The 72089-nt window shown below is 38.6% G+C and overlaps 1 protein-coding gene and 1 long non-coding RNA gene across 2 annotated transcripts; one reads left to right on the top strand and one right to left on the bottom strand.

The window, feature by feature from the left end:
- Positions 1–20957: 20957 nt before the first annotated feature.
- Positions 20958–49493, bottom strand: Rgmb (repulsive guidance molecule BMP co-receptor b). Its single transcript, XM_046428952.2, has 5 exons — positions 48884–49493; positions 47861–47936; positions 44194–44459; positions 38334–38842; positions 20958–24536 (listed from the first exon to the last, which is right to left on the bottom strand). Exons 2-5 carry the CDS (start codon positions 47863–47865, stop codon positions 23868–23870), a joined length of 1449 nt encoding a protein of 482 aa, XP_046284908.1. The 5' UTR covers positions 47866–47936; positions 48884–49493; the 3' UTR covers positions 20958–23867.
- Positions 44443–47819, top strand: LOC124082530 (uncharacterized). Its single transcript, XR_006848420.2, has 3 exons — positions 44443–45609; positions 46940–47017; positions 47469–47819. It is a non-coding gene; the product is annotated as an uncharacterized LOC124082530 (long non-coding RNA).
- Positions 49494–72089: the final 22596 nt, after the last annotated feature.

Below are 72089 nucleotides of genomic sequence, written 5' to 3'. Positions count from 1 at the left end.
GGATACTTTACATTTTCCAGAATTCCCTTTCTTCTGTGTTGCCTGTTAGGCCACAAGGAAGTTTGCTGGGAGATTTGGAGGGCCTTGCATATCTTGTTGCTTATCATTTTGTGACCTTCATATCTTGTTGCTTATCTGCTGGTTCACTTTCTGTGTGAGTGGTGACGAGCATTGCACTTGTGCCATCTCCCCTGGAATCAGTGTCTATGTTTCCTGGCCAGCTTTATAGGGTTGCATATGGATGAAAGGCCCTTATTCCCGCAGGACACTCAATCCATTAAGGTGAGAAGAAACAGGAAACGACACATTTATCAGTCTTTTCTCATGGGCACCAGCTTGTGCTTGTCAGCTTGGGACTGTTCTCACTCTTTCCCACTTTACATTCATCTTCCCTTCCCGACTCTCTGCCATGTGGACCTCAATCTCCAGTATTAGAAAGGGTCTGTTCACCGCGAATGTTTAACCAGCTCCTCAAATTGGTAAGATCAAAACCTGTAACTAATTCCCATACTTCCTGTCATCTGTCTCCTCATAGTTCTTTTTCCTGATTAAACCTTGATCAATATAATATTTTTCATTTATTTATAGAAGTATTCCTTGAAAGTATGCATTAAATAAAATTGAAGGTTTCAAAAAAATTTTTTTCACTTTCAACTTGGACCTAGATCAATGACTTTTTTTCTACTTATTCTTGAACTATCAGGAAAAAATTGCTATTATTTACTTTTCTTGATATAAAGACTCTGGCTGCATTTTATGTATTTTGTACTTTGGGCTGCAAATAAGTAACAGAAAGCATATAGTGAACTAATTTAAACACTGCAAAGAATTTGTCTCCCATGATTTTTAAGTACTTTCTTTCTAGAGTAGTTAACTAACACAGTGATCTGATTGAGAACCCAGATTCCTTCCACTTTCTACTCTGTCATCCTTGAGCTAATGTTCTTCATCATCTGTTATGGTTTGGATGTGAGGTGTCCCCTGTAAATCTCATGTGTGAGACCATGCAAGAAGGCTCAGAGAAGAAATGATTAGATTAGGAGAACCTTAACACAATCTGAACTAATCACCTGATGGGATTAATTGAGTGGGCAGGTGGGGTGTGGCTGGAGGAAGTCTGGTGTTGTGGGTGTGGCTTTGGGGTATATATTCCTAAATGGCAAGTGGAGATCCTCTCTCTCTCTCTCTCTTTCTCTCTCTGTCTCTCCCCTCCCTCCCTCCCTCCCTCTCCCTCTCCCTCTCTCCTTCCTTCCTTCCTTCCTTCCCTCTCTCTTTCCCTTTCCTTCTCCCCCTCCCCCCCTCTCCACCCCTACCCCCTCTCCCTCTCCTTCCTGATCATCATGTGAGCTGCTTCCTTCTGCCACACTCTTCCACCATGTTATTCCTGCCTCCCCTGGAGCCCTGAGGAATGACGCTAGCTGTTATGAACTGAGACCTGAAACTGTGAGCCCACAGATAAACTTTACCTCTTGTACAACTGTTCTGGTCAGTCTTTTAGTCACAGCAGCAAAAAAGTTGACTAAAGCATCATCACAAAATGGCTGCTGCAGCTCCAAGAGGAACAGCAGCCAGCAGTGCCGCAGTCTGGCTGGGCACAATCAGGAGCCACTTGTCAAAAGAAACTAACTTTATTTTTAGAACCACACACGCCAAACAGAACAGCCTCTCAGGAAAAACCCTCAGAGCCTCAACTGCCACCACCGGCTTTCCACAAGCCTCTCTCTCCCACCCAAGCTTCTCTCCACCTCCCACAATCCTCCTGCTCTTGAGGCCGATTGGCTGGGTCACGTGGGCGGAGCCAAAAAAGTCCCCCAATGAGCAGCTCCGTGGTCTGAAAGGGCAGGGAAACAGCCCAATGAGCATCACCGCAGAGGAGCCAATCAGCTAGATGTTGCTGGGGCCGCTGTGAGCCAATCATCAGCCAGCAGCTGGAAGTTTGCTGGCAGCTGGAAGTTTGCTGGGGCCCCTTTGGCTGTGGCTCTCAACACAGCAGAAGGAGAACTCCATTTCTCATGTGCCTTTCAGCATCAAAGATTTTCTCAGAAGTCCTACTGCAGGTTTCCCTGCATAATATATTGGCCAGTTGTTGTTGTTGTTGTGTGTGTGTGTTTAAAAACACCTATAGTTATGTATACTATATACAGATATGTATTATACATACACATATATAGTTGTCCTTCAGAATCCATGGGGGATTGATTCCAGGGTCTCTGCAGATATCAAAATCTTTCTCAAGACCCTTAGATAAAATAGTATAGTATTTGCATATAACCCATGTGTATCCTCCTATATATTTTAAATCATCTCTAGATTACTTATGACACCTAATACTATGTAAATGTTATGTAAATAGTTGTGAAATAATGACAAGAAAAATATTTGTACTTGTTCACTATAGACACAAATTTTTTTTCATATATTTTTGATCTATGTTTGGTCATATATGAGGATATGGAATTCACAGATACAGAGAACTATCTTATCTTATATGAATGGAGCACAAATATCAGCTTATATCATTTAAAATATACCCCTGGAGTTGACAGTATCCAATCCTTCCCGGAGTGAAGTGGGCAAAATGGAATAAACTGGGACAAGCAAGAATAAAAAGGAAACACATTCCTGAGACACAATAACATCTGCTGCATCACAATGAATTTTTTATCTCCTCATATCAGACCTCTTTGTTTGAAATCCTTAAAAATGTACTTGCTCTCTCTTTCTGCTTTCCCCTCTTCACTCATTGTCCCTTTGCAATCCCATCTGCTACTTTCATGGCTTTATTTTTATTTTGTTTCAGTATTTGATTTTTCACATCATTGTCAATGGTAACCACTCCCACACTCTAAGGCACCATATTTAGAAGCCTCTGGGCATTTTTGTCTGGTTGTCTTTAAGCACCTTGAGCTCTGTTTAATTTTTAGCAAACCATCTTCTGTCCTCAAACCTTTATTCCTCAACTCAGTTTCTGTGTAAGTTATTTTCTGATCAGTAGAATTCCAGTTTATTATGATTTGCTCTAAGTGTTAATGATGTGAAAACAGACCCCATGAACACAAAATGAAAACTCTGCATCTCACCTATCAATAATTTTAGCATTTGAGTCAATAAATACCTTATGCTGGTATGGCCTTCAAGAATGTCTTTTTCTGTTCTAGAAAGAAAAGTGTTCTAGTGAAGGTTCATTAGTGGATCACTGAAGCCACTGTGGTCAGATTCCCTTCTACTCTTTTCCTTGACCCTCATTTCTCTGCACCATTCCAAAGAATTTCCCTCCCTTCCTACCTCCCTTCTTCCCCACCTGATAATATTGTTGAATCTGGGGCTTTACCTATGCTAGGCAAGTACTCTACCACTAAGTTACATCCTGAGCCCATTCATTTTTTTTTTCTTTTTAATTTGGAGACAAGTTCTCTCTGTAAGTTATCCAGGCTGACCTCAAGCTTATGAATCCTCTTGCCTCAACCTCCCGAGTGGCTGGAATTATAGACATAATTCCATCATGCCCAGCTCCAGTGAACTTTTCTTATGTATAGGAAGTCTTTTGAAACTGTCACCTCTTCTAGCACTTCCAGAATGCAGAGGTTCCAGAATCTTTCATAATTTACTTCTAGCTACTGAAGCTACAAAATGTTAGTATAAATAAGTTATGTATAGAAGTGATTGAAATTTTAGTTACATTAATGATAAGATGCTAATCTTAGTATTGCTGACAAATCTCTACTGGAGCATGTACAACTAGTGGTAAGATTGAGATTCTCTGGTAATATGCATAATACTGTGTGGGTCACTATACCCTTAGCCCATCTCTTACACCTGCTTTCCGACCATAGAGGAGACACTTAGGGCCATGTTTGTCCCTGTGACTATATTAGTGTTCTCCAGAGGAACAAACCAATAGGAGATATATATGTGATCAGTATGTGATCAGTCTCTCTCTCTCTCTCTCTCTCTCTCTCTCTCTCTCTCTCTCTCTCTCTCTCCACACACACACACACACACACACACTCACATACTTATATATCTAGATACATATATATAAAATACATATACTTTTATACACCTTTATAATTATAGAGTAATTTATTTCAAGAAATTGGCTGATGTGATTGGGAGGCTACCAAATCCAAAACTCCTATGGCAAGTCAGCTGAAAACGTCAAGCTGGAAATTTAGGCAAGAATTGATATTTGTCTCAGAGAATAGGAAAATTATCTCTTAGGAAGATACATGAAATAGCGTTGCCATGTGTGGATGAATATAAATGACCAAGGTACTCCAACAAGTGATGCTGGTGACTACATTCTGTATCCTCCACACAGGCCTATTTATCTTTTAAATGTATAAAGTAGCAATAATTATAATTATTATTATTGAGCAATGACTTTATAGTTTTGCTTGGCACCAGTGAAGCTAGAATTTTAACTATTATATGGTTGTGGAAACTGAACAAAGAGAAGTTAATTTTCCTAAGATGACATCTACTGATGGTTGGGAACAAATCAGGTTTTTTTTTTTTTTTCTTTTCCCTTCAGATTTCACCATTCTCTACTTATTCCACTAAGCCCGATTTCTCCACAAAGTACATTGTAGTTGCTGACAGCATTTGGCCATGTGGTCCCTGCGGACAGAGTTTGGCAAGACAAGAAGACACTGTGAAAAGAACATGGAGCCTAAGGGCCAACTTTGTCTTCCTTGGATGGGCTGTCTGTGTGCATCCTGTCTTTGAATGTCTGGATGTCTCTGGAAAGCAAAAATCTTGCTAGGTCCACCCCATATGACAATTATTAAAAGCACACAGTTGTTTTTATGGTCTACTGAGTTGGCAAATCCTAATTTTCAAAATATTTTCACTATATTCAGAGTTTATAAAACTTGCAATTTATTTAGTGCAACTAAAGGAAATGAAAGTTCCGTCCTTCAAAAAGACCACAGGATCCCGTTTTCACGTCATGTGTCTTGGACCATATTAACCACCAGGGGGCAGTAGGAGTCCATTTGTTAATTGGCCACAGACACGTTTTGCAAACTATTTGTTTCAGACTTCCTAAAAATCTCAAAAATCACAAATCCGCTCAAATAGTTTAAGTTTTAATCTAAAACTATTCAAGTTAAGGACATAATTAAGACATGTTGTAAAAAAAAAGATACAATGTCTGGTATATTTTAAATATTGACTTTTAAAAAGAAAATCGATTAGAACTTTCCCCCATATCCTAGAGAATCTAAATATCATAGCAACCTAATACCCACTATCATGGATTTCAAAGTTATATGATGAGGTGTGAGTGATGTCCTCAGCTCTCTGCCCTACCAGTCTTCATCCTTGTATTTAATTAATGGAACACATCTGATTTTTATCTAAATTAGCACATTATTTTAAGGATCAAGGAAGAAATTTCTGCAAATCAATGTATTTATTAGTCCATATCTTCTAATTCTTGTTCACATCTTCATAGGTAGGGTGCAGTATTCTACATTTTAATAATTTAAAACATACTATTTAGTTTTTATTGAAATTAATCATATACTTAATATAAATTAATCATATACTTAATCATATCCTTAATATAAGGACAGAGATACCTGCAAAAAGCAGCACTTTTATGAAAAAGAATAGTCCACACCTCCCTCACCTAAGCCAAACCTACTTTCCTTTTTAACTCCTGATCCTTATAGTCATAACATCATACTTCTATATAAAATTTGCATATTGCTACTTCTCAAATTTATAGACATTCACTATTAACTCTCCATTATGAAAGGTGAAGATAGTTCAATTTTATCTTCATCTGTCCCTGATACAGACTTCCCATGCCCCATTTATCTTTTAATAAAACAATGTTCAGGTTTTACATTATGATAACTAGGTAAACATTGTTTGCTGCTAAGCTGTGTAGTATGCTGTAATTTCTTCCTCTTCTCTTCCCTTTCCTCTTCCTTTCACTTCCTCTCCTTCTCCCTCTCCCTCTCCCTTTCTACGTTTTGCCTGAAAATATCTTCTTGTCCTTGGAATTTGTGAGTGACTTGTTTTTCACTTAATTTGGTCCCATACTCTCCTCTAATTGTGTAAATCTCCAGCTAATATTTTCAAATACATTACATTATGTTCCAACTTCATCTTCTTTATGAAGTTGCTTCCAGAGTTGCCTGGCTTTTCCTGCTGGGGATTGGTATGCCTGCAGCCTGCTTCTCAAAATGCCTGGTCTTCAGATCTTCCTTTACTTTGTATTAGTGATTCCTTCAGTCTCCCTCCTGTGTTGGATGCTTTGACACCTGGATTCCATATTTTCCTTCTTTTTTTTTTCTGTTATTTTTTTTTTTGGGGGGGAGGGTTATATCCTCCAATAACATTTTGAGAAAGGATGAATAGATATTAAGTTTGGGGTTTTTTTGAGAGTGCATTTTTAAAAATATTTTTTTCCAACTTCCAACTTAGTTGGTAATTGAGGAGTCTTTAAAATTTTAGGATGGAACTGACATATCCTTTTTAAAGTTTTTTCAGTATGCTTGTGAAAACTTGTTACTTTCTGCTCTTTGTCCATATTTATAGGACCTTTTCATTTATAACAAACCACTGTTCTCACTGGCACTCACACTTCTGATTTGGAAATTCTTTTAGATAATTCTTTGGTAGACGTATGAAATTGAAAAAAAAAGCTCAAAGCTTCAAAGATGAAGTAAATAGAATTTAACAAATCATCATTGTAGGAAACAAAAGAATTGCCTTTTCAGTTACTTTTGCAATCTTTTTCCATCTCTTTATACTAATTTTTCACTTCCAGGAGCTAACCTGCTCCCCATTTCCAAACTTACCTTGATTATCACACTTTTATGCCTCTGCTTGTATGATTTTCTGAGCTCAAATTATATCTGTATCAAAGTCCTACCTGTTCTTCAGGTTCCACTTGATTTCCAATATTCTTCATGACATTTACACCATTTACTTCTAACAAAAAAGGCATTTATTCTTTTTTGGAACATTTTATCCAAGTTTATCCCAGTGGCTGTGGGCTACTTTTATGAAAAGTTCAGCCAAAAATTTTTAGGCAGATAAAAAAGAATGGATTCAAAACAGGAAGCAGATTCTTAGAATGTTAATGATCTATTTTTCAAACCATGGAAGGAACAACTGACTGTGCAGTCTTCATGAAGGTAGCACAGTGAGGTCACCTATCTAGGCAGTTTTTAAGATCTTGACCTTTATTTCAAATCAATTAGAAAATAATATTTATGCTTCACTGAGAATGGGAGCAACTGTTTGGTAACAGTTTTCCTTGTTGGCATTAAACATGGACCTGGAAGTTAGAGATTGCTCACTGAAAATGACTTTTGTCACCTTATTGGGCTTGTGTAGGTGAATTGTCACAGTAAAACAATAGCAACAATATAAGGTTGAACTTGTGGGTTTCATTTCGCTCTGAAATACTTCTGGAAATTCTCTTTCAACATTTGGTAGTAAGGGGGCTTTAAGTTTTCATAATAATATATCACTGATTTCATTCTCTGAAAAATGACAAAATATCAAAGACTTGAAAAATAAAGCTCAAGAATGTGGTCAATTTAGCCACTATTTTATCTTCTCAGGAAAATTTATATCTTGTTTTCAACATATAAACTTGTGAGATTTTGGTCTTAAGGTGATAAATTCTTACTATTCACTAGAGTAACACAATATGAAAATAAGAATATGATCTTTACTGGCAATTTCAATGTTATGTGCTGCAGTCCGGCTGCAGCAAAATAACCGAGGGTGACGAACAACTTGTGTACATTGATACAGCAGGAGTGGGAGCCGTTTATTGTAGGACCGGAGGGGTATATATACATTACATACAGCTTATCTTAATTAACATAAACTAAATACAGCAGTCAACCAATAAGGAATCTCCACACTTAATGGCTCGCTGGCGTTACTTCACAAACCACTCCCTCTGCAAAATGCCAGGGGCCATCCTGACTTGTTTACAGACTCTAACAGTTATGATATAGTGTTTTAATTTCATCTCCCTTATCGTGAAAACAGTTTTCCCTTCAGAAGCCAGACTACGGTGGTATGAACAAGCCCCATAACTTACAGGTCCATGATTTCTTCATATGATATAAATAAAAGAGTTAAAGTCATTGTCAATAATTTTCACAATTTCATTGAGTGTTAGGCCAAGGTGTATATTTTCTACACAGCTCCTCTGTGAATCAAGCCGCATGTGAATTGACACTGATATATAAAATATTGTACTTTCAATTTATCTCTCTTCCTCCTTGTATATCCAGCTGGGACATTTGAGTTATGTATTTGGAGTTTGTGTCTGGGATTAGTAAACTTTTTCTGGAAATCATTAGAGTTAATATTTAAGGCTTTGCAAGCTGTACATTTTCTATGCAACTGCTTGGCCCCTATACTATGCCTGTTTTTTTTAAATCTATATTTATGGGCACTAAAATGACATTTTCATGCATCAGAAAATATTGCTCTTTATTTTATTATTATAGCTATTAAAAATATAAATGTTATCATAGCTGGTGGATTGAGCATTAGTGAAGCAGCTTTGACATGTGGCCATAATTTGTCAATCCTTGACCTATTAATGTGGCTCAGAAAGAAAAACAATTAACCAAGTAAAAATTGTTCTTATGTAGTCTGAGTTTTCAATAATAAAACAAAACAAACAGAAATCATCAAATTCTTCTACTTTAGATATACTGTGTATATGTTCAAATCCACATCAAAACTTGATCATCAGTGATAAACAGTGAGATGAGTTATCTGCTGGCCTACAGAAAATTACTGCCCTTCCACATTGTTTACCATTTAGATTACATTACATCTAACAGTGTCACTTGGAGAAGAATTTTCATCAGTAGGTTAATTTTTATTTGTTCATTAGAAGACTGATAAAAATGTTAAATTGTTGAAATTCAAGTTTCATAACAAAGTTGTTCCATTTCAGCTCAGATACTTTTATTCTTTGGGGAAAAGTTATAATAAAAACTTCCCAGCTTAAGCTCAATTGCTCTTTAAGAAAAATATGTAGTCATGGGGGTGTATGTATGTGCAGTTTTTAAAATGTATCTTTCATAAGTTTTGTTCAGCAATTCTCTCTTTTAATATACCATTTTCCTATTTGCCTTAATATTTCCTTCTATAAATATTATTGCAGAATAATATTGACCTGGCATTCTGTCTTCCATGCCTCCTAAACATTCTTAAATGTCTTTTATTATTAACTACTTGAAGCATTATAAATAAATTCTAGAAAATAATATAACTCGCACCCAGAAGTTATCTTTGTCAAAATAGTATTTTTCCAGAATGTTTGCTATACTTATTCTATTTTCAATATAATTACATATAGATATGCATATACAGATATATTAATATAACTGAAATCTCTGGGACACCATCTCTGCATCTATTTCCCTTCCTGCCACTCCCAAATTAAGAGTGATTCATTCATATTTTCATGTTTTTAGTACATAATATGTCCTAAAATCTCATATCAAATTTAAACATTTTGACATAATCGGGTATCTCAATCTTTTATCCAGAGAATTCATTTACTCTTTGTGGTTTTAACTATTGTTCAAGAAATACTCACTTAATTTGAGGTCATAAAAATAAATAAATCTATATTTTATTCTAACATTTATAAAGTCCTTCTTTTGATACACACACACACACACACACACAATCTAGAACTTACTTATTTTCATGTAGCAGGAAATAAAGATACAATGCTAATTTGTGCATATGAATAAGCATCAGTTCAGGCACAATTTATTAAATTTGATATTCTTTTCCCACTGATATCTATAGTCATTTCCATCATATGTAAAAACTACATTTGTGTGTGTGTCTGTGTGAGCTTCCAGCCTGTTCCACTGACTTAGTTATTCTAAATATGAGGTGATACAGCATTGTTACAATTGTTCTGTTAGATAACTTATTAATACTTCATAGGACATGTTGTTTGATCATGTTTCCAAGATTATTCTGCTCTCTCTGCTGTAGGACATTGACCTTTTGCTTGTTTGTTTTAAGCCTGCATAGTAATAAAGTGTGGCAGGTGTATAAATTAGAATAAATATCAGTCTGTAGTTTGGCCACTTATCTGCTTTCAGAAAAATAATTAAATTATTGTGTATTGATAACATGATTTTTTTGTAGTTTTATAAAACTAATTGATCTTACAAGAGTCACCATGCATGCAATCCTCTGGGGCTGCATGTCACTATAGACAAGTGTTTTAACAGATAATATACTGGGACTGGTGGCAATGGATCAATTTTCCAATAAAATTCATTTGTCTTATATTTATAATAATATTAGTCACACTTTTCATTTTTGGCTGTTTGTGCAAAATCATTGCATATTTAAATTCATTTGCTTCAGCTCAAACAGCATTACAATCTATTCACACTGGAGTGCTGCTCTTTATTTATTCTTCCAATTTTATTTTGAGTCACAGTATTTACATTACCATTTCATCACTCCTTTTAATCTTTAATGAGCGATTGTGGAGCTATGGAAATGTTTTCTTTGAGCTGGATTGATAGCAATAAAATATGCAAATATGACAGATACAAGTGACAACTTTTAATTAATTTGAAAGCACCAGGAACCAAGAGAAAAAAATTTCAATTTAGATGAATGTTAGGTAAGAGCTTCTGATCAATGCAATTCAACCTCTAAAAGCTTAAACATTCTTATATCATAATGAGATTTTAGCAAAAATTATAACCTTAAATTTCAAATTTATGAAATATATTCAAACTACTATAAGTTTTTTTTTTTTTAATTTAATTGCCAAACACACCGAGGATCTGTTGTAGAACATGAGGCACCAAGCATCCAGGGTGTGAGAAAACACTTTAAAAAACACTGTCCTGAGGTATTTACTTAAAAGTTTCAGAGTTTGGGATACACTGTATTTCAGAGAAGGAGAGCTTTTCAATCTGAAGATATACAAGCTGACAGAAGAGCAACATGAACCTCAACTGTAGCCAGATCTGGACCCTGACATACATCACCTTAAATGTCACTCTGTTGCCTAGAAAATCCCCTATGATATTTTGTCACACCACCACGTGTTTCCAGGGAACTACAGCCACTGACCAAAGAATAGTCATTTTTATGATTTGAGAAGTCATCATGTTTATAATTTTTTCAAAATTATTATGCTCCTAGTTTTAAAAAGTTTAAAGTACAAAAAGAGTTATGAAGGAACACACACAGCAGTTCCTGACACTTTAATGTCTGAATTCTACTCTCCAGAAGCAACCACTTTAAACTTTTAGCTTTTGTTCCCCTGGTATTTATTTACTCACATATGTCTATATATGTATCACTTTCTCTTATAAATTTTAAGTTTTTAAATTAATTTGCATGATAGAAGATAATTTTTAACCTCTTACATCTTTCTCTTATAAATTTTAAGTTTTTAAATTAATTTTCGTGATAGAAGATAATTTTTAACCTCTTACATCTTTCTCTTATAAATTTTAAGTTTTTAAATTAATTTTCATGATAGAAGATAATTTTTAACCTCTTACATCTTTCCTCCAACTCTCTTTTCCAATACGGCACTAATTCAATTTTTAGTTACTTTCATAAGGTGTTTCCATTTGTACTATGTATAAACATTTTTGTTCAATAAGCCAAGCTGTATACTACAACTTTTCTTTTTTCTTTTATTTTGATATGGAGGATTGACTCCAGCGGCACTTAACCACTGAGCCTTAAAAAGGAAACTTAACCCTGCCCTTTTTATTTTGAGACAGGGTCTTGCTAAGTTGCTTAGGCCTTCACTAAATTGCTGAAGCTGGCTTTGAACTTGCAATGCTCCTGACCCAGCCTCTCAAGCCATGGGGATTACAGACATGTGCCACGGTACCTGGCTCCAATTAGTTGTTTATAGATTGCTACATATATTTTGCTTTATGGAACAGTTTTATGTAGATTAAAAGAGATATATGTGGGATGGTTTATCCTGCAAAATTTATGCGTTAGAGACCTGTTCCTCATTGTAATCATGTTGAAATGTGGTGAGACTTTTAAGAGGTAATTGGGTCATAGAGGTTCCACCCTCACCAAAGGATTAATGTGGTTCGTGAGAGAGGAGATAGTTATTGCAAGAGCAGGTTGTTGTAAATGAGTCTGACACTTGACTCTTTTGCAGTGAGTGACTGTAGGTTGTGCTCATCTTTCCACATGCAATTGCTTATCCATCTGTTTTCCCACCATATCCAGAACAGCATGAGAAGTCAAGCTCATGTGGCCCCCACAATCTTGAATTTTCAGTCTTAAGAACTGTGAGTTTTTTCTTTATAAATTACTCAGCCTCAGGCATTTTGTAATAGCAAAATAAAACAGACTAAGAATTGAATCATTAACCTCTCACTGCCTCAGTTTTGATTATCTATAGATTGAATAGTACTTACTGCATTGATTTCATGAAAATTAAAATGAATTAATACTTGTAAAATGCTTAGAACAGTTTCTAGTACATGGTAAATTCCATATGCATACACATGTTCAAAACTAAAACAAAATAGTAAAAGGAGATGGATTCAAAATAAGTGAGAATAATAAAGCAAATTTAAAAAGTGTTTTAACAAAACGTAGTGCACAAAATAGGTTCCATGATTTCCTTTACACTAATCATAAGTGAGTCACTATCTTGGCTTTGAGTTTTATGATATATGGGCAAAGTAGGAAAGGTGATCAGTTGTTTATTTTTCCAATTTTCAGAATTCTTTCCAATTCATAGTGTCAACAACTTAAAAACAGAGATAGTATTATTCCTTGTATCAAGAAGAAAGAGAAATGCATCCCAGGTCCACAGACCTATTACTTCCACTAAAATTTCTCATAGTGAACACAGCAATGGATTTTTTTTTTAGTATTTATTTTTTAGGTATAGATGGACACAACACAATGCCTGTATTTTTATGTGGTGCTAAGGATCGAACCCGGGTCCCGCCCATGCCAGGAGGGTGCTCTACCACTAAGCCACAATCCCAGCCCACAGCAATGGATTTTATTTGTCTGTATCTCATCATCTCCTTCTGTCACATCATGAAGAGCTCACGAGGGAGATTTGGGGCTGCAGTGGACCAGCAGAAGGCCAGCCATTCTGGTTCAGTTATCGACTATCTTTATGGCCTGGCTTATGTTAGAATGGATCATTAGGAACCAATACATATCTTATCTTCAAGGCCTCAGTTATCTAAAAATTAAAGAACAAATTAAAAGGTGGGGGTAGAGGGAGTGCAGTTTAATACATGGTAAACATTCAATATCTATTTAATAAGCAAAATTATTTCAGCCATATATACTGAAAGGTTATAGAATGGCAAATATATCTTCTGCCTTCTTATTTGGCGAATTTGAAACATAATTTAATTTTTCCTTGATGACTCAGTTCCATTATAATAAACCTCTTTGAAGGTCATGGGCATGTTGAGAAGCACAAGTCTGTCTGTTTCCTCATTCCAGTTTTAGAATGACATCCCTTTTATCCTTAGTGTGTTTTGAAGTTCTCTCTTCTGCATCCAAAGCCATCATCAGGTTTATTTTTGGTTATTTCCAGTGCTCCCACTTCTGCCGGCCATGTTTCTTCTATCTGGATGTTCACTGCTTCTCTTTTTGTAGAATAGGATGCTGAATGAATAAAAAGTTGGTAGATTAAGCATGTAAGAATTGTATCTAAATAGAGGCAAGCAAGTTCTGAACAATGGCTAATGGGTATTCTGGAGTATTCTGTAAGATTTTTTTGGTGGCTCACATATCATTTTATCTTCCTGTTTACTTTTGGATGTGTTTTGGATAGATGAATTTTCCAGAATACTTCAGAAAATACAATTTTGATCTACATATTATATAATATTATGCTGAGATATATGTCAAAGGCAGAGCATTCTTGCAAAATATCTATAGAGAAAGAGATTGCAGAGGTTCAGCTGGTAAATCCATCTTGTTTTCCGTAACAAAGTTCCAGGCAAGAATGGACGAGCTAAACCAGATGGCAAAAATGAGACATCGAGAAGTTAGGGATATTGAAGACCCAGAGCTTGACTGTTCCAGACACCAATCTGAAACATCACTTGCCTACCCTTAGCAAAAGTTTGAGGGTTGGTCAATGCTTCTATTTATCATTTTTATATTCCAGGGTTGAAGTGGAAAGAAAATTTCCTCCTTTATTCTCTAAAATTTCAGCATGTTACCTCAAATTTTCATTTGGTAATTTCATTGTTTATCCTAAACATTTTTAAGTACTTGAAGATATTTGAGAATCGCATGACAGAAGGCAAGAATAAGGATAACTGAGGTCATTTTAGTTTTTTTTAAGTTTTGTCAGCAATCTTGAGAAATAGAGGAAGATTCTCAAGAGAGGAAGGAATACATAGTCTTTTAAAAAAATCAAATCCTTAAGATTTTATTTTTCTGACCAAAAAAAAGTGTTTCTCAACATACTATTAATACCGTCCAAAAAGAACGCATTAAATGTATGTTTACATCTTGAAAGTTTTGATTCATACTACACTTTTTAATGGACATTCTTCCCATCTTAATCAGATAACCCATTGATGGCAATTGAGCATGTTGATGCTGTTAATGAAATGGGATATTTGGAACACTGACCTACTTATTTCTCTGAGAAACAAACCATTTATTTTGCCATCTGGTATTTCTTCCCACATTTCTATCATCTTGGTCTTTAGTGAGTTTTTCCCCAAAATCTAAATGCATCACTTTTCTTGGTCCAGGGAGGCTTCCAAGTGGGTAATTCTTATGTTGTCCATTGATGTGTTCAACTCACTTTAATGTCATGGAAAACCCACAGAATCCCAACTGTAAATAAATTGTTTAAATTGAGGTCAGAGAGAGCCCAAGGAAGTAACCTTCTTCACTGGGCCACCTGTGCCCACCCCCTGAATTCACTGAGCCACATCTTTGACATATGTCCACAATCAATTCAAACTGCCCTCTGGTGAACAAGCCTTCTCCTACTTTCTTTATAATTTCATCACTCAGAAGCTTGGGAATCATCAGTCTTGACAGTGCTGATAAATGGCAGCATGGCTTATACTGGGGGTGGGAGCTAGAAAGGGGACTGAAATTTTGGAGGTCCTGGGTGCATGTTTATTTATTATACCAAAACATAATGGAGGAGGAAATTCTTTCCAGAAGAAAGTGCAACTAAGAATTCCTAATATACTATCCTCTCTTCCTGCTATACCAGAACCTGTTATTTACTATTTGGGATTTTCTAGGTCCCTGATTAAGCAAATTATCTTAAAGAAGATTAAAATACGTGGAAGGTGTGACATTTTTCAACATTAGGAGAATATTTTGAGGTTTTCTAAGTATACCTAGTAGCCCTACCCAAAAATAAAGAATTGCAAGCAGTTCACCAAAGTTAGCTGGTGTTAGTTATTATAAAAATTACTTATAGTTCTCTTTATGTGGAGCACTGGATAACATGTTGAGACTTTAAAGTGATTTTGTTTCCATTGATGGGCAAGCAAGAGATGCTTGAAACTGTTTCTAAAATAATGCAGGTCAAAAGGCAGCCTATTCAAAGCTAATTCTATATCTTGGGCAACTTAATCTGGCAGGCTTTTTGTGGGGAGAAACCACTCAATAATGAGAGATGTCAACTGTTACCAAGTCTAATCCTGAAGAAGAGATGTTTTTCTGCCCTTTGGCAGAATAAATTGTTTAATTTCCAGGAGAGATGAGATCCAGCTTCAATGCTTTTATGCAGCCTAAAAATTTAACAATATCATATAATTTTGATAGATTAATTTTTGTTGAATTAATGAAGATCTGAAAGGAAATAACTCTCTGAGGTAAGCATTAGACTTATTATTACTAAAGACTGTGCTTGAATTTTTAATTTTGCCCTTGATATTAGAGACTAGTCTCTGTACTATAAGGGGTATGGGTGTGTGTCATGTGATATCTGATCTAGTACTTGCTTACCATTGGAGGGAATTCCTTCTCCAGCTGAGATACTTTTTTTCTTTCCCATAGGAAAGAGTAGATGGGATAACCTGGTTTGCTAGACAGATGGTGGTTTAATGCATCCAAGAGTTTTGTACTAGTTTTTAAAATAATTTTGAAATGAAATATTACTCAGAACAATGACTTTTCTAGTTGTGGCAGATGGTGTTTTCTAGATAGCTCAAGATCGCTAATCCCACATTACCGAAAGTAATGTGATCTTAATACTACTCCCCCTCAAGAGGTGGAGTTTATTCTCTGTCTTGGTACTTTGATCAGTAGAAGATAGTGGAAGAGACACTATGCTAGTTCTTTGTGTATCCCTTAACCACATTTTATTTATATCTTTCCTGGTAATTAAGAAACTACTCTGCTCTATGTTTACTCTTGATACACTACCTCTCAGAGCCACTATGCTATGAGAAGCTCACACTAAAGTCACACAGAAAAAGCCATATGTGGCTACTTTGGTATATATCCCCATTGACCTCCCAGTAGACAGTCATCATTGACTGCCACTATTTAAGTGAGCCATCGTGGATGGTGGATGTCCCATCCAAAGGAGGCTTCAGGTCACTGCCACCTCAAGTGACTTCTAACAATCAGTGCATGAGAGATCTCAAGAAAGAGATCTCCAGTGGAGCACAGCCAATGCACATACCATGAGACAAATAACCTAATAGGAATTTTGGATAGGCAATATAGAGATAAATTACCCTTGATAGATGAAAACTATATCAGCCTATTTAAAAACATTTCAAAGTTGAGCACTGAAGGTTGAACATCATATTCTTCTTTTTGCCTCACTGTAAGTTCTTCTAGGTAAGGAAATATGGCTATGCAATACTAATTACCGAGTTCTCAATTGTTTGGACTTAGTAAGTACTCAATAAAAGTTTGTTAAATGAATGACTCTTCCCTTTAGTGCTATACTCAGTCCAGTCTTCCTACTCACTGAAATTCCTACTCAGTTGCAGTGAGTTATTATTATTATTATTGAATTCATAATCCTATCCCATGATTGCCAAAGAATGTGGTTCTTATGAGTGGACAAGTTTTGGCATATCTTTATCAAGTGATTACAAATACTGAAACTTACCTAAGGCTTTATCAACATTATACGTGTGTGTGTGTGTGTGTGTGTGTATACAAAGGGCTATACAAAAACAAGACTAAATGTTCTTTAGTTTCAGACCCCACTGATTCAGAACAATGTGGTGGAATTCATTTCTGTAATGATAAACAAGTGTTGGATAAGTAAAATTACAGGATGAATATTTACCTTCTTATGACAATATTCTCCAATACTACAAGTGAAAACAGGGAGATGCCTGCTGCCTGATGCTATGCAGATTTAACTGGCCCAAACTGAGCCAGAGAGATTTTCCCCTGGAACTGCAAACTCTCTGAAGATAGATGGAACCATACTCCTTGAGCCGTTCATGTTCTGCCAAAAGTACCCGTGGAGCAGAGAAATCAGCCTGCAGCGTGAGTGAGAGGAAAGTGCTTATAGAATCAGCAGCAGAGATGAGATTCTTGATGCTTCCCAGCCTTGGTGTCCAGCCTGTGAGCTCACTCTGCCTTCCTGCCCTTTGGTTCCCCCAAATGCCTCAGTAACCTTGTAATAAGTCCCTCCTTTTTGTCTGTGTGCTGGAGATAGTTCAAGTTGAATTTGTTGATGAAACCAGGGAATCTTGGTCAATTATTAAGCTCTTCAATGTCTGAGGGATGTATAATAAATTTTAAAACATATAAAAAGAGGATATCTGATTCCTCCATGTCTCTGCTCTTCTCCATCAATACCCCATGCATCACCTGCAGTTTTGTTCAGGTCTTCATTAATTGTATATCTTAACAGTCTTTCCCTCTTCAAGCTTTGTCACTTTCTGTCCCTTTCTCTTTCCCATTTCTGTTATTTTATAATCTTTCCCAATATCTTTTCTTTGCATAAGATTTTCCGTGTGTGGTCTGTATGTTGAGCGTGTAAGTGCAATTTCTCTTAACTCCTCTCCTTTCACCTCTCATGTTGGAGAAAGAAATATTAAAATCAGAGGGGAAGGACTTTGCTTGATTGGCCAGTCTAAACCAGTCAGTCCCCTCCAGGAAGCCTTTTCTTTTTCTCCATTTCTTTTTCAAGCACGTTTGAGAGGATGAGAATTCTGCCACTGGCCTAGCTGAACAATTGTAAGGGGTCTGTTGGAGTAGAGTTATGGCTTTGCTATGAGCACTGGATGCCCTCTTCTCACACCTTCCATTTGCAGGTTAGACTATGAAGATATTTTGGAATGTTTTTATCCAAATTAGATGTTCTCTCTACTGGTACTCCAATTTGAACAGGTATGCAATACATGGTTAGCCACCAACCTTTAGTAGGAATTTCACTAATAGAAGCTTTCCCTCAGAGCTCTTCCTATCTGCAGGTCACTCTTAATCCCTGTAGTTTGGTCCAAGCAAATGGTTGGGGGTGGGGGCAGCTGCAGTGAGGAGGTAAGCAGGTGGCACCTTACCTTGACTGCTCTTGGACCTCACCGGACAGTCGTGAGAGAGTTTTTCTTCTTCATTCATGTATCTAAACTCTGCAGAACTTTTGCCAGTCCTAAATTCTTGAATGTTCATATTTTAAAGTATTATATGTTGAACACTAGGTCTGATTCTGGTACTATGCTAAGAAATTAAGATAAAAGAATAAATTTAATCCTCACAATGAATGTTTGAGGTGTTCTCTTCAGGTTTTCATGAACAGGAGGAAACTGAAGGGTAAATGTGTTATGGCTTTGCATGTCCAAGGAGGCAGAATGAGGAAATCGAGTGAATTTATACTCAGAATGGTGTGATCCTATAACTTATGATCTTACCATGATGGTATAATGTTTCCCCTAAGGTAGAATATAGAAAAAAAAATCTACACAAAGTGAACCTTTTATCAAGGTCCTGTGGCTCAAAATGTAATCAGGATGCATTTCCACATTTCTCACTTGGATTTCTAAGCTCTTTCTGCCTGTTGCTACCCTTAATCACAGATAAACTTTTCACCCCTTTCTTGACTTCCCAATACCACCCAAATTTCCAGTTTGATAGGATGCTGAGGATCTTACTTTGTGTTGTCACAAGCTATTTCACTCTTTTCTTTTCCTTTCCAAAGAGGAAGATGAAGTGACTCAGGTCCGGAATCCCTTCCCTGACACTTAGAGGAAGCCAATCAATAACTTTCCCCTCTGTCCTCCTGGCACCAATGCCCCACAGTGCATTAATAGCATTGCTACTTAGCAGCTCAAGACAAGATCTCACAGGGAAATAAATTTATTGTTCCCATTTTTCTTCCCCTTCAATAAATCCTACCTTACTGCTTCCTGTTACAGGGCTCTGGAGGCCTTCCAGGCTATCAAATAGCACCATTCCCTTGGCAGTGGTATATGACTGATTGAAATAATCCTATTTAAAAAAATGTTATCTATCTACTTGGTTAATTTACCCATGGTTTGGTCTTGTATATTCAATCTGGTAGCAAAATGCTTACTTTTTTTCCTTCTAGAGTTGGAGTTTTCATTATTGAAGTAAAACATGAATCATTGAAATATCACCTATGAATCCTGTTAGAAAACATTGCCCATTGCTGCTTTCTACATGTGGAGTTTGATGCACCTATTTTAGTACATTCTATTTGACAGATTGGCTTTCTCAATTGGTTTTAACATCATTCTGATAAGGCTGAGGTCATATATCCTAGCTCTGCACAGTGTTAGGGTTTCATTCTGGGCCTGGGTGACCCAGTCTCTTGGTCAATCTGCACACTCTTCAGAGAGAGAGATGAGAAAGGCATTCCTACTCCAAGAACATTTTTTTTTTTTTGCACAACATTTTGGGTACAAAGGCAATACATTATTTTATTATTTAGTTGATAGTTTCAAGTATCTTGCTTACTAGTGATACTTGGGATGGTGTTGGGAAGAACAGAACACTCAAAGGAAAACACCACCAAAATAATAATGTTGTGAATATGACTTGTCCCTTTGGAAGACATACAGATGAGGTAGAAGTGGAAACAATATGAAATAATAGAGATTTGCAAGCTGCTTCCTTTTGAATGCCTCAATTACATTCTCTGTGAGAGGTTAATGTTCCTTGGTCCACATATAGACATTTGTTTGTGGGAAGAAGAGGGATGTCTTTGCTCAGAAAAAAACAATCTAAGACTCTGTTATCTTTACTAATTCCTGACAATAGAACACAGAATACTGCCAACACTGTGACTACAATTATTTTAAAAGGATGTTAGATAACTTAGAAGATGCTTGGAGTTTATATCATCATTTGTAATTTAAGAAAAATTAAAATTTACCCTTTAGGTTTCTGGTATTGTTCAAGTTTCAGTCTCTAAAAAGTTGGAGATAAATATGTTGAGTTAGTTTTAAGCATAGATTTCATTTTGATGCAGACTGTGTTGATTCAGTACAGACACACACAGTAGGTGTTCAGTGACCACATCACTGTCTCCTGCTTCATGTGTTTCAGCTGAAATAATTTTCCCTATTTGCTCTGAACTGCTAGATGTAAACACTAAATGCAATGGATAAGCTTTCTATTTAAGAACATGTACTTCCCTCCACTGAGATTTCCTTCATTTATCTTTCTACCTAGAACAGATAGTGCATTTCTGAACCCCTACTTTAGGTTTCTTTTCCAAACTTTTCTACCTTTTGGTATGTTTCTTGAACAAAGACCAACTTTTGATATTGTGGTGAATCTTTTTAGAGTCATCATAATTGAATCTCAACAAGTGAGGATTTATTAAAGTTTTCAAAGCTAGAAAACCCTGTGCCCAAGATCCTCCCCAACAGGAGCAAATTGTTGCAGTCCATACTACCTTAAAAAGAACCCAGGTGCAGGCAGGTTACTTGTCTTCAAGGGAGCAAAGTTATTACAAAACACAGAACTTTGTGACAATATCATTGTAAGTCTCACAGATAATGGTTTATTTGTAATTGCTTAACATTTATAAGGAAAACTACAGTAGTAGTAAGTGAGTTGGTGGGCAGGTGGCACAACTTGTTATGACTAATAGGGATTTTGTAATCGCCCCTTCTCTCTTCTGCAGCTGTTTCTCAGCTCTTCCAGCAGGTGTCACTATAATCACAGAACAAACATTCCACAGCATGGTATGTCACTTTATTTTTCTAGCATAATAATTTAAGTATTTACACACTGCACACTGTTTTACACAGATACTTATTCATATACCTATGAACCACATCTAAAGGTTTCTTTGCAAAGATTCAACACACTGGTGGGGGGTGTTCCAAGCATAGCAAAGAGGACAAAAAAAAAAAAAAAAGTCTTTTAAAGACAGCCATGTAGAGCATCTGTGAAAACCAGTGTTTTCCCCCAAGTGTTAAGCTTCCCCAGGAGACTTGTGAATAGCTACAGTATATCCACCTGTTGGTATGACCTGAAGCTCTTCTAAGGACTTCATGAACCAACATGTGCAAGCAGCATTTTCTCTGGGAACGCTAAAGAAAAATCAACCTGGTTCTTCTCTAGAAAAACACATCTACTTCTGAAAGTTATCTGTGGGGACTATAAAGGTTTTACAGGGACATCGCTTAAAAAGTGAAAATAAGTAAATACACTGATCCTAATACTAGTGATGCAAGATGCTTTTAAGCATCGTTTCAGCTAAATGACATGGCAAAACCCAAATTTTTTCCCCCAACTACTGGTAGAAGTGTTTATTTTCCCTGAAAAGGACAAAGGTGTATTAATTAATCAAATACATTCTAAACCCAGACACTGTAGAAATCTCTACTATTGCTTTTACTTCACTTTCATACTATTTGCACAAAAATAGTGGTTAAAAGTATCCTTGATATTTTTCCTCCTTTATTCTAATCGATTAGAAAATAACATTACTAGCTTACAATAGCTTCTGAACTGGGCACATGGCACCACAGGTGAATAAAAGCAGCCAAGTATCAGAGCTGATGGCAGGTAGGTCCCTAGTCCAACTTCTGTAACAGGGTTAGGTTCCAACTTTCCAGAGTTGAATCTTTTAAGGTGCCTTATTTTCCCAGGCTGCCCAAGATTACTCTCTCATACACCAGAAAGCAGAGGTTTGCCACCTCCAGATGAACTCACAATACCATCCTGAGACTGGAAGTTACATCAGTCCACTAAGAAATAGAACTTTACAAAATGAGATCTTGCTGCCACTCTGGGCCTCCAGCAGTGCCACTGGTCAACAGGATATGGCAAAAACCATGACCTGGTCAACCAAAACTCAGCATACTCTTGGCCTCAATTATGATGGTATTTGAAATTCTTTTGTTCGCATTTATGTAAACTTGAATTACTAAAGTACAACGGTGCCAGTTTTTCTTGGAACCAAACATTTACAACTGGATATCACAATATAAACCTACCTATCCTGGAGTTAACTTTCTCATTTACTGTTCTTGTTTTTGTTATTGTTCTTTCCCTTTTGCAAGGGGCACCAACAACAGAATGGAAGAGGTGAGACGAGGAATCATTTTACTCTATAGGGATTTCACCAAGTTACAAGAGCAACTAATGTTCAACTACAGGTGTTAAGAGTATCCGATTTAAAAAGAGAGACTTGGGGAGCATGAAGTTAGGTAATGAGAAATCTGGACTGACCAGCACCACAGGTAAGTGCATGCTGGGTTAGGCCTAGGGGGCTTTTCTGTCCTTAACACCCTACTCCATTTCATCATGCACGAAGACGTCAAAGACTCTCACAAAGACCAGGGAGTAGCGGGCAAGGAAGCACAGAGAACTCTGTGATGGGCTCTGGGTCTCAACATCAAAGGAAGATGAACAAACCCTACCCTCAAATTCTTAAGTTGAGGCAGAGGAGGGGTAATGGGGTGAAGAGAAGGAGAATGTTTCTGGGCCCAAACAGTTAAAGAAGAGAAAACTAAGAACGTGGGCTCCCACAAATTATGAAGAAAGAGCAAGTCATGATTATTACTAAACTTATGGTTTCATATTTTGTTTAAAGGGAATAGAGTTAAAAGAGGGGAAAACCACAATTTAAATTGAGTATGGGATGAGAAAAAATGTGAGAGCTACTGAGATCCAACAAGATATTTATCTATAAACTGTCTGATATTTATCTATAAACTGCCATCACGAAGGACCTTTCTACCTATGGAAATGGCAGTTTCATAGGTTCAACTTAACAACACATGTGCTTGAAAGAAAATAATTATAGCAACACTCTCTCCGCCTTCCAAAAAAAAAAAGTGACAGCTGTTAAGAAAGGGCTCCTTATTAAGATCAGCATTTACAAGAGTCAAAAGCACCTATAAGGGAAGAGTTAACTGTCCTTTCCAACTGAGTGAGGGCAGAAGAAAGGGTAGGGTCACACTCCAAAGGAAAGGAGGCAGCTCCATCAGGAGGTGGCCAGTGAAAACTACACATTGTGGCATATCAGTAGCAATGGGAAAGGGCAAGGGGAAAAGCCAAGAATAGCTACAGACAACTGGTCACCTTCCAAGGGAATGCTGGGTATGGTGTCTGTGTATATGTACTATATATATTAACCAGGTACACACATAAATATTTAATATATAAAAAATAAAGTGCTTTCTAACAGGTTCCCGGGTAGGGACAATTATAAAACATTTCACAAAACTGCAAAACAAAATTGATACAATCAAAGAACACTGCATCCAACATATGTGAAAACAACCAAACAGAATATGTACAATCTGGTGGTGTCCCAGGATAAACATCCTGTCATATACATGGTATATACATATATACTCTTTTACTCAATATATTATGACAATATATATTTTAAATTTTTGTTATAGACAAAAAATAAAAACAAAAGACAACCCCTACAAAAACACAATAAGGATCAAGCACATGAGTCCTAGACTGACAGACAAATTGCTGCCACCACGGGGAGTCCCATTGCCACTGCTGGGAAAGATGTGCCAGCGTTCCTTCCTGGGGTGCAGTGCCTCCACATCCTCTAAGGCACTGTGGGCTGCAGCGGTAAAGTTGGCATCACCAGTGGTGAGCAGATCGAAGACACAGGACTGGAAATAGATGTCCTTCACTGGCATCTTCTCATGGCATTGAGTGTTGGCAGTCTCCAGTGTGTAGCCAGGCCAAGCCTGCACCAAGGAGGTGTGAGGCAGGCTGTGCCCCAGAATGGCAGACACCTGGCCCTGCCCATCATCAATTCGTTCGCTCAGGGGGCAGCCATTCACACACAGCTGCAGGTCCTGGCTTTCCTCAAAGGACATGGCTAGGTCCTCGGGCATTCGGATGGCAAGGGTCAGGTAGCGACCCAGCTGTCGCACAAACACTGTGGTGCCTATGTAGCGGGCATGCATCTCCACGTAGCGACCACTCTCCCTCTCCACGATAAGCAGGCTTTTGGCTTCTCCATCCCCACCGCTGGTGGTGCCATCCACAAAGGCAGCTGGTAGGTCATCTGTCACAGCTTGGTATACTTTCTGATCTGTACACTCACGGTGAGCTTTGAAGATGATCGTGATCTGTGGGAACACATACAAAGGTCAACACAATGGGTGGGAGCAGAATGCCCTCCCCCGATAGCAAGCATGCCCCTCCACCTGGAGTAAAATGATTTAAAACAGAATCTCCAATCTTAATGCAAAAACTCCTGTCTCAGAAATGTTGAAAAATAAAGAGTATCTCACGTATTTAGAATTAAAATTTAACATAAACTCAGGGGACCCAAGGAGCGTGCATAAAGAAAAAGGCTTTTTTTTTTTTCTTTTGGTACTGGGGATTGAACCCAGGAATCCTGAGATATATCCCAAGCCTCTCCTTTATAAAAGTTTTTTTTTTATTTTTTATTTTATTTTTTTGAGACTATCTTGCTAAGTTACCCAGCCTGGCCTCAAGCTTGTGATCCTCTTGCCTCAGTCTCCTGAATTGTGGGGATTACAGGCAGGGACACCACACCTGGATGAAAAAAGTTTTTTTACTTTTATAAGACAGAGAACAGTGTTGCTGTTGGGAAACAGGCAATTTTTATTGATAATTTGTATCTGTCTCTTTCCAAAAATGACTGAGACTAGCATAGCTCTGAGAGGGGGAAAGAGTTGCCTAAATTATATAGAAAGTTTTAAGGGGCTTAATTAACAATGTATTTACCAGAACTTTGCTTTTTAAAAAGATTCTTCATTGGGCTATCAGTATACCAGTCCTGACTTATCACTGCAAACTTAATGTAAATTCTAAGAGATGAGGCAGAGTATGGAGGTGCACCTCAGAAACAGCTACTAGCCATCTGCCTCAGGGACAATTTCTTTAAGTCTCTCAATCTGATGCTTTGTATCCCCATGACAGGGAAATCATTTGGCAAATATAGCTCCCAACTGCTGGAAAAGACTACACACCCCAGACTTAGTTAGAGCAAATGTTTCCCCAGCAGTGCCAGGACCCTCTGACTCTTCAGAGCTCTTCCTAGCCAACTCTCAAGTCTTCAAATCACATACACAATGCAGGGAGAGAAAAAACCCATCTACTGAAAATGTAAATGCTTCCCTTCAGTAAGCCCATTTTCTTCCCTGCAGAATCCTTTAATTAGAACAGTTATAAAAACACAACTAAACTGAACCTTTAACACACCTTTGCCTCCAACATGCAGTAAGGGTAGCGGAAGGGAGGTACCTATGAAGAGACAGGGGTTTGTGTGTCACATAGATGGGAAAACTGCTCCAAAGAAAAAAAGACTACATTTGGAGATTTGTGTTATTGTTAGTAACTGAGGTAACAGCTCATTTCTTTCTTCCCTCTTGAACAAAAAATAAAAGGATCAGGTGACTTCAGTCAAGAAGAGGCAGACAAGCCAAACACTCTGTGAGTGGCTCTGGATGTAGGGAACCTTCCAGCTCCTGCAAGGGAACTAATCAAAACAATAGGCCCTTGTTAAAAAGGCCTGAAAATGCCCCCCTCCAAGTCCTCACCACCACCCTCAGGTTTATGTCTGAAGTTTTTCCCCAACTCAGCCAGAATTTGCTCACACTATTTAATTCCACATGTTCCCACTGGTGTTACTTGACTGGAATTTTCCAGCCATTTCATTTTACTTCAGCCAGTTATAAAGCCAGATCTGAACCAGCTGCACTGCAGCAACTGGTTAAATTCATATCCGTTGTTTGCAGCTGCAACTAAAAGCCAGACAATGTGCTATGAAAATGCTGGGCTTTCTCCCTTCCTAATTACCCTGAGCCACAATTTGATTTCACTACCAGCCTTCTCACATTTCAACACCTCCTTAACAGCCTGAAGGAGGTGTACCAGAGATGATTTCAGGAAATTTGCTGTGCATCCAAGCATAGGACCTTCCAGAGTGAATGGGGGTTTTGAGTTAGATATCTAATGGGACTATAAAATAGATTTATTTGGTGGCTCTAAAGTCAGTTTGACAAGTGCTGTTTAAAGCACACTGGGATCCCTTGGAGGTGAAAAGATAAATTCAAGTAAATTCTGCGCCTGAAGGTTAATAATACAAATAGCTAAAATAAGACTAGTAATAGACTTTATATAATCACTATCTTCATTTTCAACTATAACATACTCAGATTAAACAAACTCTTCTATAACATCTAATTTGTCTTTCTAGTTTGACAAACAAAATTATTTGCAAGAACTTTTTTGTTCACATTAGGAAAAACAGAGGAATTACTTTTGTTGGGACAACAAGGAAGAGATATCCAATTCCAAACAGGTTTCTGAACAGACAAGCAATGCTCCATACTAAGATGAGTGGAATAGTTCCAAACATCTTAAGAAGCCTGTTTTTTCATTAAGCACACCAATTCTACCTCAGGAACTCAGAAGTCTGATTTCAAACATCTCACGCTCTCAATCCCTGCAATGCCTGTAACACAAATGACAACTCCACATACCTAGAAGGGTCACAGGAAAACCTGACTCCTCTAACATACATACCTACAAAATATTTCAGTTTTCCTCACAGATTCCTGTTTGTCTTTCCAATTTTCTAGGAGTGATTTTCTCTTTTGGGTGAGATGATTTTCACAGAATCCGTATAGAATTACTCACTGAATCAACATGCTGAGGTGATGAATTGATCCCACAGCATGAGTGAGGCCTCCTGAGAGCTCCTCTGTAGTTTAAGTATGTACTGACTAGGTATGTAGATATATAATCAGTGTAAATGTAGAAATTTCTGGGTAATAGAGTCACATAACTTGAGTTTTGTAATGTAATTTCATTCCTCAGAACAATTACAACATGAGCTCTTAAAAAGCAAGCACTCAGCTGTGAAGGGCAACAAATTTATTTTCAGGTTGTCTTCCTCTTCAGAAAAGCAAACTTCATTCATTATTCTTCTTTCTTGTGATACTAAAGATTGAACGCAGGGGTGCTCTACCAGTAAGCTCCACTTCTGCTGCCCACCCCAGACTCTGTCTTTTTTGTATTTTGAGACAGGGTCTTGCTAAGTTGCCCAGGCAACCCTTGAACTTATAATCCTCCTGCCTTGGTCTCCTGAGTCATTCTTGATAGTTATAGCATCAAAAACATTAAAATTCAGTGGGAGTTTTTGCAACTTCCAAATAGCAGTTATCAGAACATAAAAACAGAATAGTCAAAATCGTATTTAAAAGCTTTCACACAGTATTCAAAACACCAGCTATTCTGTTAACTTCCCCCCTCCCCCATGCACTGATCCATATGCCGTAATAACTCAATTTGGCACATCTGTTCTATGCCACACCATTTATTATTGATGCATGGCATTTCTGTACATTTAAAACATCAATGTCTTTTGTTAAACCTCCCCCACCCAGTCTCTCTCAACCCTACCTTAGACAAACTACTCTAGTTCTCCTCATTTATTTTTAATGTTTCACTCCCTGAGACCTTTACTACCCACAACTGTCTATTAGGAAGAGGAAGATACAGCTACACAACCAACCTCTCCACACATGAAAGGCAACAAAAGAGCCTCTCCTTTCCATCAGGAAAACAAAATAACGAAAGAAAATATATTAAATGAAAATGAACTAGCCCACAACAAGGAAAACAGGACTGCCTCTCTAAGAAATCCAGATATTTTCCCCAGGGACAACAGCCTTGCAAAATGCTGTACATAGGTTTTAAAACAGCAGAATTCCCCAAAGGCTGTGCACTTAACTATTTGTTCATATTGTATTTTGGAAGAAACATTTATTGGCGTTCAATCAGGCCACTTGGCACTGCAAGTACAGGACCTTTCTGGGATCCTCAAATACCAGAACTGGACTTTCAGATGGAGGAATTCATCTCTCTTGGCTTAAGGTGGATCTGGAAGCTAAATTTAAGTTGTCACAGAAATTAGTTTGAAACTTATGGAAACACAATTCTGATAGGTACCTGGTTAAAATTCTGCTTATGTCAAAGGAAGTTAAAATGAATTTTATTTCATATAATTAGCTCATATGTCTACTTTGCCACTCTCTGGGTATAATTACAGGCTGAAAAAACAGCAGACTGTGAGAGAGAATGAGACTATACCCTTTCACTCTCACATATGGGAGGGGCAAGAGCTGACAACAAGACCTCTAGAGAGAACAACAAAACCATTCTAGCAAGAGCACACGCTTCAAAGAGAAAAACAGGCTTCAGCTCCATTCCCAACACACTCAAATTCTATTTCTGAGGGTCAATTTCTCCAAAAGTTGAGAAGTGAAAACCCAGGAAGCTCTGAAGCTTCAAAGGCAGCAGAGGGCTTTGAGGCACCTTCCTTGCCAATCCTCCCTAGCTCCACCTGCCCATCTTTTAGGGTAAGTAGAAGTCTGGATCTCAGCTGAAGCAGAGCTACTTCTACTCCCTTCAGGAAGAGAGGCAACTGTCCTGTGGTTACACAAAATTGCAGGAAGATTTTTAAAAAATAAAAATAAAAAGCACATTTATTTAAAAAAACAAAAAACCTTTCTGTCTGAACAATTTCATGCAAAACCCACGAAGGTTTTATATGCACCATATTTCAGAAAAAAATGTTGGGCTGGGAAATATGTGATGTCACTGACAATTTTCCTAAAAAAATAAGGAAGACAATCTGTTAGGAAGTTGTGAACTCAGTGAACTGGAATGTAATTTTACAATCACAATTCAGCCTATATATCAAATATCTTACACAGAGAAAAAGACACATAAAAATACAAGTTGTTCAAAAATTTTATTGGACTAGGATTAGATACTAACAGTAAGATAGTACATGTGTTTACAAGCTGAATGGCTGATTTAAAATATTATCATCATAGACGCCTTTTAAGTCTTAACTGAGACAAAAAAAAAATCCTACTACCTTCAAAACATATACCAAAATATGTAGGTTTCTCTACTCTCAAGTCTCCTTCCATGGAGCTCTATTCTTGGAGCACTTACAGGAAGGATCCAGAGAAATGGAATGGATCACACTTATTCTTCAGTGTTGCCCTAGGTAATAAATACATGCAGGAACAGGGGCTGCCTTGGCTGCTCGAGGGGTACTTGGCAGCAGATGGAGAAAGAAAAAGCCAAACCAGAAGGGAAGGACACCCACAGCTGAAGGCTGCTAGGGTGGTCCGGAGAAGCATCAAGCTCACTGGCTGGAAAGAACATTCAAGAATGAAAGGGAAGCTGGCCCAGGGATGACACATAAAAGGGACAGGCACAAAAATGCTGACTTTCAAAGAGTATTTTCTATACACTTAAAACAAGGAAAGCTGAAGCACAAATAGGCACAGAGACAGGGAACCTGGCCAGCTTCCTTGTATACAACAGAGTAACGTGACACTGAGCAGGAGGAGGAGAGGCCTCTAGGCCTGTAAGTCTCAGTTATTCCAAAGACTCCAAAGAGGTTTTTTCCCTCAGCTTGTCTGCTGTGCTCAGACTGCACTGTGAAGAAGCCAGCCCCCAAAGGAACTCCCTATGCTTACAGATGTGAAGGTAAGCATGTGAGGCCTGCCTTACAAGCCTGGGCTGCCACTCCTTTTTAGACTAGAGGCTAAAAATATTTTGAAAGGTGAGAGCCTGGGCTGGAGGCAGTAACACTTAGTTGCTCAGAATCTGCCCCAGAAGGTCTTGCCTTCAGGCATCCTCCGGATGGGAGCTGGGGGGGCAGGGCATTGGCAAATGCTCTGTGCCTGGGTTCAGTGTGGTTTTTCCCAAAATGGGTGGCAAAGAAGAAACCACAGCCCTTTTGATCACTTCTGGGTTTTGGGAAGCGAGAAAAAAAAGGTAAAGCGTCTTCACTAAACACGCCTTGTCATTTCTAAGATTAAGGTCTTTTTCTCCTCTTCTTTTTGTAGTACTGGGGATTGAACCAGGGGCACTCACAACCACTGACCTATATCCCCAACACATTTATTTATTTATTAGATACTGGGATTTGAACCCAGGGCCTCACACATGCTTAGGCAAGCACTCTACCAACGAGCTACATCCCAGCCCTCTTTATTTTTTGTAGTAGTTTTTCTGTTGGCTTCAGTTAAAGTGGAAAAACAGTTCGCCTTAACTGAAGGCCAGGGCCTTGTGCATGTGAAGCAAGCACTATACTTAGTGAGCTATATCCTCAGGCCTATTTTTTAAGTTTTGAAACAAAGACTATGTTCCCTCAGGACAGCTTCCAACTTGTGATCCTCCTGAGTGAGGATTATAGGTGTGTATGCCCATATCAGGCTCTAAGTTCAATTTCAAATCCCCATGGTTACAACAAACAAACAAACCCCTTGAAAATTTAGGAATGAGGTGATAAGAAGTAGTGACCATGTATTTCAAGAAGCCACTTAAAGGAATGCTACCCTATAATATCCCTCTATCTTCATTTTCCCTGGACAGAGATAGAGAATGACATCAATACCTCATAGGTACACATGGGTATGTGCGTGCTTGTGCACACGCGACTTAAACGGAAAGATAAACCCCCACCCCAGTTTCAGGAGCACATGTAGAGCAGATGAAAACTTCGAGTTTAAATGCTGTCATATCAATTCTATCCACAGCACAGACACCATATTCCAACATGAAAGAGACCCACCAGAATTAGCCAAATGTTCTTTCAGCTCCAACTCTCAAAATAACCAGCCTAGTGGAGCATAAAGAACTCCCTTCTCCACAGAAACAATTCACCTAAAGTTCTATCTAGACCCCAAAGGACCATGTTTTTAATGCAAGGCTGTTCGGTTAAAGTCTGTATCTTAGATGCATGTTAGCTGTTCTTGTTACTTATCACTTACGGACAAGTTCTTAAGTTACCCCACCTCCTAGAACACAAAATTCAAAACAGTGGAAGAGCAAGTTCTTCCGCAGTCAAAACAAATAAAGAAAAAATGGTTAAGTAGCATTTTTCATTGTTCAACACTGTAGGTAACTTTTTACATGCCACATTCCACATGGGCAGAAACTGTTTTGTTCGCCTTAACTGAAGCCAACAGAAAAACTACCAACGATCCAATGTTTCCTTCTCGCCCCTTCCCCTGAAAATGTTGATGCAAAGAAAATTCAACAGGGCAGAGAGAGACATTTGGAAATGTGACAGAAAAACAAGTTCTAACTCTCAGACTTGGCCTGGTGCCTCTGGTTTAAACTACAGAGGGGTGAAGGTTTGTTTTAAAGCAGCAGAGACCTATAGGACCCTCATGGATTCCTGCCTGGTTTGAGAGTCCTTGGGTTAATTTCACTTACAAATGGGGAATTTTGAAGGTCTCCTCCTTCCAAACTATATCAGGGACAGAGGAAGACACGAGGGATTAGAAAGCCTGTAAAGACTGTTACTCAGAGTTATGTTAATGCATACAGAGAATATAAAAGTGTGCCCTTTTGGAAAAGTGTAGCATAATGAATAACCAAGGTTTGCCCATTCACCTTACAAAATGACTTTTCAAACTTCTAGGTTCATTATATGGCTAACAATTTCTCCTTCTTTCTCCGCTTTCTTTCACCACATGTACTCTGAATTGTTTTTTTGTTTTTTTTTACCTCCAGGCACTCTACTGAAACTATATGAAGCAAAGTTAAGTAGTTCCTGGGTCTAAGACCTTATAATCCAGTACAAACAAGAGCTATGCAGGAAATAGAGAAGGACAAATAAGAATACTGCCACCTGGAATTGGAGCTGATTTCTGCCCTTCTAAAACCTGTCCTTTAATGTTAAAAGAACTGTTTCTATAATAAATAAAGTCAGGAAAGATAAGAATGTGTAACATATGGTTTCAGGAACATTTTAAAGATGAAATGGGATCCTAAAAAATGACTAAGAACTGCTAACTGTGGAAACCCCGATGAAGTGAGGGACCACCTTGACTGTGGGAGGTGGAAAGAAGGTGTGCCAAATCCCAGGAGTAAAAATTTGACTTGTGAAAGCAACCAAGGCAGGGGTGTGCCCTGGTGATGGTTTGGGGCAGGTTTTTACAGCAGCTGATCTCTCTGGCCTGCTCTCCCTACCCTTTGTGACACTCTGTCAGCCTACAGAGTAATGTCGCTGGGAACAAACTTATGAATGCAGCTCATCAATGTGCTACAAAGAAACTCTGAAAACAGATGTGCTTATATACAAACCCCATACTTCTCCACTGAAAACTATAAATTTCAGTTATGTGCTTACATTCAGGCAGAGGCTATTATTCACCCCTAAATCTCTTAAACACAGTGGTTCTTTTAATACCTAGTATTGCGAATGTAGCACCGAATTAATGACACATTTTATCAGACAGATTATTATACTTAGGATGGGTTATAACTACAAACTCCTTTCCCATATGTTCCAATGTGTCTCAATGAGTCTTATAACTTTTTAGTATCTCTATAAAGCAAAGTGGATCACCATAAGGGATTAATTTCTATGAGACAGCAATAATTACCTGAATAATACATGGGATAATAACAAAACTAAAAAACAATCTCAAATTTAAAGAATTACAATTATTTGCAAGACAGTTTGTTCTGTGAAAGTGCTCTATATTCCCTAAATTTTGTGTCCTCCCTGCATATCAACACCACATGCATGAATGTCACCCATACATTTGAATCACAATTCTGCCAGTGAGATGGAGGAGCATCTTTCTCAGCCTATAAATATGAAAGGATGGCTACTGTGTAGCTTACATGGTCTTGGAAGAGATGCTAAAAACATAATGGGCCGCAAAAATAAATAAACGAATAAATAAATAAATAGGTGTGGGGTCAAGAGAGGACAAATTTCTAAACACTGATCCAGAGATATACTTAAAATGACAGTTGAAAGCCTTTGCAATGCAGATAAGTCTGGATGATTGTGTAACCAATACAGAATGATCCAGAACACTGGTTTGCCTGTCCATATGATACTGTGGGAAAATACCAACATGCTAAGAGGCATCAGAAAGGAAAAGCAGACTTACCTCATGTCTAGGAGCCTACATGAGAATGGAGATTCATTACCATGGAAAGCCTTGCATTATACAGTTTGAGAAAGACATTAAATGAAAATGAACAAAACTAAGTTTTTCTACATCTTTAGCATTTGTAGTAAAGTTCCAGAAACTTCTAAGAAAGTAGCTACAGAATTTGAAATTTCTGGATAATTATGGAATTAAACACCACACACACACATCCCTGATGGGTAGGGCTTCCTAATGTGTTTTGGACAGGTACTGGGTGCTGCCATGGGATTACCAGGAGCTGGTAGCTCATTGCAGGAGCAAGGGTTTACAAGGCACCTCAGAGAATCCACACTCCAGATCAGCATGAATTTGGTTTGGTCAAGCACAAAAAGCAGACCCTTTCCCAAATGCCAGCTACTTTAGGATAAACCCTTCTTCCACCCAAGGATAAAATTCAGTAAAACAGGTAACAGATCACAACAAATTGTTACAGGGCCAACAATTTGTTATTTTGCTTTACTAAGACTGAAGAATAGTACAAGAAAGCCAGAGTGGCAGAAAGGATATGACTACATTAAAACTAAAGGAAAGATAAAGCAAAAGCATTCAAATTGATTGCAAATACCAATTACTAAAAATACCACCATTGTTTGGATTATAATTTAGTAACAAATTCCTGAAATTTTATTGAAAAGGAATCATTTAAAATGCACTTCAAAGACTAGTGTATTTTGTTTTGGGTTTGTTGTTGTTGTTGTTGTGCTTTCCTGCAATGTTAAAGATCAAACCCAGTACCCTGAACACAACAGGTAAGAATTCTACTATTGACATATGCCTCTAGTTTTGGTAAGGGATAATATATGCTACTAGAAATACACTGGTAAAGTGCAGAATCCTTCCATAAAATAATTTACCCCCTCATCATTTCCTATGCTCATGGTGTACACAGATCCTTACTGAATACCTTTGTTTGAAACAGAGCCACACAGATACACTGAATGAACTAGGGTTGAGACTAAGGGGGTGGCAAAGAATGTGGAAGAGAAGGAACAGAACCCAACCACCTTCACCAAAAGATGATCTGGCTCTCTTGCGAGTATAAGGCCCAGGTGAGCTAATGACATAGGTCCTCTCTGGAGCCTACAAAGTGTGGGTTACCTCCTCCCTCCAAACAAAAACTGCTTTTCTTGCCAGTGCAGCTAACTATGAGTTCTATGCCCGCCCCTCTCATCTCAGTCTCCCCCAGTACCTACATGCCTACAGCTGCCTCTCATGACTAAAGGTGGGGAAGATGGCCTAAAGCTGATGTGGATCTTAGCCGAGTTGTGTAGGTGTGCCAGAAACCCCTGAAGCTCTGGGGTGGAGAGATGAAAAACCAGCTCTGGCTTTCTCTTCAGTAACACATCTACCTGGCAAGCTGGCCAACTGGTACGGACTGCTCCAGAGAGCCGAAGCATAGCAGGATGGCAGAGAGCATAAACAAAAACACAGAGTCCCCTAGAAAGCATACCTGCACACACCATGACCACCTGGAAAACAAGCCTTGCTTTTCCCAGAGAAGGTGAGGAGAGGGCCATGGAGCAGAGAGAACAGTGGAGAAGAGGCAACATCACATACCACAGGCCTATCTGCCTTAAAACTGTCACTTGTTAGGGAGGAAAAAAAAATGCCAAAAATGACCCCTTGAGGACAAATGACTTCTTCCTCTTTCATTCTGCTATTGGTCTTTTTTCCCATTTTGTCTTTTTGTGATGAGAGAAAGGAGGTTATTTATAGGCAGGTAGTGCTCACTAAGTTTACTGGAACATGGCTTCCAGAAGAAGCTGGGCTTTCAGAACTGAGTTGTCTTAGTGACCTCACTGAGCAGCATACCCAGGGTTTAGTGCTCCAGTTTGGTGCTGAAGGCAGGAAAATGAGTGAGCGTTAAACAACAATTTCACTATCACAGCTGGCAAACCAGGATCCATGATATCACCAGTCAGTTTTCAAACCAGTGACACTGGGCATATGGGTTATTAAAAATGCTTGACCACACAAGGATGCAGTATCTGCCACATGCGGTGTCTAGTTATCCAATAACTGGTCTACACATGTGTGCGAGTTCTCAGTAGGGGGTGGGACTCAAATGAAAAAATCTTGCAAAAGACTCTTTTTTAGAAAGAACAACAGTACACAACAAGGAAAAAAAAATCAAATCTTGTTTGAAATTCATTTTGTATTTTTTGCCTAAAAGTACTTTTATTACCATCATTTTTTTAAAATGCTTACAGTCTATAAAGGTTTTATTTTGGCACTTGATGGGTGAAAAGACATCGTACTGCAATATTTTAGGCCTCTGCGTGGTTTCATCAGCACATGTCACATCAGCCTTGAGACAGGCCATCATGAGTAACCTTCCAGATAATTATGTGGGCTCTGGAGAGAGTTGCAAAGAGGAGGAGGGGGGAAAAGCCCCCTCCCCAAACCCTAAATCAACAACTAGAGGTTGTGAAGCCATAGAGTAATTTGCTGCTAAACAGCATGGTCACCAGATGTGGCAAAATACTTTCCAACAGCGCAATTAAAAAAACCACATACTCTCATCGACCCCTTGAATTTATGTAAGAGGACCACTTTTCTCCCCTCCTTTTTGGAATGGGTAAAATCTCTGATACTTACCAAGCAGGGGGAGAAAATAAAGCCATAATTTTATTTATTTATTTGCTAAAAATTATGATAAATTTTCTAACTGAAATGGAATTATCTTAAGTGCTTCACTGTACATTGTTCCATTTATATAATATTAATACTTGTAAGGTTTCTGGTTATCCCCTAAATATTTTCACCATAATCATAAAATATGTAAACTTTGAAGTTAAATGATAGACGTGACATATGACTGGATGAAAGGCATGGAAAATAAAACTTTGGACTTGTGAAAAATAAAAAACTACTATTTTTGTATTCACACAGCTTTTATTAATCTCTATAGTCTTATCTGAAGTTGATTTTTCCAGTCCATGATTATTTGAATAACTGATTATGACTTCCTCCATTTCCAGTTCCATTCTTGAAATTTCAGTTATCCACTGACTCTGACTATTCCCACTTTAGGTGTCCTATAATTCTGCAGGAATGATGGAATTTTGGTTATGGTCTTTCTTTTTTTTTTTTAAGAATTTCTTTTTTTAGTTGTAGAATTTCTTTTTTAATTTTGTTTATTTATTTGTTTTTTAATGTGGTGTTGAGGATCAAACTCAGTGCCTCACACATGCTAGGGAGAACTCTCTACCACTGAGCCACAACCCCAGCCCCTGACTATGGTTTACCTTGTAACTGAAAAATTTTTATCTTTATGACATAACTTAAATACATATTTTGAGATCCACATAGGAAAAAATCTTTGCATACTTATGAAAATCAGAGAAAAAGTTTCTTTTGAGATGTAGTATTTGGTAAAGCAAAAGGCAAGCTAGAGCTTTTACCAGAGAGTTGAAGTATAAACATTTTGGAGATCCCCTTAGATGTCTGGACTAGGGTTAACAGTCCTCTTTTCTCAGAGAAATGACTTTTAATCTTAGATTTGTGGCACCCCTGGGTGTCTGCAGATATCTCCTGAGGTGTTATAAAATTACCTCCATAAAATGCCAAGTCAAATAATTAAAATTCATTTTAAAAATATACCGCATGTGTTTGGAGGCAAGGGAGGGTATCCTGGAATCAAAAGAACAGTCATAAGTATTTCAAAAGCTTGATCCCCATCAATTATATTTTAATCTAAAGCAACTTATGAGTAGATGTAATAAATAAAGGAAATTAAAGCAAGTGAGATGGTCTGAAGCCATATGTAGGGTTTTGTGGTTAGGATAACAGGGAAGGAGGTGGTTTTATTTGGGACTCTCTTTTAGTAGAATGAGTTTTTTACTTTCTTTGCTAATGATTAAATTAGCATTGAATGGCAATCGGAAACTCCTCTCTACCTATCTGAAGGAAAACACTGGTGCCTGGAAGCTGGTGTCAAGACCTCTGAACAGTGTTAGTGCTTTTTAAAATAAATAAACATGATCTGCTACCTTTCCTATAAATAAAAGGTAGCAGAACACGACAGTCACTAGTATGGCAATATGTAAATCAATGGATGTGTAATTGATGTGATTCTGCAATCTGTATATGGGCTAAAAATGGGAGTTCATAACCCACTTGAAGCAAAGTGTGAAAGATGATATATCAAGAACTATGTAATGTTTTGAACAACCAACAATAAAAAAAAAAAAAAAAACAAGACAAAAATAAATAAATAAATAAACATGAGCTATAGACAATGGACAGAAGGCAGTGTAAACTTAATTTTGCCAGCTTTTCCCTTAGCTTCTGATTTACACTGTTAACACAAGGCCCGAGATTACATGGGAATTATATATCACTGTTCTGCAATATCCAATTTGTAACTTCCTTGGTCACCAAGAGGTTAGTAACTAAAACACCATTATGGGTTTGCCATTGGGAAACTTAGCTTATAGCTATTATGTTTTACTATAGCTTTCAAATCACCAATAAAATATGTTTCCTTATGGGTCACTGCCCCAGGTTTCACAGTTTTCTTTATTCAAATGCCCACTTCATTCATCTGATAAGTCTGAACATGGATTTCTTCAAGAAGAATCACACATATGCACTCAAAAGACATCATGGAAAAAAAACCCACATTTTTTTCATTAAATAGGCCTGCATTTTCTTCCAGGAGAAGTCCATTTCACTGTTTTACTTTTTATGTCACTGTCTATTTAAATTTAGACCCATACTTTATATTCCAAAGCAAGTTCCTTACTGAATTCTTTATCAACTCTGTTAATTGCATTCCAAGAAGACATTAAAATAATAATAATAAAGATTCCTCTAAACTAAGCCTTTTATACCACATTTTGAAAGTTGTCTGAATCAAACATCTGGAAGTTATGAGTAGAAAGAAGGAAAATAAGAAAGCACACTTGCCTTATTTGTAGCAGTGGCACTGGATCCAGGGACCACGGGCACATTCGTGACTTGAACTGAAAGGTAATTATTATCTATGAGTGGCCAGGCCCCTTCCACTTTGCACGTTTGGAAGTGATCCTTGAAAGTTCTAAGGTGAGGATCTCCAAACAAGCCACAAAAAAGGTAATTGGGAGGGTTCTGGTCCCCTCCCTTATGTTCTCTGGCTCCTGTGTGGCTGTGATAGTTGCAAGGGTCATGGGTCACTTCAGGGTTGGTAGAGGATGTGGGTCCATCCTTGGAACAGTTCCTCTGGCTCATGAGGTCACTGATACCTAACACAGCAGAATGGTATACCAGGTTGCCACGGCAGGCTTTTGAAGTTCGCTGGGTGCAGCCAGCATAGGCACGCAGCGCCTTGCAAAACTCAGAGTCAAAGCCGTCAATGGCAGAGTTCAGGTGTGAAGTCAGGGACACAAAGTCCGTGGTACATTTCTGGATTCGACATTGGGCCGGCTGTTGGCAGTCACCTATGGGAAAGAAGATAAGACGGACCGTGTAAATGCTTCATAACTTCCTGAAGTACATAGAAAAAGACATTCTCCTCTGGGAACTGTTTGTTCTATCTCATATACTCCTATTTTAAGAAACCTTCAGAAACAGGGTTGTATTGTGCTCCCATGTCTCTTTCAAACTAAGCCCAGGAGAAAAGCTGTATACAGTTGTTTAACTTAAAACTTCAACATATGAGCCACTGTGAGTGAACATTAGTCTAGTTTAGTGCTCCTGGGTTAAAATGATAAGGGAATAGTAACCGAAATACTTTATCAGGTTATAGATTTTGAGAAAGATTCTCTGGCTTTAAAGTAAAGCCAAAGACACAAACTTTGGATTTTGAAAAGTACTTGAATAATTTGCTTTGGAAAGTATTATAAGAGCAGCACTATGTACAAAATCATGATTAAAGCCTCCACATGCAAGGAAGGAGAAAAATCCTAAATTATAGTATGAGTAGTTAAAACACCTTTACATGATTCTATATACAAGGTACAGGTTGAAAATACCGAGAAAAAATCCAGGTACTGAGTTATTCTAACTTTCCTGCAACAAACTGGATATAGTCACTGTTTCCTAGTTTCTACAAAACATAGGTGCTCTGTTAAAAAATACAGCGATTCATTTGACCAAGCTATCTATTTATATCTCCCTTAACATCGCTGACACTCTAAGATTCCAGCTCTCAAGCAGATCCCAAGTAAAAGCGCACTAAATAGAAAAGTACATGCTGAAATTATGCTGCGCAGATGATCCAACCATGTTTTTTTTTTTTTCAGAAAGAGATTCAGAGAACTATAAAGCACAGAATTCCCTCAGAATATATAGACCTTCCTTTTTTCCCCTTAAACCAACATCCATATAAACCTAATAATTTAAACAAAGCTAAAATGAAGGAATAAAAACCCAAGTATTACTGTCCTGTAGTTTTTAGAAAAATCGATTTCCAAATTATCTTTTTTGCCACCAGCCTCTCAAACAATTTATAAAACCTCTCCAAAACATACAGAGAATCCACAAAAGCTGAGCACAGTGGCACACACCTGTAATTCCAGTAACTCAGGAGGCTGAGGCAGGAGGATTGCAAGTTTGAGAGAGCCTCAGCAACTTAGGCTCAAAGCAATTTAGTGAGACTATGTCTCAAAATAAACATAAATAAATAAATAAAAAGTGTTGCTCAGTGGCAAAGTACCCTTGTACCATTAAAAATAACAAGAACAAAAAGAGAACTGACAAGAATGACAATCAGTGTTGTGTGCCAATCGATTTAATATTCTGTTTCATAAAGTGGGAACAACAGACTTACTGAAAAGAGAAATTCTGGTCTTTATCATCAGTCTCAAATTATACAGAAATGAACTGTAATATATATTTATGTTACTTAAGAAATTTTATGTCTTTAAGAAATAGAGGAAGCCTCTTCATCTCTTCAAGTTTTGGGTTCCTCATCTGAGAATTGAGGATGCTATTCTAAGATGAACTTTGGGAAAGGGGAGAGTCACCACCAGTGGAACTATTCATAAATATTTATTTAAATATATAAATATTTCAAATATTTCATTTTAGCAGTTTTTTTTTTTTTTTTTTGTACCAGGGATTGAACCCAGGGGCACTTAAATACTGAGCCACATCCTCAGTCTATTTTTATTTTGACACAGGGTCTTGCTAAGTTATTGAGACTGACTTTAAACTTGCAATCCTCCTGCCTCAGCATCCCAAGCTGCTGGGATCACAGGTGTGCGCCATCGCACCTGGCCCAATTCTTTCTTTCTTCCTTTCTTTTTTTAAATTCTGAGACAAGGTTTTGCTAAATTACTGAGATTACAAGTATGCATCACTGCACCCACAGTAAACTGCTTTTAATTGGAATAACATAGCCTGCAATCTCTGTTTCTAGCTTTAATAGTAAGAAAAGGATGGGCAGGAACAACCACTGATGACAACTTTGTCAACATTTTAAAATTTCAAAGACCAAGGAAGGAAAAATATTGTACTCTAGACTTTGTATTCAGTTTAATCTGAATAAAAGAGAAGATCCGGATTATTTTAATATTGTGGAGCTGTGTACTTAGAACAATCACTAAATCACTTTTTTTTTTTAATCACAAAATCACCTTCATATGTTTGGCCTATTTTAAGCTTTCTCAGTCCAAAGCTGACCCAAGCAGCTCCAATATTGATGTAATTAATTCCTCTCTCCAAAGCAGATCAAGTCTATTGGAGCTAAAAACAAAATCAAAAACAAAACAAAAAACTTCCCAAAGGCTTTAAAGCCATTTTACAGATAGGAAAACCAAGGCAAAGGGCTATTAAAGGCCTCTTTCTAGATGGATCACAAGCCAGGGTGTAATTAATGTTCTTCAAATCTCCTTTTCCTTCCACCACAGCTCATGCCTCCCTTAATTTCCCAACTCTTAACAACAGTAGTAAATGACAGCTGAAGAAAAAAAAAAAAAAGTCCGATGTAACTGTTACATTACTTTTAAAATCAGATTCATAGCAAATAGAAAGCAAAAACTAAAAACAGGGCCATGATCTCTCGGTAATCAACGGTTCTTATACTGCAAATAAATGAGAGCACAAAAAAGTTTCCGCTAAATTTGCAGTGCCTATTTGTTCTTTTTATGGTCTATAAAATCTATCCGAGCATACATTTACTTATGATTATCATAAAATATCAAAAGTAAGAATGCCTTGGAAATATAGATGCAACTGTTCAGAAGGGAAAAGAAGCAGACTTTAGACTCCTGGCTCCCTTTCCTTTCTTCATCCCCAACCTCACTCTCAAACTTTCCATTTTTCATAGCATATATATAGGTGCTGATTGCTATGAGAAATCACAAGCAAAATAGAACTGCTTCTTCAGAGAAGGTTTCTAACAGCCTTTTGTTATAAAGATTATTGGATGGAGAAGGGCCACCTAGAGAGAAAAGTGCTTTTAGGTCAGCATTTTCAGCTCCATCTCAGGCTTCTGTATAATGACTAATTTGTAGCATACACCCAGAAATATCCAGGCTTCATGAATTTATAATGACAATGCACACTTTGCCTGTTACAGGCGGTAAAGTAAACCTCCTGTCAAAATGCCAAGACAATGCAGAGTAGAAACAATCTCAAGGATGTAGCCACGAAGGCCCTGAAGTGTATGAGTAAGCAAGTAACTTCCATATTGGATCTCCATTTAGGAACTGCAGAGGTTTGCTAAAAATAAATACACACGTTATGTATATGTAAGTAAATAAATGAAAGCTATTTCTCAAGGGCAGAATTTTTAATTTGCAGTTACAGATTTCTTCATTTTGGGGTCAAATCATCTACAATCAGTGTGATAGTATTTTCATGCCAGTTACTGAAAGTGCTAAAGGACTTATAGGTCTAGTGCTTTCATTTTATTATTTTTTAATGAATCAGACATAAAGGCCTCTCACCATTCAAGACAGTTTCCTTAATGTCAGAACCGCATGTGCGAATCTGCAGCACAATCACCAGTTTATAATAAAAGAAAGGAGATATGCTGAAGCTGAATTGAGTGAACCATATGGGGTGCTGAGGCAAATGATATGGATCCAGACATAAAACATATGGTAGTCCATCTGCAAAGAGCACTGCTAGGCTTCCTACTATGGGAAACAACCCCTGCATTTCAATAACATTCTCTTCAAAGAGATCTCTCAAAAGGAGCCCTCTTTTCTATAACCAGATTAATTGTTTAATTCCAATAAATTGTCCATAGAAATTAAGCACCATAGCACTTGGAGTTGAATCTAATGGTGACTTTAGCAAGGGCACACTGAGATAATGATAGGAGCTTTATGTTCCAAATTCTTGAATTTCCCAAACCAATTTCATATGCCTTTCATAAGCCAGCATGGAAATCTTCAAGAACCACATTTGGATCCTGTCATAGGACCCTATGGCAACTATTGGAAACAATGTTCAAGAAGCCACAGGTTGGTGGGGGAGGGGTCCACCCTCCACTTCAGTTTCCATATAAAGAATGTATACTTTTGGCACTATGGGCACATACACCCCAACCCCATACACTTGCTTCCGAATATATCTTTTGGCACATTAAGAATTTTTCACAAAATTGCAATGCACATTAGTATTATTTCCTAAGGTGCTAAAGCTACTAATGAAAACAATCATTCCAAAATTCTCTACTACATTCTTTATTAAGACTTAAGTTTCCCCAAGTGACAGTATTAAAATGCAGCTACTACACCACAAAGGCAAAGTTAGGCAAACTAAATTAAGTCGTTTCCTTAAACCTTAAACATTGTTTTCCATTACTTAAAAATACCTCCCAGATTTTTAGAACCTCTGATTGTGCCTCAATAAATAAGTAAAAATTTCTGCGCGCAGTTGGGTGGCGTTAAGGTTCATGATTCTTCAATCAGCGCGTTGTGACTGCTGTTAACATAAACATAGGACAAAACATCCTAGGAGGAAAAGAAACTTATCAAATGTCCTGTTGTTCTCAAACTAAAATCTGCGTTTAAAATTTGAAATTAATATATAAAAATTCTTTGTGAATTCCTCATTTGTAAACAGCGTCTTGGATTTCAATGAAAACTCCCCCCCACACACACAAAGAAAAATGGGCATCACACGTTAGCAGGGTCCCTTGCAGGCTTACTTCCCTAAGAACTCATTCCTTAGGGCAGCCTCGACAGGGCAAACGCCGACCTCCAGAAGGCAGCATGCTATCTGTCAACCTCTCCTGGAACCCGAAAACACGCGGCTAGCCAGGAAGCACGAGTTTTGCAAGAGAGGCAAAACGCTGAATTAAAAGCAGCTTTGCTAAAACCGAAAGAAATCCCTGTTCAAATAAGTTTAAGTTTCTTCAAGATTAACCCCCAGGTTTTTAAACTCTGAAAATCTTTCCATCTGGTGGGCTTCCTTCGCCTCGCCGCCACCCCCAGCTCCAGAGAAGCAGTACAAGGCTCCTTGTTTCCACTTCGAGGCGGCGGCGGCGGAAACCTGATCCGAGCCTGACTTTCAGTAAACACCAATGCAGAGAGCAATAAAGCATCCGGAACATTTGTCTCGGGCGCACAGTCCCCGCCCGCTAAATCTTTGATAAGCTGCTCTAGGACGGGAGATTTATCAATGGTCCGAGACGGTGGCAGGGAGGGCAACGGAGAGAGGGCTTTCTCCGCGCCTGGGCGCGCCGCGAGCAGGGCCAAGGTGCGTGTACCGGGCTCGAGAGGCCTTTCCCGGAGCTCCACGCAGCCCTTCTGCCCCGGAGAGCGCTTTCAAGACTCAGGCTGTTGGAGAACAAAGCCCTCGGCCCGGGCCTGGTTCCCCCCCGCGCGCGTCGTACCTGCGTGGAGCAGCCCGAGGATGAGCAGCAGCAGTAGCAGCAGCGCCAGCGGCGGCGGGCAGAGCCGGGGGCGGCGGCGCTGCTCAGCCCCGGCGGCAGCGGCGGAGGCGGTGGCGGCGGCGCAGGAAGGTGCTGCTCTCAAGCCCATGCCCGTCCATGCAGGTCTCCTGGGCTCGGGCGAGGGCGGCGGTGCGGGCGCCGTGGCGGGTCCGGGCCCGTGGCTGCGGCATGGGCCGGGGAACACGCCTCGCTTCCTCTTCTTCCTCCTTCAGGCCAGCGTAGAAGATGGGCCGCCGCCACCGCCGCAGCAAGCGGCGCGCCGCAGGCGGAGCGAGTCGGCGGCGGCGGCAACGCGGAGCAAAAGCATCACGGTGGTCGGAGACAGCGGGCGAGAAGAGAGAGGCAGGAGAGAAGATACAAAGACCGTGAGCGAGTGCCGAGACCAGCCTGGAGAGCGCGAGCGCCCGGGCTGCGGCCAGCGTGGGCTCAGCGGGCGTGGAGTGCGGGCGTGGACCTACAGGAGGGGTACCAGCCCTTGCGAGCAGCAGCGGGCCGCCGGGATATCTGCACGGTGGCCAGAGCGGTCAATCAATCTCAGCTCCGCACTGCCGCCCCGCCCCACTCTGCACCCGCCAATCCGCTCTGCTCCATGCCCCCAGGCAGCACCCCTTTCTTCCCTTCCCATTGGCTGCGAGCGCGCGTCTGCCGGGCCCAGCCCGCCACTCTCAGGGCTCAAAGCGTCCGCCCCCGTTCTACCTCCGGCCTCTCGCCTCCCGCCCGCTGTGTGTAATTCGAGTTCCGCGTCCGCAGGCTGCGGGTCCTTTTTTCGGCTCCCTGGTCGGCTTCCCTCTTGCTCGGTTTTCCTTTCTCTCCTCTACCCACTTCCTCTATTTACTGTTTCCCTGCTCCCAAGTAGAACTGCTGACAGCCACTCTCCCTCTTGCTGGAGTTACAAGGGAACAGCCCTTAACCTCCCTTCGAATTAATGTGATCGGGTTCAGCTTCCTCCACGTTTTTGGTGGTTTGTTTTTAATCCCTCCCCACCCGATTCTTCCACGTCCTACCCCAGCCGATTCCAGCTTCAGATCCTGGGCTGAAGCCGGTTCTTTAATCTCGTGCTGTGCAGCAGGTCCCCTCTCAGTCAACAACACCTGCGGAACCTCTTAAGCTTGTTGAGGACGCTTGGTAAATCAAGCACCGAACCGAACCGCGTTGGAAATCTGCTCTGCGGTCAGAAGCAGATCAGATAGGCCAGGAAGGTACTGGCGAACTCCCGGGAATTAGCAGGCGACTGAGTGAAAAGCTTACAATGTTCTGGTTTCTTTGACATTTCCCTGCCTGGAAGCGGCGAGGAGGGTCTGAGAGTGGATGGACTTCAATGTGTGCGGTTACAGTGTAGTTAGATTAATGAGAATGGTGAGTTTTTATGCAGCATAATTATGTCACGTTTTGCTGTTGCTCAGTGGCTTTTTTCACACATTTTCAGTCTATTAGATTAATTCAACGAATGGTCAGTTTCTACTTTTTAGATTGGATGGGTCCAAAAATTAAGGAAATAAAAAAGGCCAGTGGTCTGCAAGGAAAGGGGGCTACCAAATGGAGACAGGAAAGCAATTGTGAGACTGATGATGGGATCCAATCTGTTATCAGTAGGTGTGAACTGCTATCTACTCTCAAGAATGACCTCAAGACTGGAGGCCACTTCATACTCTCTGACCTCTGCCTTTCCCTAAACCACGCAGGGCTGCCTTTTTAAATCCACTTACTGTACATCAAAATTGCAGTTTGCAACTCTACCCACTACATTACTCAGAATCTCTAATTAGGAATTTCATATCAACCACAGATATGCTAATATTCCACATATTACAGTGTGCTAATCAATGGACTAGGATAATTGGGGGGCAAACCTTAGGTCTCACCAGCTTACTCATTAGACACATTATGAGTTGCTCAAACCACTAGGTTCCTAATGAAGGATACCCATCTTTTTACTGTAACTTTTCATTACTTATTACATACTAAGATGACTCAAGTAGTAAACACACCTTTCACTACCCACAGTATAATCCAAACCTCGTATCTATCTTTAATATTTTAATGATAGCTTCAGAGCTGCCTGGAGAGATGGCTTTTAGTGGGACTTGGAGTTTCTAACATTTTTAGATAATATCATGGACTAAGTACTATTAGAGCAAAAATTAGTTTCTTGCAATTACTACATAAAATCCATGAAACACAGTTCACAAGATACTAGTAAATGTCTTTTTAAAAGTAATCATATATGGCACTTTGTTTTTGAAAGTGTTTCACTAAAAAGACACAATAAAATGTAGCCCCCCCCCCTTAACTCAAGATATTCCACTTTATTCACATGTCAAAACATATAACCAGCTTGGCTAATTCCAGCTACTGGGAGGCTGAGGCAGGAGTATCTCAAGTTGGAGGTTAGCCTCAGAAATATAGCTAGTCCATCAGCACCTTATTGAAACCGTCTCAAAATTTAAAAAAAAAAAAAATTTGATTTTTTTTTAAGGACTAGGTAAGTAACTCAGCGCTCCTGGGTTAATACCCCCCTCACCAAGTATAACCCAAAGTTAAGTATCAATAAATTCAATTTGATTTGGGTCTTGGGTCTTTCTGCTGGTGACTATGTTTGTCGTCCCCTGCCCCCTTTCTTCTTTTTTCCTTCCTGGCCCATCCTGTTTCTTAAATAACGGGGTGATCAAGATTTTCTTATCAATAGAGGGCGTCCTGGAGTCACTGCAAATCCTGATACCGCGAAACAACTGTTCTTCAGAGGAAAAACTTCATCTCCTCTAAGGTGCTTTATTGCTCCTCTGCTGTAAAATTTGACAAGCTCAAGATTTATAAGCCTAACAATTCACTTTTTATTGCTACATAAGTGTTCAGCCGCTAGAGGAAAATGCTAATTTTCACAATTAAACCACAAGGTGGTTCCTATTTTCAAGACATTAGGTCAGCTGACAAACTAGCGGGTAAATTTGGGCTGTTAGCAATACTTGGAATAGGTTTGCTGAAATAGTCGTTTATAGTGCAGCTACTCAAGCTCGTGTGCTTCAGGTTAAGGCTTTTTGTACTCTACAATGAAAAATCTGGGAAAGGAGCTGGAATACAAACATTTAATTGATGATTTGTAATAGTTTTATATTTTAATTAGGAAAAAAATTATGAGGTGATTGACAATTTGAACATCTGACACATCCACGCTGTTTCTTGCCACTCATACTTTCTCCCTTCGTCATTGTTTTCAGGAAGGAAAGATGAGACCAGAACATACTTTCAGGGGACCTAGCAAAGCATACCACGCATGAACGTGCAAATGGATAGAATTAAAACACACGAGAGAAACATTAAAGGACTCTAAACAAGATGCGGTTTCATTTCCTGAACTTAAACGTGACGTCTTAACTGTTCCCCAGTTACTACATCTCCATTTCCAGAAATCTAACAGGAGTATCTCGGTTTTCTTAATGGATCGCCTAGGGCAGAGGAACCAGGAATCAGACCCACAGTTGCGATTTATGCAACCTATTGTAGGGTAAGGGCTCCTCGGCTGCCTCCCGGTCCACTGTGTGCGAAAAGCAGTGGCTGAAATAGCCAAGTCCAAGAGCCCAGCGGCAAGCAGTTCGTGGTTTGTACTTACATCATTCTTAACCCTTCCGCTCCTGGAGAGGGCTCAGCGGGATCGGGGGGTCCCAGAGCTCCGGAACACGCAGGACCTGGGTGTGAGAGAAGAGTCCCAGAGCTCGAGGCGAGCGCTGAGACCTCGGTGGCAGAGAGCCCCGGGTGTGCAAGGGGTTCATCACCCGCGCGTACACAACCGGCCCTCTGCGATCCCTGTGGGCTCCGCCGCGGCTTGCACTGCTCAAAGCGGCAGGTGCAAAAAGCATTTGGAAGCCGCTTGCCAGCGCGCAGAGGTAATGCGCTTCCTGTCCATTTATCTCAGGAAACCAGCTCAGCCTTCCCTTCGAAACAAAATTAACCTCTCATTAGCCAGCCACGCACTCCCAAGAAAGCCTTAAAAGCTTTACCAGCTCACTAATGTATTTAGTCTTTTCTTCCAGGCAAACGCAGCCGCGGCCATGACTAACATCAGCCCCGGGGGTTCCTCTGGGCTGCCCCAGGAGCCTAGTGCCTACTTCTGTTTAGCCTGAAGTCTGGGAAACTCTGGCCAACCCGCATCCTAGTTCGTAGTAACAGGCAGACCCGACACCCCTGAACGTACTTCACGCCAGAAGCCTTCAGAGCAAGTTCTCACTAATTTCATGGGCGCCCTTCACCAAACCCTTAGTTTCACTGTCCTAAAGGAAACAGAAAGGGCACTTGGGAAGAACTTCAAAGGCCTGTTGTCCTCGGTTAGTGGGCGCTGACTGTCCATTGGAACGCCAGTCCTATCCGCAGTGGGTGCGGGAAACGTTGATGGAGGGCAAAGGGGCCGTGTAAGCTAGGGGAATCAAATGTGGTCCTAGGTCTGCAAGTGTCGAAAAGCGGCCTTTGGGAGAGCAGGGTTTTCTCACCGTGGCCCCCCGCTGCCCTGGGGCTGGCAGATTTATACCACACAGGTGGATGGAGACCTAAACAAAACAGTCCCGGTCGGTCGCTGCCTGCCACTCGCCCTCCACGTCCCCCTGGCCCACCGCAAACTTCAACAAAATAAACAACTCACCACAGGCATTCCCTTGTCTGCAGCGCGACGCTTGCCAGCTGGGAAAATAAGCCGCAAGCCACGCGGCTGAGGCGCAGAAGGAAGGCTGTGCGGCGCCCGCCCCTCTCCCCCCAGGTGGGGGGGGGGGTGGGCACCAGTACTGCCCGGCAGGAGGGAGGCCCCGCCCCAGGGCCGGCTCTCCCAGCTCCCCGACTCCAGAGTGAGAGATCCGCGAGGGGTCGCGCCCTTGCAGCCAGTGTGATCTCTCGGCCACCTAGGGGAGAGGGCGGGGAGCCAAATCCCTCCCGGTGCCCCAACTTCCCAAACTGCTTTCTTCCCAGTCCTGCCTCAAAGAGAGCCTGACAGAGCCCCCAGCTCTGGGCAACCTCTCGCGCCACTCCGCCCCCTGCTGGAGCTACCCTGATTGTTCTAATGGGATTGTCGGGTGGGAGTGTAGGGACAACCCAGACACCCTCCTCTAGCTCCCACCTCAGCTCTCTCCTCTCCTCTCGCCCCTTGCGGGGTCTTGCACAAAGACGCCTTTCACACCGCCAGCGCCACCCTCTGGGCCGCCCTCCATGCCGGCTGCGCTGTCTTTGCCCACCCGCAGCACCAACCGGATTCCGGGTGGGTAATTGTGCCAGTCGTCGCCGCAGCAGGGCAGTAGCGGGTGCGAGCGGGCTGTTCCCACTAGGCGCCTCCCCATAGGAAGCAGATAGGGTTCCCCTGCCTACAGCCTCCCCGCGCTTTCTCTAGCCGTTCTCCAGGGCCACAGAAAGCACCCCTTCCTCTCCAAAATGATCCTTGAAGGTCTCGCTAGTGTGTCTAAATATGGGGGTGGTTGGGTGGCAGGAATGGTTCTCTGGACTTTTGTCAAAATAAGGAATCCAGCGATCTGTCCTGTTCACCTGCGGAGCCAAGGCGACTTCAGTTTACAATTAAAGAAGAACCTAGGATAAAGAAGTGGAAATAACCAGAGGAGAAAGGTCCGAAAGAACCCCCTAAGAACAAGGCGAAGAGGATGTTACAAAGAAGAAGCCCACGAAATCTTTGAGGGACGACAGCCTCTTTGATCAGCGCGGAAGGCGTGGAGGGCGTATAGAAAGCGTTTTACTTTCCTCCGAAGGCTGATCTTTCAAAGTTGAAAATCAAGCCTCTGAGATATTCAGCGGCAGCTATTCAGCGCGTTCAATGCCTAGAACTACCGTGCTGCTTCTCTCAAGTCAAGGCAAATGTTCAAGCATCTTAGACGCTTAACTGATCCTCTCCAGCCTTTCTTGCCTAAAGTTTCTCCATTTAACTCTAGAGGCAGCATAGGGCAGTGTAAAGAGGGCAGGAGTGGGGATCCCAAAGAAGAGTCTAGTTCTTGTTTTCTGGGTCTGGGTCTTAGGCAACTGATATAACTAACGTCGTTGAACCTTGAGGTCAAAGAGTGTAAAGGCGCGGGAGTATGGGGGCTAGGGTTGTGGCTCGGTGGTAGAGCACTTGCCTCACATGTGTGAGGCGCTGGGTTCAATTCTCAGCACCACATATCAATAAAAATAAAAATAAAGGTCCAGCAACAAGTAAAAGACATTTAAAAGTGAAAAGGAATGTAAAGGGGCAATGGGGGAAATTCCATGAAAGGAGACTGGTCTTCCTACCCTCCACAGGTTCACTTTTGCGTTCCTACCTTGCTTTATCTCCTCCAAGTGCCAATCAACTGAAAAACAAATGCAGAAAATGTTTCAAGGTAAATGTAAGATGTATTGAAATATGCTTTAAAAAAAAACTAAGAAATAATTCAGCTCCTGGTCCACAGAAACAAGGAATTTTAATGTCCCCACTTGCTTTGCCTTTGAAAAGCCACTCCAGCAATCAGCCAAGCAGAGCTTTGATTTAGAAACTAAAGGCTAGTCTCCTGTGTTTTTCCTTTCCCTTCTACCAACACAAAGACAAGATGCGGCATAAAATAATGATGAAAAAGAGTTCAAAGCAAGCCCAGAGAACCAGCACAGAGAATGATTTCTAATGCAGTCCCAGTCCTTCACTGCTCCCCTAAACTTTGCAGAGTACGTGAATAACAAGCACAAGTTGTCAGAATCTCTTTCCCGCCCACCCATTTCCTAAACATTGTTCACCGGAACCTGGAACCTGGATGCTAACTTGTCGGTCGTCATCTAAATACATTCATGAAATCATATGTTTAATTTTTCCTTAGTTTTATAATACCTTTCAGGACTTTCAATTCATTATCCAATTTGGAACCTTGAGTCTTTGTTCTCTGGTCAAACGTGACTTATTTTGTAGAATCTTCTCTAAAACCAAGGCAAAAAAGGGTGAAATTTCATAATGAAGTATTATTTTTTAAGCTATAAATTTTTTGCTCCTTTAATTTCAACAACAAAATTTCAGAATTGCTTACCTCTCATTAGCAATGTGCAAGTTTATTCATCAAAGATAATTGTTTTTAACTGTAGAATTTTATAAGGTAGAATGTGATAATTTGACACATGTACACAGTATTAGTGATCAAATCATGGTAGCTAACATGTCCATCTCCTTATACATTTAAAAAATTCTTTGATTAATGCTAATAATTGTACATTCTTATGGGGTACAGTGTGATATTTCAACACATGTATTTAGTATGTACTGATCAAATCAATGTAATTAACATTTTCATTTCCTTTTCATTACTTTGTTTTTCTGTACCTTTTCAGTGGGGAAAAAAGTTTCTTTTAATAATAGTGGCTAAAAAATTGGAGCTTGGTATATTCTGTTGCTTTTATTTAAAAATGTTTTAAAACAGCAAATAAAAACTGTATATATTTATAGTGATATGATACTTTGAAATATTCATATATTTAGAATAGTTAAGTTGGGCTAAATTAACGGATGCATTACCCGATACATTTATCATTTTTTTTCATGTGAGAATACTTAATATGCACTCTCTTGATTATTTTCAAGAATATAATACATTGTTGTTAACTATAGTTACCATTTTGTACCATAGTCCATTGTTTTCATTTGTGTCAATCTCAACATTCCCAATGCTCTATTCAAATATGTTGAATCATTCATATGTCTAAATAGACCTTGGATGTCCCTTTAGTAAAAGGACATAGCTTGTTTTTTTTTTTTTTTCTCCCCAATTTTTTATCTTGCTCAATCCTTTACAATATACCCTCCCCAATCTTCCTTGGTTTTTCTTTCTTTTTCTACACCAACCTAAATAAAGCAAATCTCACTCTTTAGTTAAATTTACAAAATTTTTGTATAGACTATAAAGAAACTTTCTGCTGATACAGTTTATATGCACTGTGTTTTGAATGTCTAAGTAAAGGTGATAGCACTTGAGCTTTGAACAAATTCAAGTAATGTACACTTTCAGCTCTACAGTTGTCAAGGTCATGGCTTGCTTACTTTTCATATTTCGGAGTTTTTTCTTCTGCAAATTGTGGGGGTCATCTCAATTATCAAGAAACATACAGAGGGCCAGGTGTGATAGCACACATCTGGAATCCCAGCAGCTTGGGAGGCTGAAGCATGAGGATCACAAGTTCAAAGTCAGCCTCAGCAACTTAGTGAGGCCCTAACTAACTTATAGAAACCCTGACTCAAAATAAAATATATACAAACAAAGGGCTGGGATGTTGCTCAGTGGTTAAGCACCCTGGGTTTAATCCCTGGTGCCAAAAACAAACAAAAAAATTAAAATTAAAAACTGGATCCATTTTCTAGTCTTTTTGTTTTGCCTTTCTTGCATATTATGTTAAAATTCTTCTCTAAATCAATTTCAGATTGATACTCAACTTAATAATTTATTTATTTACTCATAGTGATTAAGAATCATTCTTGCTAGTCAGTTACACTTTCTAAATTTTAATAGTTCTAATAATATGGTTGGTAAGAAACAGAATATTCATAAAATAATACTAGAATAAAATGACACTTTAAATATGATTTAATAAATATATTTTATTTAGTTAAATCTTATTTAAATTTATCAAATTATTTTTTGTTTTGTAGGGTTAATGTTTAAACTGAATGAAAATATTAAGGATATAAGACTTCTACTTTTTAAGGGTGAGATTATGCTTTACTTTTCTCTCTGCTCTACAAGGACACAAGATGACTGTCTTAAATCATCACCTAATATGGTTAAGGCAAGGAGTTCTGGTACTGTGAATGTTAAAAATGAAATCTCTAGACAAGTAAGTCAATGAACAAAAACAATTAAAAAGAGTAACTGGGAGTATAGCTCGGAGTTATGGTACATGCCTAGCACACCTGGGTCTGATACCTAGCAAGACAGGGGTGGTGGTGGAGAGAATGAATGAGAATATACCCTTTAGAACTGTGTACTATCAGCAATAAAAAGCCTGATTTTCAAGAGAAATCCTGCATTTCTAAAGAACCTTGACATGAATATTTTATACATAGGCACATGATAAAATATATAAATGAATGCATATAATGTTAGTGAAGTCAATCTCAATGTATTCATAAAGCAATACATGAGTAAAAAAGAATCTTGACAACAATCTCCTTGAAGCACTGGGAAAGCTTTTTTTTTTTTTTCCCCTACTCACTATTCTCACTATTAGAAAGTCTTTTTTCATGTGTCTTTTAGTCATTCAGTGTAAAACAGTATAACATGAAACAGCAGAGACTGACCTTTTCTCTACTGTATTTGTGGATTACAGTTGCAGTCATTACATATACTACATGCCCATTCTTATTTTAGATCTTATAATGTAAGTCTTAAGAGGCAAAATGTATATTTTTAAGATATTTGTACTTTTACATTATATTTTATTTACAAAAATGGACTTTAAGAAGTTGATAAAGAAGCTTCTTAGAGGTAAATAATAGTGAAGATCCCATATATGAACCAATTTAGACCTATAGTCATGATACAGGGTTTCTTTGAGAGAAAAAAAAAATCACTATCCCCACATTCATCTGCATCCACAATGGCAATAACATTATGAAAACATGAAAAAAAATAGTATACTACAACACCTAAAGTGTGGTGAAATCTAAGACAATGGTAAATTGAATATCCTCTGACAGCCAATACTACTAATTAAGAGTTTAAATTGAGAAAAAGAAAACTTGATATATTTTAATATGTAGATGAAATACATTTGTACCTTCTCAAATTTCTAAGGAGACACATTTTAACTCAACTTAGTAAGTTAAAACAATAATAAGGCCAAAGAAATCAGTATTCAAATTATTACCCATACAAAAATATTCAATATTCTTTGTCTTCTTCTATATTTCTTCATCCCATCGTTTCAAATTGTTCAAGTCACATAAGGAGACTTGGCTAACATTTGTGCAAGAAGTAAGGTTAGACTGAAGCCTGAGAATCAACCTTAGATGAATACAATGCATGTTCATCAGAAGTTTACATGAAACAAATCTGTCTGAATTCAGAAGTGGGGCTTATTTCCAAAGCAGCTAGTTTTGGAGTAGGAAAGGATTCTCAGAGGCCTGGGATCTTGCTATTGAGTAGTTAATATGCTCTTCAGCTGTCCCAGTTGGGACTGTCCATCAGTGAAGAATGTGAGGAATGCATGACTAGTGTAGGCATCTATGGTGAAATACATGAATTTTCCGTTTCCCTGTCTCTTGAGGGTGGGAGGCAGGAGGCTGGCACAGGACATGGGGATGCATACTCCCACATCTCCTGGTAAGCAATCAACATCCTTTATTCTTGTTTCCTATGAAAGAGAGAATCTGATACACATTCATGCTCAAATAGAAATCCTTTACTTCTTTCATTAAACGATATTTTTTGAGTGACCATTAATGAGCCCAACAGTCTTCTAAGTATGCTGCTGTAAACAATTGAAATACAATTTTTGTGAATGTGCGTTCTGGTTGTGGGGAAATAAACAGGTTAATAAGTCAATAAGCAAAAGTAACTTCAGTAATGCTATGGAGTTTATGGAACAAAGAGTCATGACAGAGAGTAACCAGAGGTGAGAAGGAGCCATCATTTACATAAAGGACCACATTAAGATTTGAATACATTATACTTATGGAATAAAACACAGGAAGGGATTCCAGAAAGAGGTTAAAGTCTTGGTGTGGGAACAACTTTGGAGTATTCAAGGAATAGACAAAAACTGTGGCAGAAAGTTCTTCCATACCAGAAGAATTTTTAGCAATCTAAGACAGGTAGTTCTGTGATTTCCAATTGAGTTTTGAATGCAGAAGATTCTTTGGTTGTTCCCAAACCTCAGGGAAATAAGGAATGGAAGTATCATTTACTTAGTTACTATTAGGAGTTCCGTCTAGAGTCTATCCTCTGGAGGAACTAAAAGCATGATCCCCCACAAACCTGTCTCTGAAACACAGATGATTGTTCTCATTTATAGACGAGAAAATTTAGTTTGAAAGATTTAGAAACTTGCTCAATATATTACAATAAGTAAATATAAATAAATATATAATATATGATATAATGGATATATAGAAAATTTATTACAAAGATAGAATATTCGAAACAGTATGGTACTGGATTAAAGACAGACATTACGGAATAGATGATGTAATAGCTGTCTTAAAGACAGACATAATGGAATGGATTAGAGAGTCTAGAAATAAATTCAGAAATACAGGATCCACTAATCTTTGACAAGAGGTTCAAGAATGCATATTGGGGAAAGGAAAATCTCTTTTAACAAAAGGTGTTCAGAAAATGGGATATCCTTATGCAAAGAATGAATTTGTATTCCTATCTTATACTGTGCACAAAAACCAATTCAAAATGAATTAAAGACGTAAATATACAATCTGAAACTACAAGAATCACTAAAAGAAAATATTGGAGAAAGTCTCATGACATTGGGGCTTTCTTAGCAATAATTTCATAGCTATGACATCAAAAGCAAAAATAAACAACTGAGACTATGTCAAAGTAAAAAAGCTTCTGGACAACAAAGGAAACAATCATCAGAATTGTAGAATGTATTTGAATGTGTACAATTCTGTAGCAACCTACAGAATTGTAGAATATATTTGCAAACCCTATACCTGTCAAGGGGTTAATTTTCAAAATATATAAAGAACTTCTATGACTGAATAGCAAACAAAACCTAAATAGGCTTATTTTAAAAATGATCAAAACACATAAATATAAATTTCTCCAGAGAAGACACACAAATGGGTAACATGTATATGAAAATAGGCTTAATGTGCTTAATAAGCAGGGAAATGCTAATCAAAATCACAATAAGATAGCTCTATGCCTGTCAGAATGGCTGTTGACCAAAAGAAAAAAGAAAAGCAGCAAATGTTGGCTAGGATGTGGAAAAATTGGTACCCTGTTCCCTGTTGGTGGACAATTGGTATGGAAAATAGTATGGAGATTCCTAAATAAATTAAAAACTGAAGTACCATATGATCCAGGAATACTAGATTTTTATTCCAAAGAATTGAAGTTGGAATCTTGAAGAGATATTATACTCCCATGTTTCATTGCAACACTATTCACAATAGCCAAATGATGAAACAACATAAATGTCCATGGATGGGTGAACGGATAAAGAACATATGTATGTTTATACACATACACACACTAACATTATTTATTCTTAAAAAGAAGAAAATTTTGCAATATGTAACAATATGGATGAGCCTTAAGGACATTATTTTAAAATTAAATAAGCCCATCACAGAAGGACAAATACAGTATGATTCCTCTTAAATGAAGTGTCTAATAAAACAGTGAAATTCATAGAATCTATGAATGGAGTGTGAATTCCAGAGCCCAGGGAAAAAGACAAAGAGAGTTGCTAATCAATAGGAATGATATTTTATTTGAGTAAGATGAATTAATCTGAGAAATATTCAATACAACATTGTACCTATAGCTAATAAAACAGTCCTGTATGCTTAAAAACTTGTTTAGAAGGTAGGTATCACTTTAAATGATTTAGTCACAAAAATTCTTATAAAAAAATAAAAAAGCTCAAAAACATACAATAAATAGTTGGTGCAGGATTTGAACCTAGTTTTTCCGATTGTAAGTCCAATTATTTCCATTAGACTTGATTTCTTCAAACTATATCCTGGATTGTTCTGATGTTAGAATGCACAGAGATTAATCACAAATGGTTGTGCAATGGCAAATAAAATAAATGCAATGAATAGGAGAATTAAAAATGAGCTTTATGAGAGAAACCTGTTAAGAATTGTTTTTAGAAAATTTTAAATTAAACCTGGTATTCTTTTAACCCAATTTAGAATTTTTCCTTTATAATTTGGAGAGCTAGAGTCTCCTAAATCCTCATTTCACATTCTATATAGCACTTGCCAAGACTTGAATGAACATTCTTGGCCTGAGTCAATGCCTACTCTTTGGTATTGGGTTTGGTACTACTGTTATAAACCTCTAGTTTATGATGAGTTCATAATTAGAATCATCATAGCAATGATGATTGGTACTATACAATACTAGTGGTACTATACAATACTAGTGGTTTCCTATCACATTCAAACCTTGGAAAGACAACTGGGAGTAATGGTATGGAAAAGTTCAATAGAATCCATAATGGAAAATAATCCAGGTCATTAGTGCACAGCTTTAGTGCTTACTACTTTAAGGAAGACCTACGACCCAGTGGTACACGGGCGTGGTAGGAGGGGCAGGGCCGCGCCTGCAAGGTAGGCAGATTTGTGACAGACCGGCGGATCAGGCCCAGCAGCGTGCCAGCGTGGTACACACGTCACCCCAATTGGAGTAGGGGCAGAGCAGAGTCGCCGCCCATGCCAGGAACAGGCCCAGCAACCTGCCGGCGTGGTAGTCACGACACCCCAATTGGAGTAGGGGCAGAGCAGAGCTGCCACCGGTGCCCGAAAGGTGGGCAGACCTGCAACCGACCAGCGGGACAGGCCCAGTGGCCTGCCGGTGTGACAGACACGTCACCCCATTTGGAGTAGGGGCAGAGCAGAGCCGCTGCCCATGCCCACAAGGTAGGCCGACCTGCGACCGACAGGTGGAACAGGCCCAGCGGCTGGCCGGGGTGGTAGGCACGTCACCCCAATTGGAGTAGGAGCAGAACAGAGCCTTCGCCCGCACCCGGAACAGGCCCAGCGGTCCGCGGATGTGGTAGACAAGTCACACCAATTGGAGGGGGGGCAGAGCAGAGCCGCCGCCCGCGCCTGCAGGGTAGGCAGACCTGCAACCGACCGGCGGATCAGGCCCGGTGGCCTGCCAGCGTGGTACACTCGTCACCCCAATTGGAGTAGGGGCAGAGCAGAGCCGCCGCCCGTGCCCGGAACAGGCCCAGTGACCTGCCAGCGTGGTAGTCACGACACCCCAATTGGAGTAAGGGCAGAGCAGAGCCGCCGCCCGCGCCTGCAAGGTAGGCAGACTTGCGACCGACCGGCAGAACAGGCCCAGGGGTCCGCAGGCATGGTAGACACCTCACACCAATTGGAGGAGGGGCAGAGCAGAGCTGCCGCCCGTACCTGCAAGGTAGGCAGACCGCCGCCCGACCCTGCAAGGGAGACTTTTCAACTATACAAGAGCAATATAAATATATAGGGGAAAAAACATTTAAAAAACACAACAGTGTTTCACCAAGCAGAAAGAAACGCAAGCAGTATGAAAAGACAAGGAAAGAAAGGACCACAAGCAATGCAGGTCAACTCAACTTTAGAAGAGGTAACAGCGGCAGCAGATGGAATGTCAGATAAAGAATTCAGGATATACATGCTTCAGATGATCTGGAGTATCAAGGAAGACATTAGACAGCAAAATCAGACAATGAAAGATCACTTCGACAATGAATTACACAAACAAATCCAGGAAGCAAAGGATCAACTATACAGGGAGATAGAGGTTATAAAAAACAAACAAACAGAAATCCTAGAAATGCAGGAAGCATTAAACCAACTTAAAAACTCAATTGAGAATACTACCAGCAGAGTAGAACACTTAGAAGATAGAACATCAGACAATGAAGACAAAGTATTTCAACTTGAAAAGAACATAGACAGCTCAGCAAGACTGTTAAGAAACCATGAGCAGAACATCCAAGAAATATGGGATAACATTAAGAGACAAAACTTAAGAGTCATTGGGATACAGGAAGGTACAGAGCTCCAAACCAAAGGAATGAGCAATCTATTCAATGAAATAATACGAGAAAACTTCCCAGACTTGAAGAATGAGACAGAATCCCAAATCCTAGAAGCCTACAGGACGCCAAATGTGCAAAATCATAAGAGATCCACACCTAGACACATTATAATGAAGATGCCCAACATACAGAATAAGGGGAGAATTTTAAAAGCTACAAGAGAAAGGAAGCAGATCACATTTAGGGGTAAGCCAATCAGGATAACAGCTGATCTTTCAACACAGACTCTGAAAGGTAGAAGATCCTGGAATAACATATTTCAAACACTGAAAGAAAATGGGTTCCAACCAAGAATTGTGTATCCAGCGAAATTAAGCTTCAGGATGGAAGATGAAATTAAAACCTTTCACGATAAACAAAAGTTAAAAGAATTTGCAGCTAGAAAACCATATCTTCAAAACATCCTCGGCAAAACATTACAGGAAGAGGAAATGGAAAATAACAATGAAAACCAACAGTGGGAGGTAGGACAGTAAAGGGGGGGGAAATAATCAAAGAGGAAAACAAACCATGTTTAGTAACAGAAATAAACAAATATGGCTGGAAGAACAACCCATATCTCAATAATAACCCTAATTGTTAATGGCTTAAACTCACCAATCAAGAGACACAGGCTAGTAGAATGGATCACAAAACAAGACCCAACAATATGCTGCCTACAGGAGACGCATTTGATAGGAAAAGACATACATAGGCTGAAGGTGAAAGGTTGGGAAAAATCATATCACTCATATGGACTTCGGAAACAAGCAGGATTGTCCATACTCATATCAAATAAAATAGATTTCAAGCCAAAGTTAATCAAAAGGGATAAAGAGGGACACTACATACTGCTCAAGGGAACCATACACCAACAAGACATAACAATCATAAATATTTATGCACCAAACAATGGTGCAGCTATGTTCATCAAACAAACTCTTCTCAAGTTCAAGAGTCTAATAGACCACCATACCATAATCATGGGAGACTTCAACACACCTCTCTCGCCACTGGACAGATCTTCCAAACAATAGTTGAATAAGGAAACTATAGAACTCAATAACACAATTAATAACCTAGACCTAATTGACATATATAGAGTATACCACCCAACATCAAGCAGTTACACTTTCTTCTCAGCAGCACATGGATCCTTCTCAAAAATAGATCATATATTATGTCACAGGGAAACTCTTAGACAATATAAAGGAGTATAGATAATACCATGCATCTTATTTGATCATAATGGAATGAAACTGAAAATCAACGATAAAAGAAGGAAGGAAAAAGCATACATCACTTGGAGAATGAACAATAGGTTACTGAATGAACAATGGGTTATAGAAGACATCAAGCAGGAAATTAAAAAATTCTTAGAGATAAATGAAAACACAGACACAACATATCGGAATCTATGGGACACATTGAAAGCAGTTCTAAGAGGAAAATTCATTGCTTGAAGTTCATTCCTTAAAAAAAGAAAAGACCAACAAATAAATGATCTCATACTTCATCTCAAAATCCTTGAAAAAGAAGAGCAAAACAACAGCAAAAGAAGTAGAAGGCAAGAAATAATTAAAATCAGAGCTGAAATTAATGAAATTGAAACAAAAGAAACAATTGAAAAAATTGACAAAACTAAAAGTTGGTTCTTTGAAAAAATAAACAAAATCGACAGACCCTTAGCCATGCTAGCGAAGAGAAGAAGAGAGAGAACTCAAATTACTAGCATACGGGATGAAAAAGGCAATATCACAACAGATACTTCAGAAATACAGAAGATAATAAAAAATTATTTTGAATCCTTATACTCCAATAAATTAGAAGATAGTGAAGGCATAGATAAATTTCTTAAGTCATATGATCTGCCCAGATTGAGTCAGGAGGATATAGACAACCTAAACAGACCAATATCAATTGAGGAAATAGAAGAAACCATCAAAAGACTACCAACTAAGAAAAGCCCAGGACCGGATGGGTATACAGCAGAGTTTTACAAAACCTTTAAAGAGGAACTAATACCAATACTTTTCAAGCTACTTCAGGAAACAGAAAAAGAGGGAGAACTTCCAAATTCATTCTAGGAGGCCAACATCACCCTGATACCTAAACCAGACAAAGATACTTCAAAGAAAGAAAACTACAGACCAATATCTCTAATGAACCTAGATGCAAAAATCCTCAATAAAATTCTGGCGAATCGGATACAAACACATATCAAAAAAATTGTGCACCATGATCAAGTAGGACTCATCCCTGGGATGCAAGGCTGGTTCAATATATGGAAATCAATAAATGTTATTCACCACATCAATAGACTTAAAAATAAGAACCATAAGATCATCTCGATAGATGCGGAAAAAGCATTCGACAAAGTACAGCATCCCTTTGTGTTCAAAACTCTAGAAAAACTAGGGATAACAGGAACATACCTCAATATTGTAAAAGCAATCTATGCTAAGCCTCAGGCTAGCATCATTCTAAATGGAGAAAAATTGAAGGCATTCCCTCTAAAATCTGGAACAAGACAGGGATGCCCTCTCTCTCCACTTTTGTTCAACATAGTTCTCGAAACACTGGCCAGAGCAATTAGACAGACGAAAGAAATTAAAGGCACAAAAATAGGAAAAGAAGAACTTAAATTATCACTATTTGCAACTGACATGATTCTATACCTAGCAGACCCAAAAGGGTCTACAAAGAAACTATTAGAGCTAATAAATGAATTCAGCAAAGTGGCAGGCTATAAAATCAACACACATAAATCAAAGGCATTCCTGTATATCAGCGACAAATCCTCTGAAATGGAAATGAGGACAACCACTCCATTCAAAATATCTTCAAAAAAAATAAAATACTTGGGAATCAACCTAACAAAAGAGGTGAAAGACTTATACAATGAAAACTACAGAACCCTAAAGAGAGAAATAGAAGAAGATCTTAGAAGATGGAAAAATATACCCTGTTCATGGATAGGCAGAACTAACATCATCAAAATGGCGATATTACCAAAAGTTCTCTATAGGTTTAATGCAATGCCAATCAAAATCCCAATGGCATTTCTTGTAGAAATAGAGAAAGCAATCATGAAATTCATATGGAAAAATAAAAGACCCAGAATAGCAAAAACAATGCTAACCAGGAAGTGTGAATCAGGCGGTATAGCGATACCAGACTTCAAACTATACTACAGAGTAATAGTAACAAAAACAGCATGGTACTGGTACCAAAACAGGCAGGTGGACCAATGGTACAGAATAGAGGACACAGAAACCAATCCACAAAACTACAACTACCTTATATTTGATAAAGGGGCTAAAAGCATGCAATGGAGGAAGGATAGCATCTTCAACAAATGGTGCTGGGAAAACTGAAAATCCATATGCAACAAAATGAAACTGAATCCCTTTCTCTCGCCATGCACAAAAGTGAATTCAAAATGGATCAAGGAGCTTGATATCAAATCAGAGACACGCCGTCTGATAGAAGAAAAAGTTGGCTACGATCTACATACGGTGGGGTAGGGCTCTAAATTCCTCAATAGGACACCCATAGCACAAAAGTTAATAACTAGAATCAACAAATGGGACTTACTCAAACTAAAAAGTTTTTTCTCAGCAAAAGAAACAATAAGAGAGGTAAATAGGGAGCCTACATCCTGGGAACAAATCTTTACTCCTCACACTTCAGATAGAGCCCTAATATCCAGAGTATACAAAGAACTCCAAAAATTAGACAATAAGATAACAAACAACCCAATCAACAAATGGGCCAAGGACCTGAACAGACACTTCTCAGAGGAGGACATACAATCAATCAACAAGTACATGAAAAAATGCTCACCATCTCTAGCAGTCAGAGAAATGCAAATCAAAACCACCCTAAGATACCATCTTACTCCAGTAAGATTGGCAGCCATTATGAAGTCAAACAACAACAAGTGCTGGCGAGGATGTGGGGAAAAGGGTACACTTGTACATTGCTGGTGGGACTGCAAATTGGTGCAGCCAATTTGGAAAGCAGTATGGAGATTTCTTGGAAAGCTGGGAATGGAGCCACCATTTGACCCAGCTATTCCCCTTCTCGGTCTATTCCCTAAACACCTAAAAAGAGCATGCTACAGGGACACTGCTACATCGATGTTCATAGCAGCACAACTCACAATAGCAAGACTGTGGAACCAACCTAGATGCCCTTCAATAGACGAATGGATAAAAAAATGTGGCATTTATACACAATGGAGTATTACTCTGCATTAAAAAATGACAAAATCATAGATTTTGCAGGGAAATGGATGGCATTATAGCAGATTATGCTAAGTGAAGCTAGCCAATCCCTAAAAAACAAATGCCAAATGTCTTCTTTGATATAAGGAGAGTAACTAAGAACAGAGTAGGGATGAAGAGAATAAGAAGAAGATTAACATTAAACAGGGATGAGAGGTGGGAGGGAAAGGGAGAGAGAAGGGAAATTGCATGGAAATGGAAGGAGACCCTCAGGGTTATACAAAAACACATACAAGAGGAAGTGAGGGGAAAGGGAAAAATAATACAAGGGGGAGAAATGAATGACAGTAGAGGGGGTAGAGAGAGAAGAGGGGAGGGGAGGGGAGGGGAGGGGGGATAGTAGAGGATAGGAAAGGCAGCAGAACACAACAGACACTAGTATGGCAATATGTAAATCAATGGATGTGTAACTGATGTGATTCTGCAATCTGTATATGGGGTAAAAATGGGAGTTCATAACCCACTTGAATCAAAGTGTGAAATATGATATATCAAGAAATTTGTAATGTTTTTAACAACCAACAATAAAAAATTAAAAAAAAAATAAAAAGTAAAAAAAAATTAAAAACATAACAAAACAAAACAAAACAAAAATAAATAGAACATCGGGCTGGTGTTGTGGTTCAGTGGTACAGTGCTTGCTTAGTATGTGTGAGGCACTAGGTTGGATCTGTGGCACCACATTAAAAAATATAAGAAATAAACATATAAAATAAAGGTATTGTGTCCATCTACAACTAAAAAAATTTAAAAAAACATAATGGTATGTAGGGTGTATATGTATAATTTCTTAATTTTAAAATGTATTTATTTATTTTAATTAGGCATATATGAGAGCAGAATGCATTTTGATTCATTGTACACAATTGCAGTACAACTTTTCATTTTTCTGGTTGTACATGATGTAGCGTCACACCATATGTGCAGTCATACATGTACATAGGGCAATGATGTCCATCTCATTCCACCGTGTATCCTGCCTCCAAGTCTTCTCCCCATCTCTCCCTCCCCTTTGCCCAAAGTTCCTCAATTTTTCCCATGCCCCCCCATTATGGATCAGCATCCGTATATATGTATTTTTTAAAGAGTGGTTAGGGTGGGCTTCGTTGAGAAATTGACATTTGAGTAAACACTTGGAAGAGTTGTGGAGTGACTCCTATAGTTTTCGATTCTATAGTGGAGTAATGTCTAGCATAGAAAGACAAAAAAGAGTTTTGTCAGATAGGAGTGAGCAAGGGAGTGGTAGGTGATGAGTTCCAGAAGTCATGTGGGAGCCAGACTGTGGACAATTTCTAGTTCATTTTCAGAAGTCTGACTGAAGTGGTAACCTTGAGAGAATTTTAGGAGATGACTCATCTTATTTTGTTGAGAATAGAATATACAGCCAGGCAAGGGCAGAAACTGAGTCCAATGGGATTTTTTTTTTCTATCACTCATACAATAAACATGGTGACTAAGACCATGGTGGCTAAACAAGAATTAGTTAGAAGTGTTTGGATTCTGGATGCATTTTGAAATTATAGCAAAAAGGAATTCTTGGTAAATTGGATGGGAATACTTGAGAAAAAGAGAAGTCTAGGATGATTACCAAGGCTTTGGGCCTGAGACACCATCAAGGTGGATCCATCAACTAAGATAAGAGTTGATGTAAGTGTTGGTGTGTGAAAGCAGAATACACGAGGTGATTAAGGAGACAGCTTTACTCTGTTTGTTGCGATGGAGAGGAAATTCATTAATGAAGATGAGCTTAAAGATAAGGAAAGGGACATGAGGGACAGGAAGACATAAAGAAAGTCATCTTGTCATCTTCTGAAAGTGGGTAAGAAAGATGGAGAAGGCCCTTAACTGGATCTTTGAGGATGGCAGTGATAGGTTATCTTGGAATACTCAAGAGTATTATGGTCTTTTGTGGTTAGTCATTTCTTGAAAGCAAAGGTGTGGAAGCACAGGGCTCAGATAAAGTTAAAAATTGTCCAATGAAAAGCAAGAGTTTAGTTTTGAACTTACAAGGTGTAAGATTCCTGTTCAACACTACAGAAAGTAATTGAAGAAGACCTTGAAAGATGGAAAGGTCTCTCATGTTCTTGGATAGGCAAGATTAATTTTGTCAAATGGCCATCATGCCAAAAATATACAGATTTAATGAAATTCCTATTAAGGTTCCAATGACCTTTTTCATAGAAATAGAAAATGCAATTATGAAATTCATTTGGAAAGCAGTCCTCGACAAGAAAAGTGAAACAGGAGGCATCACAATATCAGATCTTAAACTATACTATAGAATTATAGTAACAAAAATGGCATGGCATTGGCAACAAAACAAACATGAAGACCAATGGTACAGAATAGAAGACATAGAGACAAACCCACATAAATACAGTTATCTCATACTAGACAAAGGTGCCAAAAACATACATTGAAGAAAAGAGAGCCTCTTCAACAAATGGTTCTGGGAAAACTGGAAACTCATATGTAGCAAAATGAAATTAAACCTCTATCTCTCACCCTGCACAAAACTCAACTCAAAGTGGATCAAGGGCTTAGGCACCAGAACAGAGACCCTGTACCTAAGAGAAGAAAAAGCAGGCCCAAATTTCCATCATGTCAGCTTAGGAACCAAACTCCTCAACAATATTTCTGAAGCACAAGAAGTAAAATCAAGAATCAATGAATGGGATTGTATCAAACTAAAAATGTTATTCACAGTAAAGGAAACTATCTAGAATGGGAGAAAATCTTTGCCACCTGAACCTCAGAGCATTAATCTCCAGGATATATAAAGAACTCAAAAACTTAACACCAAAAAAAAAAAACCACCAAAACCCCACAAATAACCCATTCAATAAATGGGCAAACAAACTGAGCAGACATTTCACAGAAGAAGAAATACAACTGTTAACAAATATATGAAAAAAATTTTAACATCACTAGCAATTAGAAAAATGCAAATTAAAACTACACTGAGATTACATCTTACTCTAGTCAGAATGGTAATTATCAAGAATACTACTAACAGTAAATGTTGGCAAGAATGTGGGGGAAAAGATACATTCACATTTTGCTGGTGGGACAACAAATTGGTACAACCACTCAGGAACCACCATTTGCCCCAGTTTTCCCACTGCTTGGCTTATACCCAAAGGACTTAAACCAGCATACTATAGTGACATGGCCACATCAATGTTCATAGCAGCTCAATTTACAATAACTAAGCTGTGGAATAAATCTAGGTGTCCTTCAGTAGGTGAATGGATAAAGAAATTGTGGTACATATATCAATGGACTATTACTCAGCTACATAGAAAAATAAAATGATGGCATTTGCTGTCAATGAATGAAACTGGAGAATATCATTCTAAGTAAAATGAGTCAATCCCCTCAATCTAAATCAAAGGCTGAATGTTCTCTCTGATATTTGGATGTTGACTCACGATAGGCAGGGGGTGGGGGTGTGGGAGGAGTAGAGGTTCATAGAAATGAACAAGGGGACTGGGGAGAAGGGAGGCAGAATGAGAATGGGAAAGATAGTGGAATAAACTGTATATAGCTTTCCTGTGTTCATATATGAATACATGACCAGTGTTAACTCCACATCATGTACAACCACAAGAATGGGAAGTTATACTCATGTATGTAGGATACATCAAAACATATTCTACTGTGTATATCCCAAAGGAACAACAACAACAACAGATTCCTATTCAATTTCTTGTTGAAAATTCCTTAAATATATGCTTGCTTGTTATCAAGATGTTTGCTCTGTCCAGCTCTGGACATTGCATATAAATTAATCAAGTTTATTTTATTTTAGTAGGCAGACAAAAATCCATGAACTGTTTAGTTTTTGGTTTTACAGTTTCAGTTTAAGCAGTCTTCATATTACTAAATGATATATTTCAACACACCTGGAGCCTTCATCTGACACACCAGATATCCATTTTTTCAGTGGCAGGATTTAGGAATAACTAGAGACTGCTATGTCCTTGCCATGGCTCCTTTCACATTCACTCCTATCCATAAAAGACATAAGCTCTTTCCTTTTTAGGCACTTAGGTGTCCAGTAGATTGGAAAAACCATGCTTTTTTTTTTTTTTAAGAAAAAAGCTCCCAAGAGACACAAAAACCTTTCACTAACTGTGTACAGCAAAACATACGGAATGGTGTATTTGGTTAAAGATTATAGGTTCTTGGTTTAGATTTTTCCCAAAGTTCTCCTAACAACCCTCAGAGAGTACCTCATATTTCATACGACATTCTTGACAGCCAAACTTTGATCAAAGTGGTCAGAAAAGTGATAAGAAACAGTGCTAAGGGAAAGACAGCAAAAAATGTAGTAGCAAATAATATATATGTGGAATGAGAAACGGTGAGGATATAGAGGTTTTACATAGGAAAGAACATGTTAAGTTAAAAATATTTGAGGTCAAATTTAACACATAAATGATAAAAATTGTAGGATCATGCTGTACTACAAGGACAAAAGGCACTGGCAAAATGTAATACCATATTTTGAACAGGCTTCATTTTGTAGGTTTGCAAATCTGAATTGGACCATTCCCTTTATTTGCAGGGAAGAGATGACTAGGTTTTATAGTAATTCCCAGTGGTGATCTATACTAGCATTACCTTTTCTTGGATTTAGAAAAGCATCATTTTAACTAAATTGTCTTAATTAATGGAGGAAATGTGATCAAGAAACCAATGTCAACTTTGCATTAAATGTATTATCTCATTTAATTCTCACAATAGTTCTACAATCCTAGATACCATCATTTTCTGTATTCTACAAATCACGAAATTTAGAGAGCTAAGGTAACTGAACAAATTATGTTCTTATTTTTTAGGGACAGTGGGAAGTTGAGGATGTAGGATTCAAATCCTTGTCTATGACTTCAACAAAAAATAAAAATCTCTCAACTATTGTACCTTTTACTATCTTCCATTTATATGTCATTCAAGAGTCCTATTATTTCTCCTTTGTCAGTCTTTTTTTCTGGGCTAACAGATTTCTATAATTTTTGTATTAAAGCATTTCTTTCTTAACCTTTGACTGATTCTTCTATTTTCTCCTGAGTGATGTAATTTGTCTGTCTCTTCCATAACATCAAAAGGCCTGGGTGAGCTTCAAATTTCACTTGGTAATAAATCAAAGTAATGCAAATTAAATTCACTCAATTGTGTTAAATACAATGTCTAATGAAGAATAAATGTATTTCAACATTTTTGTATTAGTAATGCATCATTGATGTCTTTCATTTTTCTCGTGCTTTTTGGTGTTCTGTTCTTGTTAGTGTTCCATAGTACATTTTCCATGCGAACCACTTTACATTTGTCCTCTTTTGAATGATCCATTTTGTATTGGTTTAAACCCATTTCTTCAAGTTCTCAGGTTCATATTCTGTTTTGACCCTAATTTTTAAAAGCTTTATAACTCTCCTAATCATTTATAAATTCAACTTGTATTAACATATTTTAATAAAAAGTTTTGAGTTGAATGATCCTGGCTTCTAAATGACCTTTATGGACTCTAAACAGCATTTTGTCCCATTCAGGATATTTACATTTAAAATTACTTTCTAGGTTTGATTTTCTGCCAAATGCAGTGTTCTCTTGAGGCAATGTCATCTCACCAAAAACTTAGTTTTAGTTTTTTCCATTTGTAGGATTGAAGACAGAATAAATTATGAACATTTAATATTGGCTTTGATACTAATTACAACATACATCTATTTTGGATGTAGTTATCTTTGGTTATTTTGCCTTCCCAGCTGCCAAATTTTTAATTGTTCTAAAGGTTACCTTCAAAGACAAACTCAATTAGAAACCAACAAACAAATCAGACTATGTGTACCTGCGATGGTTAAAACCTGGTGACTTTGAGAATGCATTTCCAGCCATGATTCCTGCAGTTGTCAACACAGGTTTGTCCTAGTAAGTAAGACAATCACAAAATCACAAAACCGATGTGTCATTGAACTCACTGCCCCCAAATTACCTTTCTAACATTTATCAGTCTTGGTGTACTCCTTAGTTTTTCTATGGTTCTTTGCAAGGCATTTTATGTTAATTTCCCGATTTTTTTTCACCATCAAGACTGATACAAAGCAAGATGTTAATCAAATATTTTTTGGTTATTTTGGTCTTGGAGATTGATCCAAGAGGCACTTAACCACTGAGTCATATTCCCGGTCCTTTTTCATTTTTTTATTTTGAGACAGTGTCTTGCTAAGTTGTTTAGGGCCTCACTAAATTGCTGATGCTGACTTTGAACTTGTGATCCTCCCATCACATCCCATAGGCATGCACCACCATGCCTGGCTCAAAATCTTTTTTTGAATGTGAAACTTTTAGTTTTTGTTTGGTTTTCTGCTAGAATAAATTTATAATAAGTAGGTCTTGAACTCCATCTTTTGCTTCCATTTTCTTAAAAATAGCAAAATGCGACTTGAAGGGATGTTTCTCTTTCTCTCTCTCTCTCTCTTTTTTTTTTTTTTTGGTTATCCTTCAGAGGATATTCCTAATAAGAGGGTTAAAAAATGGTGATACATTTTAAATAAAATAGGAGAATGAACTCTTGTATGTTGTCTCAATGTACCTTTTATTAATGCCCTTCATTGTTAGAATAACAGGTAATTGATAGAAGCTTAGGGGCTTTCCAGTCATCCACCCTGCAGTCTCTGATTTGACGAGTATGAAGTCATCATCTTCATACAATAAGTTAGAGTCATATGAGTCCAGCCTATTTTGAAATGAATTATGCTATTATTGTTTCAATTTTTATTATTATGTCATAACTATATTAACTCTTAACTGATTCATAGAAGTTTTTAATATCTGTGGGCAGCTAATTAGAGATTATTTTGAAGGTCTGTACCTCAGCAAAAACCTAATTATTTATTGATTAAATAAGTATTTAAAAGCTAGGCATGGTAGTGGACGTCTTTAGTTCTAGCATTTCAGGAGGCTGAAACAGGAGGATGGCAAGTTTGAAGTCTCAAACTCGGCAACTCAAATCTCAGCAATGTAGCGAGACCCTAAGTAACTAGTGGGACCTTGTCTCAAAAAGGGCTGGGGATGTGGCTCAGTGGTAAAGTGCTTCTGGGGTCAATCCCTAGTACCAAAAAAGGAAAACCAAACAACAACAAACAAAAATATTGGTGGAGGGAAGGGAAAATGGGGAGGGAAAGGGGAGGGTTTTTGTATTAGTAATGCATCATTGATGTCTTTCATTATGAACTAAAAGTGAATTCTGTGCATGTAAGAGTTTGTCGGGATGAACCCAAATACTGTGCAGAACTGTAAAGCTCTAATAAAAAAATAAGTATTTATATAGGGAAAATGGAGACTTCGCCATTCATTATTTTAAACATATTTTATTTTACTTTTAGTACTGGGAATTGAATCCAGGGATTTGTGCATGCTGGACATGCACTCTATCACTGAACTATGCTCAGACCCTTACGTTTTCACTTATTTTATTAATAAGATAATTTAAATAACTGTCTTGGATTAATACACAGGAAAAGGAAAAGGGTGATGTCATGCCAGAAACATAAAACACATCACATATGTCTATTTATCATCTCTTTTTTATATGTAGATGAACTGGAGGGCAAAATATCAGTTAGAAAATGCATATTGAAAAATGCTTGGTGCTAGAAGAATAATTCACTTTATTTTCCATTTATGGTACTCATTTCTCCACGCTTTAGCAGTATGTATTTTTATTAGTTTGCATTATGCAACATGTGCACAAGAAAGAGACACAAAGATGCCTTGGAACCAAGCAAACAAGAAAGCAAATAGGCAGACACACAATGGGAAGAAAAGAATTCAGAACATTAAAGTTTTTTACTAAGTAACGTAATGGTGGTGGCTGTAGCTAAAATATTTGAGAGATAACTCAGAACTTAGCATAAGCTTCTCTTAGTGATAAGACATAACAGAGCTAGCTTCTGTGTTTCACATCCATTTTCCTTTTCTCACCCAAAGCCCGTCTTCTGCCCTGTCATTGTCATATTTCTCCTTCCCCAGATAAGATGCCTTTTAGCAATAGCATTTTCTTGTGGAGAATATACAACAACAGTGTGCCTGGATGCAATTCATAGGGTAATGAGAAGAGATGAAAGGCCTTCTGGGTAATGAGAGGAAAAATTTAAAATCTCTGATCTAAACCTGGGAGTTGTTAGGGTTCGACTCTAAAGCCAATCTCCCAGAAAGCCCTCGTCTTAGGCAAGGCAGGAATGTTCATAGGTGACCCGTAACCGCATCAGGGAATTAATCCATTTGACAGATTATGATTTGAATGGACTTCTGGGTAGTAACCATAGGCAGGTAGAGAATGGGTGGAAGAAGTCAGTCACTCAGGGCATGGCCTGTCTCTGACCCCTTTTTCTCTCTGTGCTTCTTAGTTGTCATGAGCTGAGCAGCTTTTCTTGGCCAGGCCCTTCCACCATGATGTCCTGCCTCACCTCTGGCCCAGAGCAATGGAGTCAGTGGACCAAGGACCTAGATCTCTGAAACGAGGAACCTAAATAAACTTTTTCTCCTCTGAGTTGTTCTTATCAAGTATTTTGGTCACAGGGACAAAAAGCTGACTAACACAGTAGACTACAATGCATGTGTTTCTTTCTCATTGGACACCCTAGTGTGTTTCAAAATATGGCCTCTGGACTAACTAACAAAGAACTTGTTAGAAATGCAAATTCTCAGGCCTCACTCCAGATCTTCTAAATCAGAATCTCTGAAAGTGGGGTCCAACAATTTATGTTTTAACAAGACCCCCAGGTGATTCTGTTTCATGCTATGAAA

Source organism: Marmota monax, unplaced genomic scaffold, assembly GCF_021218885.2.
Source record: "Marmota monax isolate L192 unplaced genomic scaffold, Marmota_monax_Labrador192_F-V1.1 WCK01_AAM20220418_F8-fsc00018, whole genome shotgun sequence".
NCBI classification, from domain to species: Eukaryota; Metazoa; Chordata; class Mammalia; order Rodentia; family Sciuridae; genus Marmota; species Marmota monax.
This window is presented reverse-complemented; position numbering and strand designations above follow the sequence as displayed.

Bases quoted from the DNA above. Each gene is read 5' to 3' on its own strand.
- Rgmb (XM_046428952.2), bottom strand. The intron at 38,843-44,193 runs GTACGACGCGCG...TCTTTCCCATAG, and splicing joins CCTCGGGCTGCTCCACGCAG to GTGACTGCCAACAGCCGGCC. The intron at 24,537-38,333 runs GCAAGTGTGCTT...GTGTTCCCACAG, and splicing joins GTGCCACTGCTACAAATAAG to ATCACGATCATCTTCAAAGC.